This window comes from Panthera tigris, chromosome B3, assembly GCF_018350195.1.
Source record: "Panthera tigris isolate Pti1 chromosome B3, P.tigris_Pti1_mat1.1, whole genome shotgun sequence".
Taxonomy (NCBI): domain Eukaryota; kingdom Metazoa; phylum Chordata; class Mammalia; order Carnivora; family Felidae; genus Panthera; species Panthera tigris.
The window spans coordinates 30,769,555-30,838,620 of NC_056665.1; the positions used below are offsets into that span (position 1 = coordinate 30,769,555).

The window sequence follows — 69,066 nt, forward strand, 5'->3', positions numbered from 1 at the left end:
CAATCAAGCTAAATAGTCTGACGGTCCCCAGAACCCTGGGTCAGGTTAGAAGAAGAGAGAGGTGGAGTGACAGAGCCCGCTCTTCACTCCTGATGGATTGGGTGCCTTGAAGTTGGGGAAAGGAATGGAAAGTGTGGGTGGGTCCTGGGGGATAGGTTCCTGCAGCTCGGACAATCCCTGGGGTGGCCTTCTATCCCCTGCCCCTCCCTCTATCCCTCCCTCTATTCCCCCCCCCCCCCCGCCGCCCATTCTGGATATGCCCTCTTTTCTGTTTTTCCTTGGAAAAAGATCAAAGCAATTATTTCACACTAAGGTGTAACTGTCTGCTAGCTTCCCAGACTCTTATCCCAGGGCAGTGTCTTTAGAGATCCACATCTAGCTCAAGGAATGCTTACCTGCTGCTGGCATTTCAGGCAGTGAGTGGGGAGCAGATAAGGAGGACGGAGGGGTGGCACTGAGGCCTGAAAAGCCACTTCCTGTGCCTAGTAGAGAGTACCCCCCAGAGTAGGGGTAGTGTGAGAGGAAACACTGAGGGTAGCAAAGATACCCAAATGCTAAACGATGGACAGATGAGCCCCGGGGCTGAGGAAATGTTGGTGACAACTTCCCCCCTTAACATTCAGGTTTTAGGGCCCCGGGGCCTGTTTGTACCCACCAGCTCATAGCTGCTCAGACTGGGGATTTGATCTGAACCAGCTAAGAGGGGCTCCCATCTCTGGAAAAGATGACTGCTGGCTTTAGAGAGGGTGTCTGCCACAGCCCCAGGACGCAAATAAAGAAACTGAGGCCGCAAAAGGGGCAAGGACTTACCCAAAGTCTCCCATTATATCAGTAGCAGAGACGGAACCAGGGCACAAACCCAGGGCTCTCTTTGGCTCACAGCCTCTGATCTAATGGAAACCAAACCACACTCTGAGCTCATCCCAACCAGCAGACGCAATGAGGACTCAGGGCCAGGCATGTTGGCACTCCAGAAGCCCTTGTGGGACTGAACGGCTCAAAACAGAGGGCAGGGCCTCACCCAGTGGCAGCAGACCCTCCCTGTGTCCCTCACATGCAGCCAAGCCTCTGATTTCTGGACAGAGCGGGCCAGGCAGGGCTGGGATTGGCCTCAGGCCACAGGCAGTGCTGCCTCCTTACCCCCATCCTCGTCAGCCTTTCCTGGAGGAGGCTGCGGGCCTGCTGGGCCCAAGCCCTGCCAGTCCCCTCACGCTGAGGTGGGGCGGGGAGACCTCCACCTTCCTGGTCTGGGGAGGCAGGCGGGGTGGAGTCTCCAAGTATCTCAGACCCAGGGAGCCTTCCTACCACACCCCTGCCCTGCTCCTGTCTGTCACCCGTGTGCATGGCTCTCTTGGGGCGACTGAGCCACTAGACACCAGTCAATCACAAACCACCCACTCCTGCTCCAAATGCTCCCTTCTTTTCAGCCTTTAACAGAGCCCTAGCTCGCCCTTGGAGACAGCCCTTGGTCCTCACTGAAGCTGCTGTCCTGTCTCTCACACCCCTGTCCCTCAGAGTCCGAGGTGGAGCGGATCTTTGTTCTCCTTGGCACTCACCCGGCAGTGTCCCCCTCCCTGTCAGAAGTACCACTCCTCGAGGGTTCCAGCATCCAGGGTGCCCCCCTCATCTCCTCGGGGCTGCCATCTGTCCTGACTTGTAAACCTGGTGGTGTTGGCTCATGACCTTCTTCCCCACCCACCCAACCCCTGCCATCACCCCGGGTGACAAGGCTTTCCGGGGAACCACCGATCCTTTGGCCTCTCAGTTCCCAGATTTCCTCCTCTCCAAACACCTCCCCTCCACTCCCTCGCAGCCCCCTCTCCCCAGCACACACCAGGCTTCCCACCACCATCCGGGTCACTGACCATCCACCTCCCTCTGGAAGGCGTGCCAGCCTACACTTCTGGCCTTTGTCACTCTGGCTGCACACATCGCCTTCCAGCAGTGAGACCCCACCGCTCACCGTGCTCCTTCTCCCTGGCCTTCTGTCCCCTCCTGCCTTCACTGCCCTCCTTGTCCAGCTGCCCCCCTGGGACACCCCAGCCCTGAGTCACCAGGTCTGCCTTGTCTGCCTGCACCAGGCAGCTAAAAGCTGTTGGGATTAGTATTGTGGCTTCCGAACCCTGGACTGGTCTCCACACTGCCCAGTGCCCATCACCACACCGGCCGGCTTGCTCTCTCCCTCTCCCCAGAGGTCGCTTCAAACACAGCTCATTCCCCTCTACCTGCCCAGCCCTCCTTCCGGCCCCCTGCTCCAACCTCCTTTTCAGCAGAGGAAATAGGCCATCAGACAGCACTCTTACCCAAACCTTCCCTACCCTGTTGTTGGGGCCACCGGCTCCTGCTGCCTACTGCTTCCATTCCCTCCTGGGGCTCAGGAGGGCTCATCAAGACCTTCTTCCATTCCTTCCACCAAATCAAAGATGTCTAACCCCTCACTGGGTCCCTTCTTATCACACATGCCCTTCCATCTGTTAGAAACCATCTTCCTGACCCCACACACCTCTCCTTCACTGCCTGTATCCCTCTCCCTTAGTCCAGACAAACTTCCCCGAAGAGGCATTTTCCCTGTTGTCTCTGTTGTCGTCTCCTTTCACTCTTCAGCTCTGCAGGCTGGCTTCAGGCCGTCACTCCGCCTAAACTATGACCTGACAGGGAAAGCTGCAGCCAATGGACACTTCTCACCCTCGTCAGATTGGCTTCCAGGACCAAATGACCAACCACTCCCTCCCTACCCACAGCACCCCATGTCCCCACTGCCCCTTCCCAGCCTTCTTCCTGGCTCCTCCTTCTCAATCTGACCTTTCAATGTTGGCATATATCTATTAATTGCAAAGGGAAAAACAGTAACTTTACAGGGAGAATCCTGGCAAGCACCACCTCAACCATGTGATGTAAATTAACATCATCAACAGTGGGACAGATAAATGTCTTGCACCTCCTGGGGGAGGCACTGAGAAGGGCACAGCATCACTTCTGGGGTCTTCCCACTGCAGATGCAGGATCTGAATCCAATTATGAAGAAACTAGATAAACTCAAATCAAGATTCACTTTGCAAAAATGGCAATGTCATCAAAGACAAACACCGAAGAAAAACACTTTTCCAGATTAACAGAAACTCAAGAGGTTTCTCAATGAGGGGGCCCTCAATGAGGGGGCCCTGGCTGGTTCAGTCGGTTAAACATCTGACTCTTGGTTTCGGCTCAGGTCATGATCTCATGGTTCATGAGTTCGGATCCTGCATGGGGGCTTCACGATGGCAGTGCGGAGCCTGCTCGGAATTCTCTCTCTCTCTCTCTCTCTCTCTCTCTGCCCCTCCACCACTCGCTCTCAAAATAAATAAATAAACTTTAAAAAAAAAAAAAAGGAAAAGAGGACAACAAAATGCAATGCCACAGCCAGAATTCTCTTTTGCTATCAAGGATATTACTGGGGAAATTGGCAAAACTGGACAAAGGTCTGTGGCTAATTAAGAACATTGTACTAATGTTAATTTCCTGATTTTGATCATGGCTGTCTGGTTGTGAAAGAGAAGGCCCTTGTTCTTAGGAAATAGCCACTGAAGTATGCAAGGATAAAGGAGCATCATGTCTGCAACTTAACTCTCCAATAGCTCAGGAAAAAATACGTATATACCTAGAAAATTTAATACCTGGTGAAATATTAATGTTTGGTAAATCTTGTGAAGAGTATGTGGGAAACATCTGTAATGGTCTTGTTGCTTTTCTGCAAGTGTGAAATTATGTCCCAAAAAAGGTTAAGAGGAGAACTATTAGTGTCTCAGAGTTCAGTCCTGGGCCTTCCTGTCATTTTACCCCACCCACCTCTCGCCAGGGAAGCCCACCCTCTTGTTGCTTCAGTCCCACTGTCTGTCCTCCAACAATTCCCAAACAGACGTACCTCTGACCCAGGCCTTCTCGGGGGCTTTGACCCACACATCCTACAGCCTACACTGTATCACTGGGTTTCTCACAAGCACCTCAAAATCAACACACCCAGAGGCGCCTGGGTGGCTCAGTTGGTTAAGCATCCGACTCTTGATTTTGGCTCAGGTCATGATCCCATGGTTCTTGAGAACAATCTGACAGCACAGAACCTGCCTGGGAGTCTCTTGCTTTGCCTCTTTCCCACTCTCTCTCTCAAAATAAATAATATTTTTTAAAAGTAATATTTGTTGAATGAATGAGTGAATGGGTTGATCCATTGATTGATCAAGCAAACGTTCCTTCTTGTGGGAGCAGAGTCCCAGCACCATGCCCAGTCTGGCTCACTGGACTACTACTTATACTTGGATGGGTCTGTATCAGTTATCTGCTGCTGCATAATAAATTATCCTCAAAACCTAACAGCCTAAGATGGCAATAAACGTTTACTATTGCACATAGTTTCTGTGGGTCAGGAATTTAGAAGTGGCATAGCTGGATGGTTCTGGCTTCAGGCTCTTCAAAAGACAGCAATCAAGATGGCAGTAAGGGCTGCAGTCATCTGAAGGTTTGATTGGTGCTGGCAGACCCATTTCCAAGATGGCTCGCTCACATGAGTGGTGAACGGGTCCCGGCTGTTGGCCAAAGGCCAGAGTTCTTCTCCACATGGGCCCCCCACGGGCTCCTCAGGTCATGGTGGCTGGCACGCAGAGCAAGCAGTCAGAAGAGAGCGAGGCAGAAGCTGCCATGCCTTTTATGACCTCACCTTGGAAGTCACAGTCACTGCTGCAGTCCCTTAGTGGCCACGCAGGTCAGCCCTATTCAGTGTGGGAGGTGGCTAAACAAGGGTGCAAATGCCAGAAGGTGGGGGACTACAGAGGGCCATCTTGGAGGCTGGCTACCACAGGATTTCACTGTATAAGGAGAGCGAGCCAATGGGGTCAGTAGGGGCTGAACTTCAGTGTTCTCATGTAGGGCGGCATCCTCACTGAGCCCCACACAGGCTGAAGACAGCTCTGTCAGTGTGCTCTGGCTGTCTCTTGGCTGTCCATCTTGCCTTTCCTTCAAGGGACACCTGGGAGTCGCTCAGAGAGTAGGACCCTGGCATCAACGGTTGCCGTCATCATAACCACCAGGCACTGCCCTTCGTGGTTTATAAAGCGCCAGCATCTCTGCTGGAAAACATCGTGCAAGCACCATGGCGGTTCTACAACGTACAGATGAGAGAAGAGGTGCAGAGACGCGAAGTGACTCACCTGAGGCCACACAGAAAAGGCTTGGCAGAACTGGACCTCTGGCTCCTGACCCGACATTCTTTCCACTGCCCTGCCCAGCCGCCAGCTCAGACCCACGTCTCCTAACGCCCATCACAAGCTTCATTTCCATCCTGAGCAGGTATTTTACATCCCTCTTTTAGGAGCCCTGCCCTAACCCCCAAAGTTTCCTGCCCCGTGCTAGACTCGGAGCAAGTATGTTCACAAAGTTTCCATCCAGACAAGGATTCTTCCTTCCCCCCCTCCCAGACGTACTCTCTGCAGGCTGCCGATGTCTGCTGGTGGAGCACAGCAGGGGTTAATAGCATGAACCGACATTTAGAAATAGCATGACCCCAGGGGAGTCAGCTGTGGCCAGCTGCTCATAGCCACTGAAGCCACAGCTTTTGTGAACACGGTGTGGAAAATGAGTCCTGCCCCTTGGACCAGAGGCTCTGAGGGGATCCTGCACCACCCCTCACCCCTGTCTCCCCTGCAGGGTGTGGGTGTGGCTCAAAGCCTGCCCCCGATCAGAGCAAAGCCTTGCCACTAGCCTCCCATTCGCAGCTGGCTCCTGAAGACAGCAAACACAACTTCTGAGCTCCTGAATTGTGTAATTGTTGGGAATAGCTGCCCCCGCCCCTCCTGAGCCAGGCTGCCTGCGCTTACAGGAGCCCCATGGATGCCTCCAGCCAGGAACAGAAGCAAGACCACTCCCAGCAGAGGCCCGGGTCAGAAGCCCAGGCCTGGGAGCCCCTGGCCATGAGACTGCAGGGCCACGGAACTGGGGCCAAAAGCTTGTGTCCCCTTGCACAGTAGTGGCCTGGGTTCTGTGTCCTTCATGGCAGAAGGCCAATTCCCTGAGGGCAGGACCTGGGCAGCTGGAGTACACCCCAGTGCACACGCCACTCCATCTGGGGCATAAGTACCCACCATTTACCAGCACGCTGGCTTCGGCCACAGGTTCTCTGGGTGGAGCCCATGTGGTCAGAGTGCAAAACACAGAGGCGCTCAGACTGCCAGGCGTTGGCCAGGGGCAGGACCAAGCCATAGCTGCTGCCAGAGCCGGCACTGAGTCCAAGAATCATTGAGGGTGAGAGTGACCAGGAGTACGTGTCCAGCGTCTTAGCTGAACTCTGCTGGTAGGGAAGTAGGTGATGCTGGGCTTTCTGTTGTCTTGTTCTCCCAGAGGCAGATCACTTGGAGAAACTGAGGCACATGAAACACATGCCACAGGTCTCTGAAGCTTCAGGACACTTTGAATCCTCCTTCACCTGAGGTGTGGACATCCTTTTTCATTCTTCAAGAGTGTTCTGGGTTTTCCTCTCCCTTGCCCCAAGTGTTGTGCAGTACCTTGCTGAGAAGAAGTCAGTCTAGGGGAAAGGGAGGCATTGAATAACACCTCCTGACCAGGCTAGGGATGCCCTGGGAGGCACCAGGAGAAGAGATCACTACTCCAGGGAGTTTGTGGAAAGGCAGAAAGGACTGGGAGGGCTTCCTGGAGGAAGTTGAGATATGGCCGGGAAGGCAGGGGCACTCAGAGACGGTCACCGAGGGCACCTGGCCAGCCCACGCCAGAGAACTTCGTGACATAGATGGGTCCTGGTCAGTTCTGCTCAGGACCTGGCCTTCAGGGTCCCAGGGAGGCCTGCTGAGGAGGCCAGGGAGGGGACAAATGAGAAGCAGGCACTGCCGGGTCCAACAACCTTTGCTCTTGAGACAGCAGGAGGTGGTCAGAGATCAGTTCCAAAGCAACATGGGGCCTCAACTTTCTGCCAGTCTGCTGGCATGATGTCGCTCAGCACCTATCCAGGGTTCCAGCCCTGGGCTACAGGCTAAACAAAGGCCAAGCTTTGTGTGCAGGAGCCCCAGTATCCTGTATCTCCACTAGAGCCTCAGTTTTCTCATCAGCGCAAAGGGAACACTATCCCCCAACACGCATACTTCCCAGGGTTGTCAAGAGATCAGGTGAATGTTTTGTAAACTGGGAAGCCCCAGCAGACAAGCAAGTGTGGGTTAGTACTGCTGTGCTCGTTGCCATTATTTTTCCAGGCCTGTGTTTCTCTCCCTAGCTAGCAACGAGGCAGGGGGAGGCTGCGACCTAATCCTGACTTGAACCTCAGCTGTGGGCGGGAACTCGTCTGGAGGCTCCACAGACATACTCCCGGTAGTGGTGGGTAAGTCTGCGTGGGTGGGATTCGGGAGATGAGAGAAGATGGGAAGGGGGAAGGAAGGGAGGAGAGGGAGGGGGAGGGAAGGGGAGGGCAGATGGGGTGGGTAGAAATCTCCACCCAAGTTTTTTGATTCATAAAGAAGCAGCCCTCAAGGGGCTGACTTTTCATCAAAGGAGGCAACAGGTATGAAGCTGTGTACAAACTGTGAGGGGTAGAAGGACGTGAGGACTACAGAGAAGGAAGAGAAAGGACAAGTGTCTATGGAACGTCTGCTGCATGCCAGGCCCCGGGCTAGGCATATGAGGTACACCAGTGCACGGAATCCTCACTGACCCAATTGTACAAAGGAAAAAACCGAGTCACGGGAGAGGTGAAGCAACTTGTTCAAGGTTGGACAGCTAAGTAGGAGAGCTGGGATTCGAACTCAGGGCCTAGGTCCAACATCGGCATTTACAAACACCACACAGACACCACACCATCATACTACACTGTGGTGGTTAAGAGCACTGGGCTTGGGGTCAAAGACCTGGTTCCACATCTTCGCAGCTGTGTAGACTTGCTCAAGCCCCTTAATGTCTCTCAACCTCAGTTTCTTCATCTGCAAAATGGGGCTCAATTTTGTTGCAAACTATGAAGTGTCATTATACTTGGGAGGACAGTCACTAGTGAAAGAGAGGGCTTGGACACTCTGAAAAACAGTGTGGAGTTTCCTCAAAAAACTAAAATTAGAAGTACCATACGATCCAATATTTCCACTTCTAGGTATTCAGCAGTTCAGAACCGCAGAACCTCTGGATCCAATATTTCCACTTCCAGGAAGAAGAAATCAGAAACACCAATTCCAAAGGTTACATGCACCCCTCTGGTCACAACAGCATTATTTACAACAGCCAAGATATGGAAGCAGCCCCAGTGTCCATCGGCAGATGAATGTATAAAGAAGATGTTGTGTATATGTACAAAGCAACATTACTCAGCCATAAAATGAAAAGAGCGAAACCTTGCCCTTTGCAACGACATGAATGGAGTTAAAGGGTATGATGCTAAATGAAATAAGTCATACAAAGTCAAATACCGTATGGTTTCACTTATATGTGGAATCTAAAAAACAAAACAGGGGCGCCTGGGTGGTTCAGTCGGTTAAGCGTCCAACTCTTGATTTCAGCTCGGGTCATGATCTCATGGTTGTGAGATCGAGCCTGTAGGTGGGCTCCACACTGAGCGTGGAGACTGCTTAAGATTCTCTCTCTCTCTCTCTCTCTCTCTCTCTCTCTCTCTCTCTTTCTCTGCCCCTCCCCAGCTCAAATGCGCACTCTCCCTCTCTCTCAAAATAAATACATAAAATAAAAAACAAATGAACAAACAAACAATAACAGAAGCACAGTCATAAATACAGAGAACAAACTGGCAATTGTCGGGGGGGGGTGCAAAGTAGGAAGGGGATTAAGAAGTATAAACTTCCAGTTATAAAATAAATACATCATGGGGATGAAAAGAACAGCACAGGGAATAGTCGATAATATTGTTATAACTTTGTATGATGACAGATGGTAACTATACTCATTGTGGTGAGCCTTTTGTAACATATATATACCACTATGGTGTACATCTGAAACTAATATAATATATAATATTTATACATATAATATACATTATAATATATAATTTATAATTTTTTTAATAAGAAATATTTAAAGGTGGGGAGGAGCTGGGAAGAGAGTGCTGGTGGGGTGGGGGTGGGAGCGGGCTAGAGCAGGCAGGTGTGAAAGAAGGATTCTGTTGAGAGAAGGGAGGGGACAGCACTCTGGGGCACTCTTCCACCCATCTGCTGGACAGAGAAGCTGAGGCCAGGCGATGCAGATGCTGGGGCCAGGCAGAGAGCGGGCAGAGTCTCCGGGGTTGGACGTTCTGTCTCAAGAGTGCCCTCTCTCCTGTGGTTTGGGACAAGACTGATGTTGTTGCCTGGTGGGGGAGCCAAGAGGAGCAGGGCTCAAAAGCTTTTAGGTGGGAGCTAAATCCGGGGCCAGATTTCCAGGAGGCAGCCCCAGGAAGTTGAGACACCTGCATTCAGGTGTTAGGATGCCCGGGGTTCTAGTCCCAACGGGCCAGGGACCTACACTCCCCCTCGGGCCTTGTAAGAACCACTTCCGGCTCTGAGCCACAGTTTTCTCCTCCGTAAAATGAGGGGTGGGGGGAGTGGTTTTCACTCACCTCACAAGGTTATTTTGAAGCAAATGATACTGTGGGATTGAGAATCCCTCCTGCCTTGTGGGAGAGTCTAGAACATCTCTCCTTTACAGGCTGGGAAGTGGAGGCTCTGCAGGGCAGAGACGGTCAAGGTCACAATGCCAGAGGACACAGAGCAGTGCAGAACCTCAGACCAGTGCCTCTCTGTCCAAATGAAGACCCGAGGAGGCCTCAGAGAAAGCAGCCCCAAAGCAGTCTCTGTAGTGGTAGACAGCTGTCCTCCTAGGCCTGGAGCAGACACACACACACACACACACACACCAATCCCTGCAGGGCAGGAGAGAGACAAGTGAGGTAAGTGAGGGGGCTTGCCCAGCTCAGGTCTCCTCCCAGAGGGGGTCTCCTGGAGCCCTTGGGTCAGAGCTCAGGGAGGGCTTGGATCTAGGCTCCCCTGCGACTTTGTTCCAAAACTCCAGGGTGGAGCCTGGGTCTAACGGAGCTGTAAGGGTCCTCTCACCCCTGCCCGGGGAGGAGGCAGCCCAGCACGGGCCCTTTAAGAAAGTTGGGGGTGAGGGGGGCCAACGGGGGAGCCCCAGCCTGAAACCGGAGCGCGGGTCGGCGCCTGCCCCGCCCCCGGAGTTAAGTAAGGCGGTGGCGGCGCGGGCAGCTCCAGAGCCCCAGCCCGCGGCGTAGAGCAGCCTTGTCTCAGCCCGCGCCTTGGCGCCTTCGGTGTCCGGGCTCCCTACTGCCACTCTGCTCGGCTCCTCCTCGCCGATCCTGCTGCACAGCCGGGCCGCGATGAGCTCTGGCCAGCAGCCTCCGCCTCCAGCCCCTGCCCTGGCCCTGGCCCTGGCTTTGACCCTGGTCATGTTGGCCAGACCTTCATCCACAGGTGAGTAAGGGGCCTGAGACCCCCAACCCAGACTGCCAGAGCTGTGGGGGGCTCCTGAGGTAGAAAAATGGGACAAGAGGGCCCAGAAGTAGCCCCCACTGGGAGACAAGCTCCTGCCATTCCAGGCTGGGCTCTCTGGGGCTTCCAGTCCCGGGTAGAAGCAAGATCCCCCCGTGATAGCTCTCCATCTTGAGGCTTCTGTGGGCTCTGGCTGTCTGAGGCTGGCCCCAGTCCGTCGGCCTAGGGTGTGGCCTCCGTGCAGGATAGTCCGCTATACCCAGTGGGGCTGCCCAATGCTGTCTGGGCTCCCTGAGCCCAGCAGGCTTTTGGTGACGGCACTGGTGCCCACAGGACACTCAGCGACAGCAAGAAGCCAGTACCCCAGCCTCAGCAGTCCAGCCCAGGAATGGTGAGAAATGGGGAGGGAGCCACCCTGCCCCACCCTCCATGGGGTCCCACATGTACCTCAGTCTCTCCCGCCTGCCGCTTCCTCTGGTTTCCTCCAACCACTCTGGGACCCTGCTCGGCCCCAGGTGCATTTGACTGTACGGCCTCTTCACCACCTTCCTCCTGCTCTCCTCTCTAGCTCCTGTCTCCTCTCCCCACTCTCCTAACTCAGAAGGCCTGGTTAGTGACAGGCTCAGCCTCCTAGAGCCCCTCAGATATCCTGCACCCCGGCAGGAGCTCGTCCCTCAGACAGCCCTGGGCAACCCCCACCACATTTCCCTGTCCCCACCATTGGTGCTTGACCCCAGCAGAGACTGAGTGGCAGTTCACCTTCTGAGAGGCACCAGGGTGCATGTCCTTTCTGTTAAATGCCAGAAGTCCGCCATCACAGCATTCTCCTTGAGGTAAGGCCATAAGAACTGTGGCCTCGGGGCCTATCAGTCATTACTACCCATGTATGAATCATACTCATGTATGTAGTGCTTCAGCCTACATCTTTCAGGAACATTCCCAAAAGCAACTTTGAACAGAAGGGCCTGAATCTCCCTTCCAGGGGCCCAGGCCACACCCTGCTCCCCATCACATAAGGAAGCCAGCTCTAATGGACAGCATCACGAGGTACCCAGAGGGGAAATGAGTCAGGGGAGGACCCCCCACTGGGGTGAGTCAGAGCTAGATCCCCAGGCTCCTTGCTTCTGTTCCCAGGGACCCCCTCCTTCAAAGTCTCAGGGTCTGGGTGATGGGCTGGGCCTCTGGAGAGGTGGGAAGGGGCCATCTGAGGTGACTGGAAAAGGGTGCTTATCCAACCTGCAGACTCCAGCCAAGAGATTCCAGCACCCCCATCTCCTTGGGCTTCAACCGAGAGCCATTCTCAAATACCTTCTCAGCAACAAAAACGTACAAGCATGGTGCTGGGCAATGAGGAGTACACAGAAATGGATAGGCTAAACTTGAACTCTTTTAGGAGACAGAAAAGCAAATTAAAACTCAAACAGCAGATCCTATCATGTCTGCAAAGATCCAGATGAAGAGTATGGGGAAGAGAAATTGACAGGCAAGCTGGGGCAGGGCCGAGGGTGATCCTTGAGCCAAGGCTCGGAGGATGGGAAGGGGGTCAGTATTCTAGGCAGGAGCTCCGCCTGAGCTAAGGCACTGAGGTGGATATGAGCAGATCATGTTGAGATAGGAAGACCAGCAGCCTGGTTAGAAGGCATATTTTGAGCACAAGCCAGGAAGAGCCATTGGACTGGGGCACAGAATCCTTAAATGGCAGAATACGGCCCACAGCCTATGTTCTGTTGGCAACAGGGAACCGATGAAGATTTTAGAGCAGAAAAGTGGCATGGCACCAGTGGGGTTTTATAATGTTAAGCCAATCCCTACCTTTAGGAAGAATTTGGAAGTGGGGAGGGGGCAGGAGGGCTGGTATCTTCTCCCCCACTCCCAGGCAGATTCCCCTTCAACAACCCATCTCTGTCACCATGCCTGCCTTACTTCCCTCCCCTGGTAGGATCAGGCCCCCTACCTGAGGAAGGCATCACTCCCATCCTTACTGGAAACCCCAAGCCCAAAGGCCCTCAAGGTCTCAGATATCAGAGTGAGGTGCACTGGGATGTTTTCCCTACATTCATCAACATTCCAGAGCACCTAGGCCATGAGGCCTGGGAATCAAGCCCCATTGGAGACCATCTGGGCCAAACTTCCAATGGTACAGACTGGGAAACTCAGACCCCTGAAAGAGAGCAAAGTGTTCTAGGTTCCACATAGGATCCTGGCAGCCCAGGAAGAGCCCCCATCCCTGCTCTGAGGGAGCTCCCCACTTGCGTGGGACCTTAGGCTAGAGCCATGCGGACACGGTGTGGATGATAAGTGTGGTGTCCAGCTCCTTCTGAGCCCTATGGGAGGCCTTCAGCAGAGGGACAAGCAGTGCAGGAGATTGGGTTTGAGCTGATGTGGAGATGGCGTTCCAGTCAGGGGAACAGCATGAGTAAAATTGAGAGGTCAGAGTGAACACAGAGCCCGCGGGGCCAGTGGCCCCCATACCTCTTACCTGGCTGGCACAGCTGACTTTGAAAGACAGAGGGTGAAAGACAGAAGGTTGAAGTCGGACTGGGTGGGGCAGGAGTTCCTGGTAAGGAGGGTTCTGCATTCCCCGCGTGAGGACTCTGAACTGATGGGGGCAGCTTGGAGAACAGGGCCATGGAGGCATCAAGTGCAAGGAATTGAATCAGGGTAGATTCTTCTGCCTCTAGGGATCCTCTGGGGTACCAATGGTACTGGAGACAGCCTCTGAGGCACACGAGCGTGTGTGTGTGTGTGTGTGTGTGTGTGTGTGTGTGTGTATGCGCAGGTGAGCTTACTGCCTCTGGGGCCTCTGGGGCAGGGCAGAGGCCAGGCCCTTGGCCCGGGCCACCCAGACTCTGGAAAAGCTGTTCAAGAACCAAGTATAACTGAGCCACCCCTCACCCAACGTTCGCCTGCCCTCCAGGGCAGGACAAGAAGGGTCTTTCAGTGCTGCCTGCCCCGGGGGCTGTGGAGGGGGCTGCCAGGTGGGCCAGGCGGCTGGCAGTGACTGCAGAAGGGGAGCAGGCTGTGCGTGGAGCTTTCAAAGGAAGCGTATAGGCTGCTTCTGGGAACTGGGCGAGCTGCCCAGGAGGGGGCAGGCAGGGGAGGGGGAGTTGGAAATAGCCCTGACGTACACACTCACTGGCGCACACAAATGTGGGTGTGCACGTGAGTATGCACAACTACGTCCACAGCCAGCTCACTCACAGACCTGGGCTGGGCGGTGCCCGGGATGAGGAGGCGAGGACAGGAGGGGGGCAGGGGGTGCCGTGCTGTGCTGTGGCTCCTACTCAATGCCAGGAACGAATGAACAAGGAGCCTTCCTCCAGGACTCGAGCCTGCTCCCCTGCTGGTCCCTCTGCTCCTTCACAGCCTCTCCCCAACTCCTGACCCCACCCCGCTCCCCTCTTGCCTCCACTGTACTCCCTGCCCCAGCATATGTCCAGTTTCAAAAGTACTACATTATCATTATTACTCAACGTACGTGAGTGATTTTGGAATGAACCGGGTTTGTGTGAACAACTTTGTACTTGGATTCTCCCCAGGGTAGGGGCTCCTAGCTCTCTCGGCTTCTCAGAAGGGCGCATCATTCCCAACAAGAGAGAGGGTGGAGCCATCTTACAATTGGGCCCCTACCTCCAGAGACATCCCATGGGGGACACTAACCATGTTGGGCCGCAGCCTCACAGCAGCGCTGCAAGTCAAGAAACATTTTATTTTTATGAAACATTCCCCATTTTATAGATGAGGAAACTGAGGCTCACAGAAATGCAGGGCCCAGCCTTAGGCAACTCTCTGGGCACACAGGCCACAGTCTTACCACTCAACAACAGCCCAGATCGGGCCAGGAAGGTAGTCACCCTGCAGTGGGCCCAGGCACCACCCCCCCCCCCCAGTAGGGAAGAGAGTCAGGTCTTCAAGGGAGAAACAGCTCCTGTGTCCCTATACCCCACCTCTCTGGACCCTCACTACTTTGTCACAGCATAAGCAGATCCTCTTCGGGAAAGTCCCCTACCCCCCTTGAGGGTTGCGGTGGCAAATGAAGCCATGATCGCCTCAGATGTAGGGCAGCAGCACTGAGGGCTGCCATCAAGGTGGCCTGGTGGCATGGCTCCCCGAGCTCTGAACAGTGCCTGTCCTGTTGACCATTCCTTCCTCCCGCCGAGCTCCTGCCCAGACCCAGCCATTCCCAGCTTGTGGTGGAGCCAGCTCTGGTGGCTCCGATGTGCTTGAGCCAGGCCTCCGGCCACGGCTCGTGCTAATCCATTTCAGTGTGTGTCTTCCTCATGGCTTAATAGTCATGGTGGGTCAGTGAGCTGCCTCCCCTCCCAGACCTTACTACAGGGGTTCCCCACCCAGATGAGTCCCCCCTGGTTCGTAAGGAAACTGGGGCCCAGGGAGGGGAGACTACTTTCTCAGAATCACATACCAAGTCTTAGCAGGGTGGGGGCTAGCCTCCCTGCCCTGTGTCCTTGTATCCTGGTTTGGGTGGTGGCCTTGCCACAGGACCAGCAGCTTCCTGCAGGCAGACCAGGGGTATCCACTGCCTTGCTCCACACAGGACTGAGCCCACAGAAGGGCATATTGATCACTGAGTCAACCAGGGGTTTTCAGACTATGCCCAAGGTGTTCCAGGCTTTACATTCAGAGGTGGCTAAGCCCGGGAATGTGGGAAGCCGGCCCTACCCCAATTCACGCATAGCAGCTCCATGAGCATGTTTACAGATTTGGCTTTTGTGTAGGATGTGGTTTTGGCAAAGTGTTCTGTGGCTTTTTAAAAAAATGGAAAAAAAGACTTGAAAACCAAGGAATTGCTTTGAGTTGAAACATACTGAGAGCAGGGGAGACTCAGGTCAGATACAAGGAAGAACTTCTTGGCTTTCAAAGAATCCATATCAAAACGGATACCAAGGGCCCCTGGAAGATGTCCTTTCCCAGATGGAACAGGTCTGGGGGCCTGAAGGCAGGGAGCAGAACACAATCCCAGCTTTCTCCCAGCCAGGATGGGGACTGGCCTCTGCTGCCCCAACATCCCATTCCTGCTGTTCCTAGAAACAAACGGGACATTCCTGAGCATCCTGTAGAGGCCCAAAGACACCTGCTGGGCCCTCCCTCCCCCTCCGATATATCAGCCTCGGCATTCAATGTCATCCTGTGTCCCAAAGAGTGGCTGATGAACTCGGCCATCAGGTAATAATCCATAATCCCTGGCACTCCTCCACCTTTGTTCAAGCTGTTCCCTGGAACTGGTCTTCTCTGTTTCTCCTCATCCTTCAAGGTCTAGCTCCAGCACCTCCACCTCTGTGGACCTTTTCCAACCATTGATTGCTGAGGGCCACAGCCTGGTGGTCTCCTTCCTGGGGCCCTGCCCTCCTTCACTATGGGGTTACAGGCCTTTCTGCCCCCTAGTCCGTGACTTCCATCAGTACGATGCCCAATAGGTACATGTACATGCATGCGTGCACACACACACACACTATACAGTGGTGCTCAGCAGCCAGGCTCAAGGCCTAGCAAGGAGAGTATCCAAGCCTGCAGCCAGCGGTCCTGGGGGAAACCTCCAGCTCAGGATTCATACCCCCCAACTCCAGGGCCAAAGCAGGGCCTCTGGCCTGGGCCAGCCTGCTCTCTGGGGAGATGGTGGGGGCTGGAGAGAGGAGACCAACTTCCTTTCCCACCTAAGAGCAACCCTCCCCCACCCACATTTCAGGAGGGGCCAGCTATAAATATCAGTGGGCCCAGGATGCTGATTCCCACGACTCCAACCCCTCCCTGCCCCTTCCCTGTGCACAGCAGCTGGGGCCAGCCCAGCTCTCCTGCAGTTGGAGGCTGGCCAGGCCGGCCTCAGGCCCAGACACACACACACACACACACACACACACACACACACACACTTCCCACCATGGTCAGGGAAGGAACAAATCACCCTTTTTGGGTGCCTTGGAGCAGCTAAGAGTGTGCCTTCTCCCGCCCTTCAGTCCTGACTCACTCCACCTCTCCCTCCTCGGAGTCCTCAGCTCCAGGAACCTCTACAGGGCTGGGGGAGGCAGGAGAACAGGCACACAGTGGTAAGGAACACGGTATTAGAGAGCCGAGGATCAAATTCCAGCCCTACCACTTGATGCATGACCTCAGGAAGTGATTTGACCTTTCTGAGCTTCAGTCTTCTCTGTAAAATGGGGATAAATGATTCCTACCTCCTACGTGTGTTGAGGACTCAAGCCCTTTGCCAGAGTAAATGCTCAGTAGGTACCCGCTCCTGAGGCTGCATTTTCTGTTATTACCATTTTCTTCTGGAGTAGGGGCAGCCTAGCAATAAGGGGATTCTTTGAGAAAGGTTCCAGAGTAGGGGATTGGATGAGGCAGCCCTGTGAACAAGTCTGTGTGGGACTCAGTGACATGGAAAAGGGGAGGTGGGTTCTCGAGGGAGCTCTCAGCCAGCTGCTGTCTGCCCAGAACCCTTCAGAAAGGGGGAGGGGGTCCTGCATCCGGCCAACTCCCTGGACAGAGGCCCAAACTCCTCTCCCACTGCGAGGAGCAGCAGGAAAGCCCTTCCCAGCCCCATCCCAAAGCCTAACAGCCCCTCAGATGGATCATTGGCCCTGGGTGCAACACAATCAGTATGTGTTGAAAGAATGAGCAAATGACACTCAGACTCTGAGAGCAGATGGGTGGGAATGAATGAGCAGACACCGGGAACTTTTGTAGGATGGGGAGCCTAGACACCCATCTTTTCCCTGCTCCCTGCCCACGCCTGGGGCCCCTCTGGAGGTCAGGGTGGAAGGCAGGGCCTGGTGACGTGAAATGGCTTCCACAGCTCCCATGGGGCTGTTGCACTGCTCCTTAAGCACAGTCACTGCATCATGAGGAACAGAATCCAGACTGAGGGAGTGAGGGACCCTCTCTGCCTTGAGCTGCTTGGACCCATTGGGGGTGTTGGTGATGCCCAAGTCCATGTATGTGTGAGACCAGAGCTGGCGGAGGTGAGAGGAAGTGAGTCTCGGAAACTGGCTGCAGAGAGTGCCAGCTGTAGGTACACTCTAGACAAGAGGCTGGGCAGGGGCTGGGCACTCAGGTTAAGATCCCGGTGTGTGGGCATCCTCTGCCTTCACCCCCATAGCCTCTTCTCAAAAGACCACTGGGCACAGCTCAGCCAGCTCCCCGGATGTTCTAATAGAATCCAGGCACCGCCCCCGGCTGAGGCTCCATCTTTCAGCATCTGGCGCCCGTGTGCTTCCGGCCATCCATCTGAAGCCCAGCTGAGCTCCACCAGAGTCAGGTACTCAGATGGGGGCCTGTCCCTCCAACTGTTGACAGCCTTGAGGCAGGAGAGATGTTGTAGGGACCGGAGCCAGCTGTGCAACCACAGTCCTTGGGATACCTAGCCCTGCTGTGTGGCTTTGGGCAGACTCTCCCTCTCTGGGCCTCTGGGTAGAATATTCAGTCCCCAAGGTCAGCTGTAAAGTTCTGAGCTCAAGCCTCTTGAGAATAGGACAGGGGGCTCTGCTTCTGTCCAGAGACAGCCAGCTGCTTGTCTGGGGCCATACAGCAAAGTGGGCTGGGCCTGGAAGGGGGGCGGAGAGGCGGCCCAGCCTGCCTGAGCTCCCCGGCACCTAGAAACCATTTTCCCAAGTTGGCATGAAGCGCCGGGGCTCTCCCGGGATGAGGGTAGCGGCCCTCCTCCACCCCCGGTTCCCATCTTCCACCCCCTTGCCCCAGCCCCACCCTACCAAAAATAAACCCAGACCACCCCATTTTGTACCAGCCGGACCCACCCAGCCCCTCCAGAGCCAGTTGAGTCACCGCTCCAAGCTGCTCCTTTTTTTAACTGTCTGAGTCACTGGTTGTGGCCGTGGCTCCATGACACATGCCTCAGGCTACAGCCACGCCACAGCCTCCAACGGCACAACCAAGGGAGGGGTCCGAATAGAGGCTAGCGGCAGGTGTGAGCCCAGGCCGCAGCCTCTGCCAGTAACACCTCCAGGCCTGGGGGAATCCGCCCCCTAGCAAGCCAGGGCTCAGACCTGTCCCCAATGGCCCTGGCACTACCTTGCCTCATCAGCCCAGGGCCGTCTTTCAGGGAATCTTGGTGACAAAGCCCATCGGGGTCCACCATGCCCCCACAGCTTTTCTTAGCCTCCAACAGGTCTGGCCCTCCACCCGGAGACTGAGGGTCTCCAGGCCCTGGGCCCTGCAGTGGTGGGAGTGGGCAAGGCTTGGCCTCCTGGGGTGATGGGCACAGAGATGCTTAGTTCAGGCCGTTCCTTACTGGATCCAGCTCAGACCTTGACCACACTGCCCAGAGCACCATGAAGACTTTCTGTGGCACAGAGGCTTCCACTTGAAGTCTCTTCTGGCTTCTCTATCCCCTTCTCCACATGGTGTCAGCCAAGCTACAGGCCTCTCTTCCCCCACCCCTCTGTCTCTTCCCCGTGTCTGTCTCTCGGTCTCTGACCCTGCTCTGTTCCCTTTCCTTCACCCATCCCCGTCCCCGTGGCAACCCAGAGCACTGCCTCTGCATCCGGCAACCCCCCACAGGTCCTTCCTTGTCTTCCCAGCAGACACAACACACCCTCACCTCCACGCATTCCCACAAGGGGCTCTGGGCCCCAGGGACCAATCCTGAGAGAAATTTTCCATCCCCTCACCCAAGTCCCCTCCTTCCCCCACCCCAAAGCACAGGCTACATCCTGTCATCCTGTCATCCTGTCATCCTGTCATAGGGGATGTCAGGATCCCACGGGCACTTCCTCAGAGGCTGAGAAAGGGGGGCAGGGGGCCTGGGAATGGCCCCACCCCCAGCCCCTGCCTGAGCGGGAGCCTGCACAGCCTCAGCCCCAGCCATCTCCTGTCTGTGGCTATGGCCTCCAGCTATAAATAGGGGCTCTGATGCTATTTTCTTTAAAAACAAGCACCAGACTCTGTCACCACAGGCCCAGAAAAGCACTCCCTGGCTGGGGCAGTCCCCGACCTCGCCCCAGCCATTGTGTCCAGCCCCCTGCCTGGGCACTGGAGTCCTGGAGGGAGAGGAGGACTGAAGAGAAGCCGGGAGGTGAGACACAGTGGGGGAGAGAGCTGGGGCCAGCTTGCAGACAGAGCCCCTGTGGCTGGCTCAACCAGAGAGAACGCAGCTGCCCCTCTCCCCACGTTGGACCCCTCCCCCTGCTTCCCATCTCCCTTCACCAAGCAGAGCCAGTCTTGTTCCGGAGACACAGGGTGTTAGCAGAGAGGCCACAGTGCACAACTCCCCAAGGCACAGCTGAGCGTCTTTGCAGAGAAGGAACTTTGGGCTGTGGGGAAGGGTGGGGGAAGACTTCCTGTCCTGTCCGAAGGAACAGGAGGGCATTCCACAGGCAGAGAGGGAAGAAGAGCTGGCCAGGCAGGAGGCCCAGCCTGAGCAAAGGCTGGGAGTGGGGACCTGTCAGTCGTGGATGGAAAACAGCCCAAGGTCTAGTGAGGCTGGCATGTGGGATGTTCAAGGGAGGTGACCAGGAAAACCTGGCAGGGCTGGGGCAGGGTCACCCAGCACCTTCAGTGCCATACTAGGGTGGGGGCTTGATCGTGGGGCAATGAGGAGCCATTGAAGGCTTCCAGACAAGGGTAGATGACAGAATGACTTTCAGTTTGGGTTAACTGTGGCTGCTATTAGCAAAACAAGGCAGGAACTTCATTGAGCCAGACAAAGGATGGTGACCATCTGCCTTGTGGGATGGCACAGAAGAGCAAGAGGGGGAGATGAATTTGAAAGGGAATTTGGGGGCAAGATGGTTGGAACATGGGGAAGGAGGAGGGAGAATGTCCAAAACGACTTTCAGATTTCCACCCAGCAGTGGGTGGGTGGTGAGGCCTTCTCTGGAAGGCAGGCAGGTTTGGGAACAGATGACACTGAGTCTGGCTGGAGCTGGGTGGGCTTGGGTGTGTCTGGTACAGATGTCTCTGGGGCATTGGCAGGTGGGCCCAGAGCCCCGGAGAGTTGGGCTTGTGGCCTCTTAGGCCAGAAGTGGCTGCACTATACCTGCTGTAGTGACCACACCTCTCTATCAGCCACTAATGGCTGAGCTGGGCTGGGCAAGCCAGGTTTGTGTCAGGCTCCCCATCCAAGCTGCACAGATGGGAAGACTGAAGCCAAAGAGAGCATGGCTGCATGTGGCTAGGAGGTGTTGGGGGTGGGGGGGCGGTGGGTGGGTGGAGGTAGTCCCCGTCCCAAGCCCCTGCTTCCTCTGGTCTCCTGGACATGGGACTTCCACCTGTGGGATTATCCCCTTCGGATAGGGGAACTGAGGCAGAGGGAGCGGTGGCTTCTCCAAGACACACAGACTCTTGAGCACAAGCTGGGCCAAATTGGTCCAGGCCTGTGTCCAGACCAACAGTCATTGCTTCCGCTAACCCCCCTTCCCAGCTTACACACTCACTGTCTCCAAGCCCAGTCTGCCAGGCTCGGGGAAGCCCCGAGGCACCTCCCCAAGGGCCCTACCCCTAACGGTTTCTCATCCCAGAGCTGAAAGGGAGCTCAGAGATGAGCAACAGGCTGCCACATGCTTTCTGACTCTGGATTCAGCCCAAGAGAGGGGGTGGCCCCACAGCCCCCCTGGGCCAGGCTTCTTGCCCACGCCCTTGCCTCTCCACCCTCTTCCCTGACCTCTAAGACCCCAGTGGGCATGGCTGACACTTATCACTGGCTTTTGGAACATGCCATCCTTAGCCAGCCCTGGAGAAGAGCCCTCCCTGATCCAGCCAGCCCCAGAACCGGACCCGCGTCCAGCCACACCAGGAGAGGCCGGCTGCCAAGCCAACCATGGAAAGCAAAGGCTCTCCCCTCCCTTCTTCGCTCTCCCCAACCCCAGGAGACCCTGAAAACAGGAAGGGAAAAAGTGTGTCTTCCCCAGGCAAGGGGCCAGCTCTCACACCCTCATCTCGCTGCCCCGCTTCCGATTCACACGCAACAATAACCCCCCCGCCACTGCTTCTGTGTGCACATGCCCCTCCCTGATACCACAACACCCAGCTCCAGAGCCCCGAGCACAAGGGCTCAAATCCAGCTCTGCCACTGCTCCTCCTGACGCCTTAGCACAGGTGGTGCCCTCTTTGAGCCTCAGTTTCCTCACCGGTAAAATGGGAGCTACCTCACTGGACCCTGTTGGGGGAAGGGGCTGTTGAGCAGGCCCAATGCCAGGCGAGGAGGGTCCCTTGCTCTGTTTCTTCCCTGCGAGACCCCCTACCTCAGCCTGGGCCCTCTAAGAGGAGGGCCTCCCCATCCCCCCCAGGGCCAGGAAAGCTGGGGAAAGGAGATATGGAAGAGGGCCTGGAAATCCAGCCGTCTCCTTGCACAAGGAGGAAAATTATAAGGCAAGGAAAAGCCTCTCAGAATTGCTCCATACCACAGCAGCCCCACCCCCTGTGCCTCAGGCTAGGGGAGCGACCGGGCTTCCTACAAAGACGCAATTGAGGCCCTGCTTCCTCCCCACCCCGGCCCTCCAGCCTGGGTGGACTCTGAGCTGCTTCTTCCAGCAAACCTCTCATTTTCCCTCCCGCTTCCTCTGTGCCACACATGGCCCCAGGGTTGGGACATGTGGCTGGGAGCCCAGGGTACCAGCCCTGCCCCTGTCAGTGTCTATGGACCAAGTTTAGCATCGCCTAATCCACCAGTTCAGGGATACTCACCTTCTAGAAGAGGTCCCTAAATTGGAAATGTTTATATATATACATATATATATATAAGAATATATATATATATAAATATACATATAATATACATATATGTGTGTGTGTGTATATATATATATATATACACATATATATATGTGTGTATATATATATGAATATATATATATATACCCCTTGGCTTGGGTGGCTTCTAAGCTCTTGGTTAGAGGACGAGCCACTGAAGCCAGTGACCAGGGTCAGGATTCAGCCAATAGCTGAGAAAACTGTTGCCCTGCCCTGGCCTCCTTGACCTTGCAACCAAACAGAAGGTCAATTGCCCTGACAGTGAGTCCTGTGGTTCAAGAGTTCTTGGAATGTAGAGGAACAGGCCCACATTGACCCCGGCAGAGGTTTCCATAGGGTTGAGATGAGGAGGCCATTTGCCGTGAACACATAGAGCCTGGCGTCCCGCATTCTACTGGGAAGCTACTATCTGCCAAGAGGAACAGCTACTTGTCTAAGTTCCGTGTGACTTTGAACTAAACTACTGTTGTTCCTATGGGCGTGGCTTGTGGGGTAAGAGAGGAGCAGGTGGTCAACAGGCCTCTGAGGTGGCCTTGGGTTATGGACTCTCAGGCTGGAAGCAGGGAGGCAGGAGAGCCAGAGCAGTGAGTGCCATGAGTCCGCAGGTGTGTGTGCATCTCCCAGGCAGCTAGCCCTGGCAGGTAGTAAGCATCTGGGCTTGGCTCTTGTGATCCCATTGTCACCACCATGAGCAGGTTATGTTGTCCCTTTGATCCGACCTGAAGTCTTTCCCTGTAACCTTCCCCCTGGTTACTCGCAGAGGTAATAAGCTTGGTGATAGCTCGGTTGAAAGGACTGAGCCTTGGGACGTGCTGAGGTGGGGGCTGACACCGAGTAGGCACAGGGTCAGGCATGCTCAGGAAAGGTCATGTCCAGTATCTAGAGCCAGACGGGACCCATCGCACCACATCCTCACCTGCCCCACACTCCCTTCCACACACTGTGATACGTGGCACTGACCTGCACTCAGTCACATTCGTGGCTATGTGCCACCCACTGTGACCATGCACAGGTCTTGGATGCTCTAGGGGACTGAGTATCAGCACACGGCATTGCTTTCCCAGCTCTGAAATGGAAGGGGGCAGTGCAGGGATCTTCAGCGCCACTGGCCCCGGGGTCTGTAGCTCTGGTTCTAAATAAGTCTCCATCCTTCCTAGCCTCCTCGGAAGTGCCCTGGCTTGGGGACAGAAAGCTGGTAAAGAAAAAGCACATCCCTTGGAGGCACAAGGGGAGGGGATCTGGCCTGAGTTCTGCAGGACCTGGGTGACCTCAGGGTGGGCCCAGCTGCTGGGGCAGGGCACCTGGCCCATCTTTACTCTCACACAGGGCCACCCACATTACACCCATAGGGGAGACAGAGAGCCCTTCATCCCTGCCTTGGCCCTCCTAGGGCACTCCCCCACAGCCCCCCTCTGACTTCTCAGAAGGATTCTCCCAGCCTCACCCCTGTCTGCCTAGGATGTGGATCTGGAACAGGATCTGCATACCTGGTGCCAAACCCCAAGGAGCTATGGTGAAGAAGTCTGGCTTCGCCGGACAGCAGGACCCCTCCCCCTCCCCAGCTGGCTGGCAGTGCCCCTGCCTCACTCTCCTCACTCCTATCCACAGCCTCAGGCTTGCTCCGACATCCAGCCTTCTGTGTCTCTCTTGGTTTCTCCTCCTTCATCTCCTTCTTTAAGCCTGCCTGGACCCCTGAGTTCAGTTTTTGTGGAGAAGGTTTTAAAATCTTTCTCATGCCTTCTGTCTCCCCCAGATTGGTTCTTCTTTTCCATGGCTGCATCGCTGTATTTGAGAATGAATGAATGAATGAATGAATGAATGAATATGGACCCCCCCTTCCCTCCCCAACCATCTCTAACCTACTGCTCCATCTCAGTACCACTGGGTATACCTCCCCAACATACACACGTCCAGCTCTCCCACTGCCCCCCTTTGCCCCCGGGCCCTGGGCATGCCCCACTGGCCATCCTGCCCAGCAGCTCTGACTCCCAAACTTCCTCCCTTATAAAGTCAGGCGGCAGCAGACATCAGGAATGCTGCTGAGGCTGTCCATGACGCATGCTGGCTGTAGGGCCGCCTGGCTGCCCCCAGGCGACCAGGAATGTGTTGGGAGCAGGGCACACAGGGACTGCTTGCCTGGGAGTGGGGTGGGGTGGGGTGGGGGGGGTGCCTGCATGGGCGGGCTCAGACAGGTGTCTGGGCCAAGAACTGACAGCTTTCTGCTTCTCTGTCAAACTGCTTCTCTGGAGCCTCCGTTTGTCTGTCAGGAAAGAGAAAGCCAAGCACCCTACTGCATGCTAAAGCTGCAGAGAACTTTGACATCGTGGAAGCAATCACTCAAGGATTGGGGGGTGGGGGGGCAGGGCTGGGGAGGCAAGAGGCCCCAGGCCTCACTCTCTAAACTGTCTTGGGGCAAGGGTGGTTCTCCCAGTTACAGCCGGCACGAGGCAGGGGGAAAAAGAGCCAACGGCAAAGAAAGACAGGGAGAGGCAGAGACAGGCAGCAAGGTGGCTAAGTGGCCAAGACAGAGACGGAGGAGATTAGGGAGAGAAAAAGGGAGAGACAGTCTGGCTAGCCCCAGGGGTTTTGAAGACTCAAAAGGATCAAGGTCTGCAGCAACCCCCACCCCCAGTGCCTGGAAAAGGGGCCCCCGCTTGAGACCCTGCCCCTGGCAAGCCTGGGAGAGCACCGTGGGAGCCTCATAGACAGAGATACTCCCCACATGGTGACCCTTTGTCCTAAGAGCCCGCTGACAGATGAGAGTAGAGTATCATGAGGGAAGTAAGCCTCATGCTTAGGGTCCCCAGAGGCAGGACTCAGGTCCCCATTCATAAACACGCTAGGAGTGCCCCCAGGGAGACAGGAAATGCCGGCACAACCTGAGCCCTGGGAGAGGGTGGCTTGCTGGGGGACGTTGGCCCAAGCTTCACCTCCCTGTCTGAGAAGGGGCTTGGGGGGAAAGACAGGCTCTTTCTGTGCCCCCAACCCTCGTCTCAGGAAGAGGGATGGAGCCACTCTGCCTTGGCCCAGACAGAAGCGCCCTGTCCGTGGGCAGGAAGGGTGGGAAGCTGTGGGATGTTCCACCTTCAGCAAACCTCTGGGAGGGATGGACGGGCGCCGGGCAGGGGGGCGGGAACCCTCCAGGAGCACACGGCCCCTTTCATGGAGCCAGGCCCAGCCAAGTCACGGCGGGCGGCGCCGAGGGGCAGGACGGGCCTGGGCACAATCACTGCTCTGTCCTGGCAGCTCCCAGCCCACACGCGCACACATGCACAAACACACAGCCTTATGCAAACCCAAAACACACCCCCAGCCACCCACACACTGGAACACACACGAAAATAGACCTCTATGTAGTCCTGGACACCCACCTACCTACCGTCTTTCAGGTAGAGAAACCCAGACATGCGGCATTCTTTCTGCCCCTCCCACTTACCCTCCCCTTGGGGCACCCTCCCCCCCCCCACCGACCCATGCTAAAGTCTTGGCACCACCCAGGCAGCCCACACCATTAACCCTCTGCCTACCCATATCTGAGAGCAGACTCCCAGACCAGAAAGGGAACTTCGGGACTAATCCCCACGACAGGAGGAGGGACTGGGAAGGAGTGCCCATTTTACAAAATGGTGACATTGAGGTAGACTGAGCCCCTTCTCCTGGCCCCAGGGGAAGCCCACACAGCTGATACAAGCCTGCACTGGTGTTTGATGAATCATGGGTCTTCTTGACCCAGGAGAGTCAAGGCCAAGTCTCCAAGCAGCACTGATACCTTCTCTCCTCCCCCAACTGCCCTGAGGCCGCAGTCAGGCCGAATAGGCTGGCCCTTGCTACTTTTCCCTCTACTCCTCTGTCTTCAACTGTCCCAGAGCCTGTATATCCCTGCTGCCAGTCTCTCCCTTGGCCTTGCTGCCCATTGAAACCACCCATTCCTCTCCCTCTCTCCTGCTCTACACCACTTTCACCTCCCCAAGGAAGCCCTCTGGGATTGACTCCTAAGTCACTTCTCTATCCTGCACTGTCTCTTCTTCATTCACAGCCCCCCTCCAACTGTCTCCCAGAACAGGGTTTCTGGGTTCTTGGAAATGCAGCCCATCAGAGACGATAAGGGGCAGCAGAAGGAGACCAGGAGGTGGGGGGAACGACACTGTCAGAGTTTCCAAAGCCCTGGCCAGCAAGACCTCAGAGGCCTCTGTTGGGGCGAGGGGGCTGCCTGGCCTGTGCACTTCCAGCAGCACAAGGCAGCTTGTGTGAGCGCTTCCCTGCCCAGCCCCACAGGAAACAGCAGGGCCCAGCCCCTCAATAGGCTCATTCAGACCCCAGCTCTCTGGAAAGTACCTCTACTTCCTGCCACCCTCCCACTCTGGCCTGAAAAACCAGGCCAAACAGGCTGCCGCACTCCCCTTCTGGGAGGGGGTTGGAGGCAGGTGGTTCAGTGGTTAGAGCCAGCCATCTACTTCACTTCCTGCCTGGTGTAGGCCCTGACCGTGACCGTGTCGCGCATCCACCCTTAATAAGAGGGAATGTGGATGGGTGTGTGAGCTCACACCCACTCAGGAGAGGGAGACGGACCCCTTCCCCTTGCATGGCAAACAGGTGAATGTTTAGCTTTCTGGGAGAGAGAACCCTGATTTGTAGCGTTTGCTTCTTTCCATTGTATAAATGTTCCCACCGGGCAACATCACCTGGCTTGCAAAAATCCTGAAAATTTAAGTCAGCTCTTGCCAGCTGCTATGAGCTCCAGGCTGCCAGAGTGACGGATCTATCCTGCAGGGGCCACTTGCCCCCGACCTTCCTTTCGACTGCCCTCAGTTTAGTGAGCTGCATTTTGGTCTCAAGAATCAAGGAACGCCCTTGCAGATATGGCGCCCCTGCAGGTGCCTGCCCCCTGTCTGTTCTCTGGTCTGCCCCTCACTGGCACCAAGCTCTGCTGGGTCTGCTGGGTTTGGTGGTTCTCATCTGATACCTTTAGCCCCTCAGATGAGGTTCTGGCATTGCCAGCAAGTTCTGGCAAGAGGAGTGAACTCAAGGGGTTTCGACTCAGCCTAAGAGGAAGAGCATTATCGTTCTTGAACATCTGTCTGGACTCCTCCAGTGGCCGATGCCACATCCTCAGGCCCATGTCAGCTGGCTCAGGCTGGCCAGGGGCACGTGTGTGGGCTGGTGCCAGATCGTCCCTATCAAGGCCATCAGCCTTTACTCACTCACACGGGGTTTAAGAGAAGCCCAACAGAGATGAGTCACCTTTTTAACCCATTCCCATCTCCCCTCCCTTCCCTAGCCCTGGACATCTGGGGACAGAGTCAAAGTTATATTTGGCCCTAATCTCTGCAAAAGGAATAAACCAGAAATTGTTGCAGCTGGTTGGAGGTCAAGGGAGGCTAATTTGGAGAAGCTGTTTGGAGGAGGCGGCAGCTTAAAAAGAGGAGGTATCCCGGTGCGGGACAAAAGGGGCCCTGCACAGTGACCACTGACCTTGGGAAACCCCAGATATGGCCTGCTTAGGCCATGTGGACCTGAGAGGCCCTCTGGCCCACTCTCCAAACCTTCGGACCCTCCCAGGCCTTGTCTTCAGACAGACCCAGGCTTGGAGAAGTCAGCTGTTGTTCCCCAGCCGTGGTGGAAACAATAGGGCCGGATCTGACCACTCACCAGGGACTATCAATAGCTCTTCAGCAGGAAGCAATATGGGGTGATGTAGGAAGTTCTGGCCCATTTGGGGTCCAGCAGTGCACATGGTCTCCATCTGGCCTCAGAGCCTTTGCTCCTTGCTGGACTCAAGCTGATGAGCTGCCACCCCCACCCCCAAAGACAGCTGGGAGCACGATCCAAGAGAGAAGCGGAGATGGTGGGTACCACCACCAGGCCCCAGCCGTGGCCCCAGCCCACCCACAGAGGTAGGTCATGGCGTGGACAGTGTTGCCCAAGAGCCAAAGCATGGGGCATGTCGTAGAAAGAATTTGAGCAGGGATCAGTTTGAGGTAGGAACGGTTCTCCTGGAACTCCATTTCTGGGGGCTGCGACCACCAGGCCAGGTGACGCAGTGAGGGATGGTTTCCCTTTAGGCCCAAGAGGAACTAGACCCAGAATGGAGAATCCTCTAGGGCCCAGGAGATAAGAGTCAGAGCTGGCAGAGGCCCCTGGCTCCAGGAACCTTTGAGGAGGAGACCTGAGTTGCTTGGAATGGCTGGGTCTGGCTTCCTGTGGAGCCAAGTCTGGGCTGGACACAGGTGAAGCAGTGCCTTCTGGCGCCAGGACCAGGCAGGTGACAAGGCAGTGCCACACAGGAGAACTGTGTGGCCGCACCAGCATGAAACCCCCTCCCTGCAGCCCAGCCCACCTGTGTTCTCTGCAGTACCTCTCCTCCTCCAGGCAAGAGTCTGAACTTTGACCCCAGCTCCCTCTCTCCCAGCCTCCTTCTTTGGTGAGAACCACCTGGAGGTGCCCGTGGCCACAGCTTTGACTGACATAGACCTCCAGCTGCAGTTCTCCACGTCCCAGTCCGAAGCCTTGCTTCTCTTGGCAGCGGGCCAGGCTGACCACCTCCTGCTGCAACTCCACTCCGGACGCCTGCAGGTCAGTGACATCTCCCTGCTGGCCTCCTCCTCCAGCTTTGAATGGCCCCCAGCCAGTTGGGTGACCTGGTGTGAGTCACTTTCACCTTGGGGTCTCTAGGTCTCCACTGTGCAATGGCAGCTCCAAACGGGGGACTCCCACACAGACGGGCTGTGCCCTGCAGCCCTCCACCCACACTTCCCCCCACGACCCCCGACCCGGCTTGTGCTTTACCACACCACCCACCTGCATTCCAGCCCCCAAGTGGTCTCTCACTGCCAGGCCCCCGCTCATTCCACTCCCTCTGCCTGGGCCCTGCCTCACCCCAGCCCCGCCTTGAGTGTGGACATCGCTTCTTCCAGGACGTGCTCACCTGGGCTGGGTACCCTCTCCTGGGCTCCCAGCAACCCCTGCAAATCCCTCTGCCCGAGCACCAGTCACCCTGCAGCTCCGTTGTCTGTCCACCATGGTAACAACCAGCCTACCAAAGCATCTCCATTTTTCCATTTCATCCTACAAGTCACCCCCAGCTTTATTAGCAAGGAGTCTTCTGGCTCTGTCTTGAGGCTCCCCCCAGCCGTGAGGAGTTTGAGAACCTGAGGCCTTAGTCCAGATTTGGGAAAGCCATCTGTTTCCACACCCCAGCAGGGAGAGGACTATGGGTGGTCATCCATCTGCTGCTGCCATTGCTTCTCACTGCCACAAGGTGTCACTGTTGAACAAAGGCCTGGTACAGCCTGGCACTGATGCTCTTCCCTTCTGCCGGGTACGGTGATGCCACAGCCCTGTGGAGGTGCTCCGTACTTGGACTCCCAAGGCCACAGTTCTTAGTTCTCTGCTCTTTCAGTTCCCACACTCTGCCACCACCCATTCTAGCATCTGGTTGTGGGAACACCACACCTGAGTCAGTTCTGGTGCCAAAGTCACAGAGACAGAACCATGTTCTTCTCTCCCCAAGGATCCCTCACCTCAGGTCAAGGAGCTTTTGTTCACTTAACCTTCAAAACAGAGAGCTTCTGATTGGGCCCCCATCCCTGAACAGTGACCCAGTGACCCCAAGGTGTCCAGGGGATTCCCACGTCCCCATTTTTCCACGGGTGAATCTTCTGGATGCCAGGGTGGTTTTTCTGATGGCTCTCACTGAGAGAAAAGTGGGAGAGAATTAAAAATAGAGGCTGAATCTCTAGGGAAGCATCTTGCTACGTGTCATTCCCTGATTCACATCAGGGGCCCCAGAGCCCATCCAGACCCAGCACAGAGATCACTTTGGTGAGCGTTTGGGGGATGAGTAAAGGGGTGGCAGGAAGGGGACGGGGTGGCATGAGAAGCTCTTGTCCCAGGCCCTCTGCTCTGGGGACTCCAATGTGGCAGACCAACTGTGTGCTTACAGTAAAAGCGGATGGATCCCCACTGCATTCCTCCCTCTCTCCTCAGGTCAGACTCACCCTGGGCCAGGAGGAACTGAAGCTGCAGACCTCAGCTGGGACTCTGCTGAGCGACTCCATCCTCCACACCGTGCAGCTGACTATTTCCGACAGCGAGGCCCTGTTGTCAGTCGATGGGCTCCTGAATGCCTCAGCCCCAGTCCCGGGAGCTCCCCTAGAGGTCCCCTATGGGCTCTTCCTGGGGGGCACTGGAAGCCTTGGCCTGCCCTACGTGAGGGGAACCAGTCGGCCCCTGAGGGGCTGCCTCCATGCTGCCACCCTCAATGGCCGCGACCTCCTGCGACCACTAACGCCAGACGTGCCCGAGGGCTGTGCTGAAGAGTTTTCTGCCGATGACAGTGTGGCTCTGGGCTTCTCTGGGCCCCACTCACTGGCTGCCTTCCCTGCCTGGAGCACTCGGGATGAAGGCACCCTGGAGTTTACACTCACCACTCGGAGCCACCGGGCGCCCCTGGCCTTCCAGGCGGGGGGCCGGCACGGGGATTTCATCTACGTGGACATATTTGAGGGCCACCTGCGGGCTGTGGTCGAGAAGGGCCAGGGCACTGTATTGCTCCACAACAGCGTGCCTGTGGCCGACGGGCAACCCCATGAGGTCAGCGTCCACGTGGATGCTCACCAGCTGGAAATCTCCGTGGACCAGTACCCCACACGCACTTCCAACCGTGGGGTCCTCAGCTACCTGGACCCACGTGGCAGTCTCCTCCTTGGGGGGCTGGACACAGAGGCCTCTCGCCACCTCCAGGAACATCGCCTGGGCCTGGCGCCGGGGGCTGTCAATGTCTCCCTACTGGGCTGCATGGAGGACCTCAGCATCAATGGCCAGAGGCACGGGCTCCGGGAGGCCTTGCTGACCCGCAGCATGGCAGCCGGCTGCCGGCTGGAGGAAGACGAATACGAGGACGACACCTACGGCCCGTACGAAGCTTTCTCCACCCTGGCACCTGAGGCTTGGCCAGCCGTGGAGCTGCCCGAGCCCTGCGTGCCTGAAGCGGGGCTGCCTCCCGTCTTTGCCAACTTTACCCAACTGCTGACCATCAGCCCGCTGGTGGTGGCCGAGGGTGGCACAGCCTGGCTTGAGTGGCGGCACGTGCAGCCCACGCTGGACCTGAGCGAGGCCGAGCTGCGCAAATCCCAGGTGCTGTTCAGCGTGAGCCGCGGGGCACGCCACGGGGAGTTGGAGCTGGACATCCCCGGTGCCCAGGCACGGAAAATGTTCACCCTCCTGGACGTGGTGAACCGCAAGGCCCGCTTCGTCCATGATGGCTCTGAGGACACCTCCGACCAGCTGGTGCTGGAGGTGTCAGTGACTGCTCGGGGGCCCGTGCCCTCCTGCCTCCGGAGGGGCCAAACTTACATCCTGCCAGTCCAGATAAACCCTGTCAACGACCCACCCCGCGTCATCTTCCCACACGGCAGCCTCATGGTGATCCTGGAACACACACAGAAGCCGCTGGGGCCAGAGGTTTTCCAGGCCTACGACCCAGACTCTTCCTGCGAGGGCCTCACCTTCCAGCTCCTTGGCAGCCCCGCCGGCCTCCCCGTGGAGCGCCGAGACCAGCCTGGGGAGCCAGCCACCGAGTTCTCCTGCCGGGAGCTGGAGGCGGGCAGCCTAGTCTATGTCCACCGTGGTGGGCCCGCCCAGGACCTGATGTTCCGGGTCAGCGATGGGCTGCAGGCCAGCCCTCCCGCCACCCTGAAGGTGGTGGCCGTCCGGCCCACCATTCAGATCCGCCACAACACCGGGCTGCACCTGGCCCAGGGCTCCGCCGCACCTGTCTTGCCCGCCAACCTGTCGGTGGAGACCAACGCTGTGGGGCAGGATGTGAGCGTGCTGTTCCGAGTCACCGAGGCCCCGCGGTTCGGGGAGCTGCAGAAGCAGGGGGCAGGTGGGGCCGAGGGTGCTGAGTGGCGAGCCACGCAGGCATTCCACCAGCGGGACGTGGAGCAGGGCCGCGTGAGATACCTGAGCACCGACCCACAGCATCACACGGAGGACTCTGTGGAGAACCTGGCCCTGGAGGTACAGGTGGGGCAGGAGATCCTGAGCAATCTGTCCTTCCCAGTGACCATCCAGAGAGCCACAGTGTGGCTGCTGCGGCTGGAGCCACTGCACACTCAGAACACCCAGCAGGAGGCGCTCACCACAGCCCACCTGGAAGCCACCCTGGAGGAGGAGGAGGCAGGCCCAAGCCCCACCACCTTCCACTATGAGGTGGTTCAGGCCCCCAGGAAGGGTAATCTTCGGCTACAGGGCACACGGCTGTCAGATGGCCAGAGCTTCACCCAGAATGACCTGCAGGCCGGTCGGGTGACCTACGGGGCCACGGCACGTGCCTCGGAGGCAGTCGAGGACATCTTCCGTTTCCGTGTCATAGCTCCGCCACACTTCTCCCCACTCTATACCTTCCCCATCCACATTGGTGGTGACCCGGACGCCCCCGTCCTCACCAACATCCTCCTCTCGGTGCCCGAGGGTGGCGAGGGTATCCTCTCTGCTGACCACCTCTTCGTCAAGAGTCTCAACAGTGCCAGCTACCTCTATGAGGTCATGGAGCGGCCCCGCCATGGGAGGTTAGTTTGGAGGGGGGCACAGGACCGGGCTGCCACGGTGACATCCTTCACCAACGAGGACCTGCTGCAGGGCCGGCTGGTTTACCAGCATGACAACTCTGAGACCACAGAAGATGACATCCCATTTGTGGCTACCCGCCAGAGCGAGGGCAGTGGTGGCATGGCCTGGGAGGAGGTACGGGGCGTCTTCCGCGTGGCCATCCAGCCTGTAAACGACCACGCTCCCGTGCAGACCATCAGCCGCGTCTTCCACGTGGCCAGGGGTGGGCGGCGGCTGCTGACAACAGACGACGTGGCCTTCAGTGATGCTGACTCTGGCTTTGCCGACACTCAGCTGGTACTGACCCGCAAGGACCTTCTCTTCGGCAGTATTGTGGCTGTGGATGAGCCCACGCGGCCCATCTACCGCTTCACCCAGGAGGACCTCAGGAAGAGGCGAGTCCTGTTTGTGCACTCGGGGGCCGACCGCGGCTGGATTCAGCTGCAGGTGTCGGACGGGCAGCACCAGGCCACCGCGCTGCTCGAAGTGCAGGCCTCGGAGCCCTACCTCCATGTGGCCAATGGCTCCAGCCTCGTGGTCCCTCAGGGAGGCCAGGGCACCATTGACACAGCTGTGCTCCACCTGGACACCAACCTAGACATCCGCAGTGGGGATGAGGTCCACTACCGCGTCACGGCTGGCCCGCACTGGGGGCAGCTGCTCCGGGCCGGCCAGCCAGCCACAGTCTTCTCCCAGCAGGACCTGCTGGACGGGGCCATTCTCTACAGCCACAACGGCAGCCTTAGCCCTCGAGACACCCTGGCCTTCTCTGTGGAGGCAGGGCCTGTGCACACAGATGCCACCCTGCAAGTGACCATTGCCCTAGAGGGGCCACTGGCCCCGCTGCATCTGGTCCGGCACAAGAAGATCTACGTCTTCCAGGGGGAGGCGGCTGAGATCAGAAAGGATCAGCTGGAGGTAAGGGACCGGGGGCCAGAGAAGGGGGGCCCTTCCATCCAGCCTTCATGCCCTGTGTGCTCGGATGTTTGGGGATGTGCCCATGGTGACTCCTGGGTCGGGTGTATGTCCACACCTTGGGTGTGCGGCTGTACTCGTGCATGTTGTATGCCTGAGAGTTTCTGGGAGAGTTTGTGTGTCTGCCTGTGAGTTGTGCGGGCCTCCACATGTCACGTGTACACGTGTACATGCTGTGGCTAACCATGCAGATTCCTGGCCCCCCAACCCATGGAATCTCTGAAGTGGAGCCTGAGAGTCTGTATTCTAATAGTAAGTTCCCTGAAGGGTTTTCATGGGTACAGACTTAGAGGACTGTAGGCCTTGGAGACAGACTCGTTTGACCTCCAGGCTCCTGAATCCTCAGCTCTTTTCCAAGACCCCAAACCAGGCCTGAGGATCTGGAGAGAGCTGCTCACCATCCAAGAACCTCACAGAGCAACCACAGGCCATCTAGCAGACCTGCCAACTTGCTGTGTGACCTCAAGCCAGTCCTTGCCCTCTCTGGTACACTGCCAATTTCAGATACACTGCCAATTTCTGAGCCCCTTGTGGTTCTGGCTGTCTGGGTTTTGGGGGTGACTTTGACTAAACATGTCTGGCATCAGAAAGGCTTTGCCATGAAGGAGGCAGCATCTGAGCCGGGCTTTGAAGAGTCTGGGGATTTAATAGGGAATGAGGAGACAGTATTCCAGGCAGAGGGAACAGAATTCTAGAATACAGACAGTATTCTAGGAAAAGGCACAGAAGCAGGAATGTGAATTTGGGAGAAGTGTGTCCTTTTGTTGCTGGACCATCAGGTGAGGGAGCACCCAGTGGCCATGGGGCTGGACCCGGGTCTTAAGCTCCGCGAGGCACGTAGTTTGTGGTGACTGTGCCTCTCTGAAGGATGGAGCGCCCTCTGGTGGTGAGTAGTGGTGATGGCAGGGGCAGGGACAGCCTCTGTGTATGTGTGTGCATGTGTGTTACGTGCATTACTTGTGAGATGTACCTATCTGTGTAGTGATATTGTATGTCTGTGTCACTGAATCTGGGCTGTGTGATTGTGCACGTCGCTCAGGGAGTGTGGGTCTCGGGGGCTGTGTGATCACGTGACTGGGGGTGTGGGGTGGTGAAAGGTGCAGCCCCTCTAACCAGCTGCACCTCTGGGTGTCGTGTGTGTGAACCTGAGTGCGTGTCTGAGTAAGCAGTGGTGTCTGGGCCACTACCTGGGGGAATTAGGGAGACATGGAGACTGAGCCTGTTCTGGCCGCTTAGGGACCACAACAGCCTCCCTCTGTGACCCCTGATGGCTCCTCTGACCCTCTGTTAACCAGGCAGCCCAGGAGGCAGTGCCACCGGCGGACATCGTGTTCTCAGTGAAGACCCCGCCGCGCGCTGGCTACCTGGTGATGCTGTCCCACGGCGCCTCTGTGGCTGAGCCACCCAGCTTGGACCCAGTGCAGAGCTTCTCCCAGGAGGCAGTGGACGCGGGCAGGGTCCTATACCTGCACTCCCGCCCCGAGGCCTGGAGCGATGCCTTCTCCCTGGATGTGGCCTCAGGCGTGGGCGCTCCCCTTGAGGGTGTCCGTGTAGAACTGGAGGTGCTGCCTGCTGCCATCCCACTGGAGACACAGAACTTCAGCGTCCCCGAGGGCGGCAGCCGCACGCTGGCCCCTCCACTGCTCCGCGTCACGGGGCCTTACTTTCCCACACTGCCAGGCCTTGACTTGCAGGTGCTAGAGCCACCCCAGCATGGGGCCCTGCGGAGAGAGGAAGGTCCTCAAGAGGGGACCCTCGGCGCTTTCTCCTGGAAAGAGGTACAGCTATTAGGGAGGCCCTGGGGGTACAGCCCCGCTCTGGGTGCAGAGTGGGGGAAGCCACAGCAACTCCCAGTCTGGGGTGTTCGCAGAGAGGAGGCAGGATGTTCACATTTATGGAGCACCTCTGCTTCAGATGACTTATGTCACTCCTTCGTCTCTGGGCATATAGAAACCACTGTCCCATTTCCTTCACTCTGGGAGAAATGGTTGTCCCCATTTCCACCTGCAGAAACTGGAGCTCTGCGGGAGTCAGCCTCCTCCCATACCCAAAGGCAGAGCATGAAGGGTGCTGGGCCTGAGACTCTCTCTGGTCTCAGGCCTGCTGGGGCCTGACCTTCAGCCTTGCGCCTGCCCGCAGGTGGAACAGCAGCTGATCCGCTATGTGCACGATGGGAGTGAGACGCTGACAGATAGCTTTGTCCTAGTGGCTAATGCCTCAGAGATGGACCGCCAGAGCCATCCGGTGGCCTTCACCATCACCATCCTGCCCGTCAATGACCAACCCCCCATCCTCACCACAAACACAGGCCTGAAGGTGAGAGCCGCCGGGGATCACCTCCTACCTCCCCTCCCAAAGAGAGAGGCCCAGCCCACAGCTTCCCCTCTCCAAGCCCGTTTCCTTTTCTAAAATGGGCACCATGCCACATGCCTCACTACTTGGGAAGAGAGAAGGGCTATTGCACTGAAAATAGAACACAGGTATGAGAATTTTATTGAACACTTATAAGTGCAGTAGGCAGCCTTGTGAATGGCCTTGCTGTTCCCTGGATTCACTGTCAACAGGAGGCTCTTTCTATGGCTCAGGACCAGAACTCCTGAAGAAAGTCCTTTCAGGCCCTTAAGAGTAGACTCCAGGCGGAGAGTGGTTAGGGTCCCTACTTTGGCCCACACCAAGTGAAGGTCCCAGCTTGGCTTTTCAAGCCCCTGATCTTTACATCGTTGCAGAACAGTGGTGCCCTCATTCAGCAGAGGTCAAAGCTAAGGCCCAGCCAGGTCACAGAATTTCTCCTTGGTCACGGAAGTAGTTACTAGCAGAACAGAAAGGGTATGGCTTGACCAAGATCATATAAGATAGTGGATGGGCAGGGCCTTGATGCTGGCTTCTAGGGTCAACAAAAGTCATGGAAGGATTCACCTGACTTGGGCCATCTGTGACATGAGGCACTGGACATCTTTGATGGCAGAGGATGTACCTGTGGGGAGTGGTCCAATGTGGGGAGAGGGCTACTCTGGAACCACTGGCAGGTGGCACTGTGTGGCATCTTGGCCACCAGGTGGTGCTGTCCACCGTGTTTGTGCCAGGAGCCCAGTGCCAAAGCCCCGCCTGCAAATACCGTGGTCCCCCTTCAGAGCTCTGCCTGGGGGCGGTTAGCCTGGGGCTGGAAGAAGGTGCCCCGGAATCCCAGAGGGCTCAGCTTTCCAGGTAGGGGAACCCCCTCCCCAACACTGCCCAAGTTGCTGACCCAGCTGGGGTTGTGTAACAGGATCCCAGAAATGGGATCCCAGAAATGGGATCCTGCCCTGCTGGCAGCCTGTGGGGGGCTCCCTTCCCTGAGCATGGGGAGGGGCTGCCCACAACCCCTCATTCACCTGGTTGGGGTTTGTGACTGCACTGGAAACACCTGAGCCCTCATCCCAGTGCTGCTTCGGTGGCATGGGACAGGACCCAACAGGAGAGGACATCAGCCTCTCCAGCCCTGTGCCTCCCAGACCCTGCCTCACCTGCAAGGGGAGCCCACTTATAAGCAACCTGGGTGGCAAAACTCACCATTCCATAGTGTGCCCAGCCCACGCCCAGACTCACTATGGAGGGTCTAAAGGGAGACCTCTGCCCTGCCAGTGAGAACCAGATAAAGCAGTGCAGTCAGTCAGGGTTGGGGGTCTCTGAAGGGAGAACCTGGTGAGGGTAAGAGGTGGGGCTTCCTGAGGGAGGGAGACATGAGCTGGCCTTGAAGGACAAGGCAATATTAGGGCAGACAGAGAGAAGGGAGCCTGTGCCCTGGGATGAGAGGGAAAGGTGAATGGGGTGGAGGGCCCTTTGTGAGGGGGGTGCCCAGAATGGCACGGGCCTCCATGACAGCTGAGGGCCTGAGCCACAGTGCGATGATGACGGCCTCAGGGCCAGGGAGGAACAAGGTGGGAGAGCTTGGTGGGGATAGAACCTTCACAGGCGTGTGTCCCCAGATGTGGGAGGGGGCCACTGTGCCCTTCCCTCCGGAGGCCCTCAGGGCCACAGACAGCGACTCAGGACCGGAGGACCTGGTCTACACCATCGAGCAGCCCAGCAATGGGCAGGTAGTGCTGCGGGCGGCACCGGGCACCGAGGTCCACAGCTTCACACAGGCCCAGCTAGATGGAGGGCTGGTGCTGTTCTCACATAGAGGTGAGTACTGAGAGGTGGGACGCCCCGAGAATGGGGAGCCACCATGGGCCAGCAAGACCCAACTTCACCCCCGTCCTCAGGAGCCCTGGATGGAGGCTTCCACTTCAGCCTCTCCGATGGTGAGCACGCTTCCCCCAGACACTTCTTCCGCGTGACGGCCCAGAAGCAGCTGCTCCTCTCACTAGAGGGCAGCCGGACGCTGACCGTGTGCCCAGGTGAGTCTGTGAGCATAGGCATGCCTGTAGGCCGGGTGACACCCCAGGGTCACGCTGCCTCCCAGCAGTCGCAGGCCTCGCCCTGGCTCCTGGTCAAAAGCCAACAGGCCCCTTATCCCTCTCACAGGGTCGGTCCAGCCGCTGAGCAGCCAGAGCCTGAGAGCCAGCTCCAGTGCAGGCACGGACCCCCACCACCTGCTCTACCGCGTGGTGCAGGGCCCCAGGCTGGGCCGGCTGTTCCACGCCCGGCAGGGCGGCTCTGGGGAGGCCCTGGTGAACTTCACTCAGGCTGAGGTAAGGGCCCAGCTCTCTACAGCCACCACTTAGACTCCATTCAGCCTCGGGTGGCCCACTCTGCTGGTGGACACGGGGGCACCGCTCCCACATCGTTAGCAGCAGACGCTCGCCGGCCCCACCACAGGCCAGGCTGTGCATGCCTTGCCCTCCCAGAGCCACCAGTCTGGGAGACAGAAGGATGCAAGAGGTCAGGGCTACAGGAGCCCAGAACAGGGATAAGGTCCTGGGGCATGGCTTCCAGGAGGAAGCTGCAGTTGGACCTTAGGAGCTAGAAAGGGTGCTTTGAGCTGGGGACACTAGCTTACCCCAGTGGCTAGTGAGGGGCAGTGCTTGGTTCGGGGGGGTGGAGTTCAAGATGAAGGCAGCTGTTGGGCTTGTGAGCAGAGGTGCAAGCCTGGAGCTCAGGTCAGGAGCCAGCAAGAAGCAGAGTGGATCCTGGGAGCCAATGAGTGGACACAAGGCAGCTGAGGAGCTTGAGTGGACATGATGCTGCCATCTCACTTCAGGGCATAGCTGTCCCAGAGCACACCAGCGGCCACCAGGTAAAAACTAGAACGCTCAGCCATATGAAGAGGGACACTGCTAGTTGCTGGGAGCACAGAACTCTCTGTGCTAAATGTGCTGGTGGGGCCAGCAGCCATCACTTAAATTAATGTCCCTTCTATGTGGGGGAGGTGCCCTGTGTGCTGGCAGCCTCAGCTTGCTCCAAAGGCACAGCAGGTGAGGATCTTTCAGACATCAGGGAAGGAGGTGTCTTTAACAAGGGAAGATGGCAAAAGGTCTCTCATGTCAACATCCCCCCAAGTTTTTGGTTCTCATGAAGCCCTAGCTTCTGCCCAGGTCCCCTTCCCACCGTATAAGATACTCAGCAGGCTGGTGGCTGTAGAAGCTGTGTACCCTGAGCCCCTGGGAGCCTCTGTCATCCGATGCCTACGAAGGGGGAGGGAACAGGACAAGGCCTTCAGGGTCCCTCCCCCACCCACAGTGCTTTCCCCACACCCCAGCAATATGCGGGATGGAAGTGAATGGCCACCAGGGGGCCGGGCAGCAGTACCACCCAGAGAAGCTGGGAAGAAGCTTCCTAGCAGAGATGCTGTCCCGACTTTGGGGCAGGGGGCAGGACAGGGCTGGGTAGTCTTGACGGCACACTGTCCCACAATACTCTGAGCTGGGGGGGGTCAGAGATCAGGTGTCCTGTTTTGCAGATAAGGAAACTGAGGCTTAAGGATACGAGGCAACTATTCAGAGGATGTGGCTAGTAAGAGACAAAACCAGGATTATGGCTCCTGACTGCTAGTCCAAGATTTCTTTCGCCAGAGGACACTGTTTGCTCCTGGAGCTCAGAGACCCCCTCCCTGTCTTGCCTGTGATTTGCCTCACCCCCAGCCAGATGCCTCCCATCCACGGAAGCTCCTTGCACCCAGGCATCCAGCCTTCACCCCACTCCTAGGGGCCTCGATTTCCTTCCTGCCACCCTTCAGCCTGGGCCACAGGTTATAGCTGACAGTCCTTATGGGCCACATCTGGTCCACAGATGTGTTTTATTTGGCCTGCACAATGCATTTAGTATTTTTAAATTAATGATCGACATATCCCCTTTGGGGGATTTCACACACCACACACACACACACACACACACACACACACAAGCCTGATTTCCAGGTTCTTAAAAGGCTGTGTTCCCTCTTACCGCAATCAGCTGAGGAACAGCGGCCCCTTTCAGCCTGGGTCTGCAGCCCCTTTCAGCCTTGGTCTGTGCCCCCTTTAGAACTGTGGTTCACCCCCTTCAAAGGATGGATGGCTCCCCTGTTAGATGGGGCACCCCTCTCCAGTTCATCACAACCCCCCTGTCCTAGAGTCTCCTGCATGCTGGGATCCCAGTTTCCATCTTAGTATTGTGCAAGTCCTGTTTTTCTGAGAAGAGGACAACAGTTCCTACATTTCCTAAAAGGGAAAAACAAAAGATAAGCCAAGAGGACACGTTTGAATCACAAGGGGGAGAGAGCAGATTTCTTTATGGAAACGAGGAATATTCCTAGGTGTTTAACATGCAAACAGCCCTAGAGAACAGCAGATGTGGCTGGAATGGAGACACCGTGGTGGGAAGGGTAGGAGGTGAGGTCACAGGGGTAACCAGGTCAGATCTTTGTGGCCAAATGAGGAGCCACTGCACTATCTGAGCAAGAGTGACATAGCCTCACGTACATTTTAAAAGGCTCACTCTGGCTTCTGTGTTAAGAACAACTGTAGAGGGAGGGAGCAGGGGTCAAAGCTGGCACACAGGAGGCCATGGGGATAATCCAGGCCAGAAGTGACAGTATGCAAGAGAAAGAATACTCTGGGATGACTCCAGGGGTTTGAGCCTGAGCCTCTGGAAAAACAGAGCTGCCACCACATGAAGTGGGAGGGACTAGGAGAGGTGTGCAGGTAGGGGGTCTGTCCATCTGCACAGAGCGGCCAGGAAGCAAGTGGATATGTGAGTATGGAGTTCAGGAGACAGCAGCCTGGGAGAGATTAAAGACTATTCTTTATGGAGTTTTGCTGTAAAGGAGAGCAAAATGGGAGGGGTGACAAATGTTGGAAAAAGTGAAGTCACAAGTTTTTTCTTTAAGATGGAGGAGAATAACTACATGGTTGAGTAATGATGAGACTGTTCCCTTGCTGGGGGTGGGGGGTGGGGGCTGGATTGTCTCCACAGGAGAAAGAAGGGAAATGGTAAGACTGGTGTCTTCGGCGGGGAAGAGGGGCAGGGACCTAGTGCAACAGTGGAAGAACCAGCTGCTGAGAGAAGCATGGATAGAATTTTGCTTTCCCCAGGGGCTCAGAGAGATGAGGTGATTTGCCTGAGGCAGCAGAGCCCAGATTTGACAAGGCATTGGCTCCAGAGCCAGTCACCTCACTGCCACACGATTGCCAACGGTGACCCACTGAGCTAGTGAGGAAGAGCACGGGTTACCGACTTAAAGCGAGGCACAGCCAGGTGAGCCGAGAGTGAGGCTGGGCACCGAGAGTTCATCAAGGAGACTGGAGCACCCAGTGCCAGTGCCGCCCTGGGAGGGGGCTACCAGCCACCACGGGCTGAACCCGCTTCTCATCCCAAAATGGGGTCTCCCCACAGGTGTATGCTGGGACTGTTCTGTATGAGCACGAGATGCCCCCTGAGCCCTTCTGGGAGGTCCGTGACGCCGTGGAGCTCCAGCTGTCATCACCCCCAGCCCCTGATGTGGCCACCACCCTTGCTGTGGCTGTGTCTTTCGAGGCTGCCTGTCCCCAGCGCCCCAGCCGCCTCTGGAGTAACAAAGGTGAACAGCAAAGTTTGGGGGACACTGGGAGGGCCGAGAGAGGAGGGCACACAAGGCCAGGGTCAGCAGCTCCCATGTCAGTCCCCAGGACCTGGAAAGTTATAGGGAGAGTGGGTAGGTGGGGATGCTTTGAGGTTAGAGAGGAGACATGATCCTTATCCTCCGGGGTACCCTGAGCCCCACCCTGGGGTCCCTGGTCTGACGGAAGAGACACAACCTTGCCCCAGGGGTCCTGGTCTGAGGGTCTGAGGTCTTTCTTCAGTGGACAGGACCTTCACAGCCTATGTCCCACCTCCAGGTCTTTGGGTCCCTGAAGGCCAGCGGGCGGAGATCACCAGGGACGCCCTTGATGCCTCCAACCTCCTGGCCACCATTCCATCACCCCAGCGCCCAGAGCACGACGTACTCTTCCAAATCACACAGTTCCCCACCCGGGGCCAGCTGTTGGTGTCTGGGGAGCCCCTCGATGCCGGGCGGCCCCACTTCCTGCAGTCCGAGCTGGCCGCAGGGCAGCTGGTCTACGCCCACGGCGGCGGGGGCACCCAGCAGGATGGCTTCCGCTTCCGCGCCCACCTCCAGGGGCCGGCGGGGGCTTCCGTTTCGGGCCCCCAAACCTCGGAGGCCTTCGCCATCACCGTGCGGGACGTGAACGAGCGGCCGCCTCGGCCCCAGGCCTCCGTGCCGCTGCGGCTCACCCGGGGCTCCCGCGCCCCGGTCTCCCGGGCCCAGCTGAGTGTGGTGGACCCAGACTCGGCCCCCGGGGAGATCGAGTACGAGGTGCAGCGGGCCCCCCTCAACGGCTTCCTGAGTCTGGCGGGGGCCGGCCCGGGGCCCGTGATCCGCTTCACGCAGGCCGACGTGGACGCGGGGCGGCTGGCCTTCGTGGCCAACGGGAGCAGCGTGGCCGGCATCATGCAGCTGAGCGTGTCTGACGGGGCCAGCCCCCCGCTGCCCGTGGCCCTGGCCGTGGACGTCTTGCCGGCGGCCATCGACGTGTGGCTGCGCGCGCCCCTAGAGGTGCCCCAGGCCCTGGGGCGCTCCTCCCTGAGCCGGGAGCAGCTCCAGGTGGTGTCAGACCGGGAGGAGCCAGACGCAGCCTACCGCCTCACCAGGGGGCCCCGGTTCGGGCAGCTCCTGGTGGCCGGGCAGCCGGCCACGGCCTTCAGCCAGCTCCAGGTAGACCAGGGGGAGGTGGTCTTCGCCTTCACCAACTTCTCCTCCTCTCGCGACCACTTCAGCGTCCTGGCACTGGCCAGAGGTGCCAACGCGTCGGCCACAGTGAATGTCACCGTCAGGGCGCTGCTGCGAGTGTGGGCGGGTGGGCCATGGCCCCAGGGTGCCACCCTGCGCCTGGACTCCACCGTCCTAGATGCGGGCGAGCTGGCCAACCGCACGGGCAGTGTGCCCCGTTTCCGGCTCCTGGCGGGACCCCGGCATGGCCGCGTGGTCCGAGTGCCCCGGGCCAGAACGGAGCCCAGGGACAGCCAGCTTGTGGAGCAGTTCACCCAGCGGGACCTTGAGGATGGAAGGCTGGGGCTGGAGGTGGGCAGGCCAGAGGGTAGGTCCCCTGGCCCCGCAGGCGACAGTCTCACTCTGGAGCTGTGGGCACGTGGTGTGCCCCCTGCTGTGGCCTCACTGGACTTTGACACTGAGCCTTACAATGCAGCCCGGCCCTACAGTGTGGCCCTGCTCAGTCTCCCCGAGGCTGCTCAGACAGAAGCAAGGAACCCAGAGAGCAGCACCCCCACGGGCGAGCCAGGCCCATTAGCCTCCAGCCCCGTGCCCACCGTGGCCAGGAGGGGCTTCCTGGGCTTCCTGGAGGCCAACATGTTCAGTGTCATCATTCCCGTGTGCCTGGTCCTCCTGCTCCTGGCACTCATCTTGCCCCTGCTCTTCTACCTCCGCAAACGCAACAAGACGGGCAAGCACGACGTCCAGGTGCTGACCGCCAAGCCCCGCAACGGCCTAGCCAGCGACACCGAGACCTTCCGCAAGGTAGAGCCAGGCCAAGCCATCCCACTCACCGCAGTGCCCAGCCAGGGGCCCCCGCCAGGGGGCCAGCCTGACCCAGAGCTCCTACAGTTCTGCCGGACACCCAACCCTGCTCTCAAGAACGGCCAGTACTGGGTGTGAGGCCTGGCCTGGGCCCAGATGCTGATCAGGCCAGGGACAGGCTTGCTCAGGCCCCGGCCCCATTGCTCCCATGCCCTGGTGCTGTCTGAGTATCCCCAGAGCCAGAGATACCTGGGGACATCTGAGGTGGAGGGTGCTGGGAGGAAGTCCCAGGGGTGCAGGACCAAGTAGAGTCAAGAGCTGGAATCTCCCCAGCTTTCTCCATGCCTGGAGAACTGCAAGGGGGCCAAGGTCAGAGGCAGGCTTAGAGTCAGTCCCCCTGCCCTGGAGCTAGTCTGGGCTGTCAAAACCAGAGTGATCTCCTAGATATATCAGGACTCTGGATCTTGGGTCTGTGATCTTGGGTAAGTCACATCTGACCCAGGCTGCTAAGAGGTCAAGGAGAAGAGAGGGTAGGGAAGATAGACAGGGATTCCTGGCTTTTCCACTCCAAGCCAAGGCTCCCTTTGTCTCTGCCCCAGGGTTGATGGGAAAACTTTTTCCCCTGGTTTTTTAGGGAGATGGTATTCCCTGGAGCAGAGGGCAGGAGGAGAATGACCCTCCACTCTCTAGGAGACATAAGCCAGTAGAATAATATATTCAGGGTGCAAGGTAAGGCAGGTTGCTCTGGGAATGGGTTTATTTAAGAGGGATTGCAAGGAAGCTATTTAACACAGTGTTGAGCTAGCCCAGACCAATGGAGCCCTGAGAATGTGGGATGGAGGAGGGTCTGAGGCCAGTTCATTCCCAGGGCCCCGCCTTGATGGGCTGAGGGCTAGGTAGGCAGTATGGGTCTGTGGCCCGGGAACAGGCGGGGCTGAGGAGCATGTAGGGTCTCAGGCCAGGGGCCACTGTAATGCCTGTGCTCCACCAAGGACTGGGGGGTGAGCCATTGGGGGCACTCAAGTCCATGGGGCCTGGATAAATGGTGCTTTGGAGGTTCTGGACAGCTGTGTGTCATTTGTCTGACCATGCACTGGGTCCTTGTCCACACCAGCTTGCACTCCCCTGGGGCAGGCCATCCTACCAGGCCTCAGCAAACAGGCAAGACAGAGCTACTCGAGCCCTAAATTTCCACCTCTTGGGCCTTTCAGATCTCTTCTGTCCCCACCTGTATAGGCAGGTGGGTCAGTCTTTGTGGGATGGGACCAAAGCCCTTTGGTTTAGTAGAGTTAGGCTAGGCCTTCTCCAAGGAGCTTAAGGAAGCAATTAAATCAGGAGATATATTCAGTGTCCCAGCCATAGATTTCTTTGCCTGAGTTTTGGCTTCAACAGCCTTGTCCCTCCCCACTCTCAAGAGGTTAGAGAGCAAAGGTGAGGAGACCAAGGGGGAGAAAGGGACCCCAAGGCTGGGACCTGATACTGCTGGAGAGACAGAGGGGCCTGCCACAGGTGCCTTCCCTTGGCTCCCTGGAGATTTTCACAAGAAAGGTTTCTTTTGGTCTCCACCCCCAACAAGAAGACAAAGGTGCTCCTTCTTGAAGGTAGGGTAAGCAGCAAGGATTCTGAAAAACCAGCTGTCCCGAGAGGCTGTCAATCTGGTTAGAGATGGAGCTGAGATACAGGGTCTCCAGAAGACCCTCTATGAGCTGCTAAGGAGCTGTCACCTTCTGCCCCTCTCCCTTTTGAGGGTCTCCCAGGGTTGCAGGTGAAAAGGACAGATTCTGGGTCCCAGGTGATACTGCCCTGGCAGTAGGCTGATGTCCTCAGAGAAAAAGCAGCTCTCGGGGTGGGAGCAGGGGACCTGAGCACAGCCACATTGGGGTGGAGAGTCCCAGCCAGCCTTTGGCAGCTGACCAGTGTCTGGGGACCAGAGTCACCTCTTCCCTGTGTCTCCGTATCTGTAACATCTGAACCAGGAACTAGGGCAAGAGAGGAAACTCCCTCCTCTCCACTGCTGCCCCTACAGCTCCCTGCAGGGACGCTTCTCAGTGCCCCTTTAACATCTCGACATCCCCTTAGATCCTCCTTCACTCACAAGATTTGGGCAGGACACCAGGAATCCTGGTATTTCACTGCTGAAAGGGCCCCCAGAGGATCGAGGGCAGGCTGAGAGTCAGAAAGGGTTAGGGGGTTGTCCAGCCACACACAGCAAAGCAGCATTAGATTAGACCAGACCCTGAGGCCCAGCCAGCTCTTCTTGCCACACTGAAGAGTCTGCCCCCAAGGAAGTTGCCAGGACCCATAGAGAGGGACCCCCATAGAGATCCCTCTACACCAGAGGCTCAAAATCCTGGCCTGGCTTCCTTTTACAACCTAGTCTCTCCAGCACCCCTCAGGCCAGCCTCACACAGGGGCCCTGCCAAGGGTGTCTCCACACCACACCCCACGTTCTTCCCTGCCTCTTCCTGGAGCTCAGGGCCAGATCCTCAGGGCCCTAATATCTGGCGCCAGTCTCCACCCAGTTTCCCTGGGAGTGTAAGCTGAGACAAGGGTGACAGACCCGCCAGGCAGGATCTGGCCTTATCTCCGATTTCCCCCCAGAGGACTGACGACACCCTCTCTGTTCACTCAGCCCAGCCTGCCCTGCCCCCAGTGAGCTGGCACCAGCTGACACTGCTCCAGCTCCTTTAAGCCTGTGCTGGACAGCGGGCTGGCACCCAGGGCATAGTGCAAGCAGCTCCATGAGGACCTGGGAGCGGGTCTTTTACTGGAATCCCAAACTTGGAACCCAATCTAAATGTGGGGCCTCAGTTTATGCAAATCCCTTGCAGATTTCAGATATGCACCCAAGACTTAAAAGGGTTGCTATCCACTTTGCAAAATAACTCACTATCGCCTAGCTTTAAGGAGCCAGCCTGTGTACAAGTGCTTAGGAAAGTCTGGGAGCCTCTGACCCTCTTCACACACACACACACACACACACACACACACACACACACACGCTACACTTGTGCAAACAGCTGTGTACCTTTAGACCTTCAGATACACAACACAGACATAAATACCTGCCTACATAATAACATACACCCACACAATATATACAGCCGCACACACAAACTCTGGAGATAGTACCCCTCACTTGTGGCCCTCCCAACAGTCCCCAGAGCTGGCCATATGGAACCAAGGGCTAGGATTCCCTGCCCATCCAGAGACCCAAGCTGACATCAGCAGAGCCAAGAAGTGAACCCACAGTGGGAGGGGTGGTGGTGGAGGGGGTGTGGGAAGCAGGGTAGGGATTGACAGAGGGCCCAGTTCCTAGGGTCCCTAGCTTAGAAGTCCTGCCCACCACCCTAAATGGTCTAGCCTATTAGATGCTAAAGAAGGGGCTCCCTTTGTGCCCCTCCCCTCATGCTAGGAGCTGGCCCACAGTTGCTATGGCAGCTGTAGAACCCACCGAGCTGGAACCATCATCCTCCAATAGAAAGCAAGAAAAATGGATCTTGACCCTGCCCTGCACCTCTCCTGACCAATGGGAACTGCCAGGGGTGTTGGCATCTTCCTCTGGGCCCTGAAGATTCGGGATCTTAAAGGGAAGGAGGTACCTGGGCAGCCCCCAGAGTTCTCTGGTTGGGTCTCCCATTCCTTGCCATAACGTGTGAAGATGCCCTGGCAAACGGATGGAGCCAGGACATTAACCAGACCTGCTGGACCCCTCTCTCCACAGCCCTTATCCTCCCCGAGGCTCCGTTGTAGTTAACACCATCTCTGTATAGTTACCGCTAGGATTAGTCAGGCATTGGCAAGGGCGTTTTGTGCCAAAACTGCTGTGGGAGATGCACATAGGAATCCACCCACCCCTTCCTGAAGAGCCCCAGACATGCAAATGAGTAACTACCACACCACGATGTGTGCCCTAACCCAGCCGTGTCAACTGGCTGGTGAGGGGAAGGCCAGAGTGGGAAGGCACCTTGCTCTATCAGCCTCCTTCTCTCCTTAGAGTGTGTCGGGTCTTTCCATGGAAGGGGCAGCCATGCAGTTGCTAAAGCTAAGCATGCCCAACTACCTCCTGGTTACATTTCCTATCTCGGTGTAACCAGGTACGGCATTTAACCGATAGCTGCTGTGCTCATAAAGGATGCAGGCTCCTCCGAGGGCCACCAGGATAATTTGTGGGTTGTGCTGTGTTCCTTCACAAGGCAGATGTCCTAAGACCCCCTACAGACAAAAGTAACCCTTGGTTAAATCGACCAGTGACCAAGAAAGAACTTGTCTACCCAAATGCAGCCTCAGCTGGTGGTGCCCCATGCCCCACCAACCTGAGCACTGCCAGCTCTGTTAGCCCAAAACCTAGAGCTAATCCCAAGGCTTCCTTCTGATGCCTTGTGAGGTCAGAGAGGGATCAAGTGACCCAGTCTCTGGGTCCTGAAGGCCCAAACTAGATGGGTTGTCTAAGCCTTTGTTGCCCAAAGTGGGTCCATGGACCAGCAGCATCAGAAGCACCTGAGAGCTTCTTAGAAATGAGGACTGTGAACTCTGGCTCAGTCTGTAGAGTATGCAACTCTTGATCTGGGGGTTATGAGTCCACCATGCTGGGTGGACATAGTACTTAAAACTAAAAATCTTTAAAAAAGAAAAAGAAAAATGAGGACTCTCAGGCCTCACCCCAGATCTGCTGAGTCAAACCCTGCATTTTAACAAGGTCCAGGTGATTAGACAACCAACCAGTAAAGTTTAAGACACGTTGACTTAAGTCATCCCCCTCGACTTCGATTGGAGAAACTGAGCTGCAAGAGGCAGAGACCAGGCCAAGATCACAGCCAGTCAATGACAGAGCTTGAAAGAGGTCAGGCCACGTGATCTAGTTCCAGAGTTTTGTCTTCTACCTCAAGCTGTCCATCCTTCCCCACACCCATTTGAAGTACCTAGGTGCCCCACAGATCTGGGCAGATAGGGCTCTGATGTGGGGGTTCCTGCTCCAGGAGCCTCCACTCAGGACAAGAGGGAAGCAGAGGAGGGCCAGGCTAGCCAGGTCTGATCCAGTGGGGAGGGTCTGCGGAAGCAGCCCACTCCCACCCTATCTCCCACGGACATGTCCCAGAAAGTGCAGCAGCCCCTACCAACCTGCCTTCTGCAACCCAGCTAGTCCCCCCGTCCCCACCTGTCCAGGTTCCACCTACAGAAGGAGAGACAAAAGGAAGGGTCCAGCCAAGGTCCCCAGTCAGTGCATCGGGTCTCCCCCACAGTAGAGCAGCAGCAGCAGCCGGCAGGAGAGGGGGAAAGAAACTGCCTGCCAGGCTACTGCCCAGGCCTGATCGAGAAGGAGGGGATGCACCTCCCAGAGTACCCCATCCTGTCCTGCAGAGGGCTGGGGAACAAGAGGGGCTGGACCACTAACTGTCCCTTCTGGCTCCCAGAACAAATGCTAGCCGTGGCCCCCAAGCTGTGTGCCACCCTGGTGCTGAGTGCCTTCAGGGCCAACTCCCCTCCCCTCCCAGGTTGCCGAGGCCCCCGGCCCTCCACACCTTGCAGTAAATATAGTTCAATGCTGTGTGCCCATCAGAGCAGTGTCCAGCCTGGCCCAGGGCTAGGTATATAGCAGATGTTCAGTAGATATCTATTACCAGAATATAGTTTCTCTCTTCCCGCAGGCCAAAAGGTCTCTGACCACCAATCTCACCCAGACCCCTCTTTCATGGCTTCCCATCTGGTTCCCCTGGCTTCTCTCATCCCCAGGAATGCTGGCTGGGCTCCCAGCTGCTTGCTCTGGCCCCTAGACCCCTTCCAGGGCCCAGGCGGACCTGGCCCCAGGCCCTAAATTCCTAAGGCGCGGGTTTAATCTGTCCCTGCCAGACCCTTCAGCACTCACTTCTCTTCCTCCATGCTCACCCATGGCCTTCTCCCCACCAGATACCTGGCGTCTCTCCGCTCAGAAGCCCATGGGCAGAACACTTTAACCAAATCATATGTGGGAGCCTGCCACCGATAGAATCAAAGTTGTTTGAATGGGACAGGAGGAGAACACAACCCAGAACCCCCTTACACTCAGCCTTCCCCTGTCACTACAGCTCCTCATCAGAACCTCCAGGATCCACTGGCCCCTGTGCCAGCTGCTCCTGCCACTGCAGGGCTCACCTGATCCCAACCTTCAGGGGCACAGAGCAGAGCCGAGCCATGGGTGCCCCCAGAGGACCCCGCATTCAGTCAGAGGTCTCAGGGCCCCAACCTTAGAGGAGTGACTCACCTTAATCACCCAGCATACCTCCTGGAGGATTGAAACCCTTCCAGATGCCAAAGATGCATCTTTCAGCAGTGGGATTCCTAGCACCTAAAGAGGCATCAGGGCAAGTGTGTGGGTCAGAGATGCCAGACATGCTGGCCAGCGCAGAGCCCTCCAAGAACCAGAGAGTAGCAGAAGGAACCCTGTTGGGTCTTGTTGGGGAAGGTGTAGCCTCTTCTAAAGGCCTGGTGAGCAAGCAGACAGGTGGGCGAGGCTGGTGAAGCCCGAGCACTCCTGGAAGGCTGTGAGTCAGGGCGGAAGGGCTCCTTCTGAGTCAGCCCTGCTAGGAAGGTTGCCCTGTGGGTGTGGCTCCTGGACTAGGCAACTGGGCAGGGTTCTTGGACCCCAAGAAGGTTCCAGGCCCCAGAAATTCATCCCCTCTGCCCCATGAGCTGCCTGAAAACCTCAGTCTGGGGACAGAACCCATGAACTGAAGGAGGGAGGGCAGAGATGGTGATTGTGTCTACCCAATGAACTTGTAGAAGTCCACCCACCTGTGGATGGGATATCTGACCCTAGAAAGTACAGAGCCAGGCCTGGGAGAGCTTGTTACCTGCTTTCTGCCTTCAGCCCCACCTCCTGTCTTCATTTCTGCCCTTTTCCCAATTCCTACTGCCGTCAATCCTGTGTGGTTAGCCAGAGGCTCCACTCCTCTGCCTGAATTAGAACCTGTCAAAACAGTGCATCTGACCAAGGCTGCTTTTCAAAGGGTCAGTGTTGTGGCAAAGCTCTTAGAACAGCACCAGGCACAATAGTAAATGCTCAATAAATATTGACTATTATTATTAGTGCTGTTATAATGGTGGTTATTATTGAATTGCCTAACATATGGGTCTATCCAATTGCAGAAGCTTAACAAATGTTCGAAGTTGACATTACTGTTATTACTATAATTTATTACGGCCATAACAGTGCCTGGCACATAGTAAGTGCTAAACAAATGCTCAGTCCTGGAAGGCCAAATGCATTCCCCATTTGGAAAAGAGGGACATCAAGGCATTCTCCTTTGCTGGACTTTGGTAAGGAGAGTGAGGTGTGCAGCAAGGGGTCAAGTTCTCGGTACAAGCCACTCTGACCTCCCTTCCTCCACCCCACCCCATTGATCTGGAAGACGTTGGAGGAGGCTTGACCCCTTGGACCCAAGAGGGAGGAGTCCCACTTGAACCTCCCTGTCCTAGTGGAGGAGGGCGGTTGAGGAGGGCAGGGCTGGAGGGAGGATGGGCCCGGTGGGCCCAGGGAGGGCCAGAACACAGGGCCTTCCTGAAGGGGGGGAGCCTGGGCTGTCCCCTGAAGAACAGAGAGAGCCAAGCTTAAAGCAAAACAAGACGGGGTGGGCGGGGGACAGCAGGGGGCAGGGATGAGGGGGAGGGCAAGATGGTGTAGAGCCAGAGGGACAGGAGACTGGCCCTGGGGCAGACAGGGGCTCTGGGGATCAGGCTGAGAGAAGCTCCTGTGCAATTCACAGTCTAATAGGGAGTAGCTGCCCTGAGTAAACCTGGTACTGGGCTGGAAGCATGTCCTTCCACACTGCCCTCCTGCCAGGGCCAACCCTTTAAGATGCAGAACCGGGGTGAGGGTTGGGTGACTGCTGAGCCCCTGGGCCAGAACTCTCACCCAGGTGAGTGAGCTCAGTTCCCCAACTACCCAGGGGTCACCCTAGGAGCCTCAGGAGTCAGCCTGGTTGGGATACCACCACCCCTCATACATACCTACCCCACCCCTGCCCAGCTGATGCCAGCCCAACTGGGCTGGGCTTCAGTGCCCAGGAGGGAGGAGGCTGCCTATTCTACTGCCTGGGATGGCACAGCCTCCTACCAGCCAGAGGAGGATGAGGGGCTCTCCAGGCCACACTGGCCTCAAACCCAGCCCTCCAGAGGAATGAGCAGGGACTGGTGCATGCATCCCTCCCACCCTTTCTTATGCCATACCTTGCTGAGAAAGAGGGAAATACTCCCCAGAGCAAGTCCCTGGATCCTGGGGGGCAAGGGGGGTGGTATGTGGAGATGATGTCAGGGAGGAAGCATGCTTTTGGCCACCAGCCGCTGCAACACACACGTGCACGCACACACATATTCACAGGACTGCCCCATGCATCAGTGTACATAGGCACGTGCAGACGCACTCAATTGACATCGGTTGACCTGTGCAAACCAGAACCCACACAAGGGGGTTCTGAGGCATAGCCCTGCAGACATCCCAAGTCACCTGCTGTGAGTTGAGCACCGTCCTGGGCAGCAGTGAACAAGACAAACACCAGCTCCCCCGAAGGTTGCCTTCTAACAAACAGATATATTTAAAATCTAACTTTGCACAGAAGTATTTATTTGCAGATGAGAATTTGTGATGTCTGGCATTTGCTGGAAGCAAGGGATGTGGGGGAGTAAAATACTGGCCCAGGGTTGGTAATTGCTGAGGCTATGGTATGGGCACATGGGGATCCATCATATTAGTTTCTCTATTTTTGTATACACTTGAAACACAAATGCATACAATTGCCAATTGATAATAAGTAAAACAAAGAACAGTAAGGCAGGGCAAGGGGACTGAGCGCTAGGACTAGGAAGACTCTTTATTAGATGGCCAGAGATGGTTTCTCCAAAGAGGTAACATTTGAAGCAACGACTTGAATTTAACTGAGGTTCAAACCACACAAACATCTGGGAGGAAGACCATTCCAGACAGAGGGGACCAGCAAATGCAAAGGTCCTGAGGCGTAAGCATTCTGGGCTTAGGTGAGGAATAAGAGTACAGTAGGTCTGGAGTTATGTGGCCAAAGGGACAGGTGTCCAAGGTTCCATCAGAAAGGGACCTTGTGGGCTGTGGTAGCAATCTGGAATCTGGCTTACTTAAGAATGGCAGGAAGCCCTGGAGGTTGAAAGCAGGGTCAGACATGATTTGATTTAGAATAGGGTCTTGAGAGATGGCTCTGACTCCTACTGGACCATCAGGAGGATGGAAAAAGGTAGAGAAGGCAGAACAGCTTGGAGGCTACCACAGTGATGTGCTACCACAGTGATCCAGGCGGGCATCTTGGTGGCTTGGCCAGTAAGATGGTGACACAGGTCAGATTCGGGGTCTCTTTGGAGGAGCTCACAAGGCTTTGCTCGTGGATGGATGTGGAATGTGAGTGAAAGAGAGAAGTTAAGCCCAATTGCAAGTCTGGGCCTGAGCTTCAGGTTGAGAGGTGTTGCTCTTCCAGGCTGGGGAGCACGGGGAAAAGCACGTGTGGCCGAATGACTACGGGCACGGGTGCCACCATGGGGACCCACACACAAGCACAGGCGCACATGCTGACAGGCACTCGGTGACCACACAGGTGGATGCACACAGCCTGGGATAGCGGGTGCAGTCGCAGACCCCATCCCCCTCCTCTGCCTGCCCCCCCTACCCCACATAAAAGCCCCAGGGCCTGGGCCCCCCCACTCTCCGGCTCAGCCTTGGCACTCACAAGACCCAGTCCTGGCATTTCCCTACCAACTCTCACCCGCCATACTGGCCCCTCAAGCGAAAAGGCTCCTGACGCAGTTCCTTCCCAGACACCTGAGTCTTGTCCCCGACCCCCAGCTCTCTATCCCTGGCTTCATCTGCCCAGCCCACTCTCCGTGGCCAGATCCTTCTCCAGCCAGAGGCCCTACAGAAAACTATCAGTCAACAAATATTTGCTCTGTGCGCTCTGTGGGCCAGGCCCTCTGCCTTTCCACCTGCTAACTTGAAGGCACACAGCCACCAACACCCAGTGCCTGCCACTTACCGCCCATCTCCCCGCTCCCCTCTGTTCCCAGCACTAGTGCATTCACTCTCCAGCAGGACAGCTGCCCCCAGCCTGCCCACCTTGGAAGGGCACAGTGTGGCCCAGGCAGACTTCAGCCTCAACGCGATGCCGTGAGCAGCTGTACGACCTCACACAGGTGACTCCATGCCTCTGAGCCTCCGTCTGCTGGGAATGTTGGCAATCATTCTCACCTTCCAGACAGTTGTGGGGAATTAGATAACTCATGGGAGCCACTTAGCCCGATGCCCAGCACCTAGCAGCACACAGTAGCCATTCAGTGTTAGCTGTTAGGCACTTGGCCCCACCCTTGCCCTGCTGGCCCGTGTGGCTTCAAGGACACAGCACACCTAGAGCAGTGACAATGCCTGCACTCGTGAAGTCGTGCCCCGTGTAATTGTGACAACTGTTAACATCCGTTGAGGAAAACTGAGACCGAGCCGTGACCCTGCCTGAGATTGCCCGATGAATCCATCCAAGGAAGGCCTGACATGAGCCTGCATCTCTTAACTCTTGGGCCATGCTCTCTTGTGTGTGATGATGTATGTGACAACCAACGAACAGCCCAGTGAACTCCTGCCCTGGACTGACAAATACCACGACAGTCAGCCAGCCCCAAGGAGACTGCTCCCCGTGAAGATGTGGTGGCAACATGGGGCAAGGCTCAAGGTCTGGAGGTGGTCAGGGGCCTAGTCCCAGGCCCAACCCTGCCATCTACCTACTGTGTGGCCTTAGAGGGCTCGCTCAGTTCTCTCACTTATGAAGTCAGGTAACAATATTCTTGGCCCAGCCTCTCTCTAGGTCCCCTCAAGGGTCTGCTCAGAGGCTGGTCATCCCAGCCCCTGGACACTTGCTATATGCAGGCACTGTCCAGCTGATGCGTTTTGCTCATGTAATCCTAACAGCCATCTGCAACTCCTGTTATAAATAGAGAAATGGAAGCAGGAAGCAATTAAGAAACATCCCTCGAATAAGGACGTGAAGGGTAGGATTTGCTCTAGGGCTCAGCTGCTCACCCAATACCAGGGTCCTGTCTCTGGCGGGTGGAGGGAAAGGAAACAGGGGACTTGTAGCTATCTGGGGGCAGCAGGGCTGTGGAGTGGAGCTTCACACTACTCCCGCCTGTTGTACTCCTGACAAAATAGCAGCCAGGGGGACCAGGTCAGCCCAGAGGAGGCCCCAGGTGCCTCCAGGAGGCTAACTCCTCCCTCAGGCACCAATCGTTGGCTTCCCAGCACAGGTGGCCCAGACCTGGCTACCATCTCACACCAGCTCGGCTATTCCAGCACCTCCCTCACTGGGCCCCATTTCCTGGTCTGTAAAATGATGTTGATAATCTCTTGCATGCAGGGTGGTTGCGAAATATGTCCATCCAGTGTCCACGGTGCTGCCTGAGCTGGGGGAGGGTAGAAGCCCCAGAAGCTGGGAGATCCAGGAGCAGCAGGGGCTTGGACCTCTTCCCAGGTAGAGCCCCAAGGAGGCAGCCAGACCTCAGATGACAAAGGGTTGCATAGGATCTGTAGAGCCTCCCAAAGCTTCTTGTGCTTGAGTGCACAGTGGGGGGTGTGGAATGCTGACCATGAGCCTCAAAGGGGACCACAGGCCACAGAAGGGACTTTTGTCAGCCCCCTGAGGTTCCTTGAGGTCCACAGGTATAAGGATGATTGAGGGACCCTGAGTGCTCAAAACAGACCAAAGGCCAGACCCACAGAGGCCTCATGATGGGGATCAGAGGACAAGGTGGGAAGACAGAGGGTGGGTGGAGGAGATGACCAGAGGGTCTGATGCTAATCTAGGACCACGGTGGGCACCACAGGCCCAGTGCCATGGTCCAGGAGAGTCTGCAAGAACCCACAACAGCGTTTGCAGGGAAAAAAAAAAAAAAAAGCAGGACACAAAAAGACAAAATCAAAATTAATACAGTTATTCCTATAAGACAAGAAGACATTGCCAAGTAACAAACTGAACCCAACTGAAAGAAGTAGAAATGAATGACCTTTAATGTGGGACACAGGCAAATTTTCATGTGTGTGATAGGGTGTGGGATTCAGCCTCTAAAATTCAAAGTGCCAGAGGCCTGCCCATGTCTTGAAAAGTGCCATTCCCCAAAACTTATATGCATCCCAGCAGAAAGGAGGGGTCCCCAAACTGACTTGAGATTCCTTTTCTATCATGTGAGGGAAAGAGAAAGCAAAAAAAGAAATTCTGGGGGCGCCTGTGGGTGGCTGAGTCAGTTAAGTGTCTGACTTCGGCTCAGGTCATGATCTCTTGGTTCAGGAGTTTGAGCCCAGCGTCAGGCTCTGTGCTGACAGCTCGGAGCCTGGAACCTGCTTTGGATTCTGTGTGTGTATCTCTCTCTCTCTCTGCCCCCTCCCCCACTTGCACTCACTCTCTCTCTCTCTCTCTCTCAAAAATAAACATTAAAAAAATGTTTTTTTAAGAAAAGAAAAGAAATTCCAGTCAGTTGCAGAGAAATGAAGTGATGCTCCTCACACACGTTCATCTGTAAACGGAGGTCCTGGGTCAATGCCATGGCCACCGTGCAGGGCCACTGTAGCCTCTTCGTCCCTGAGGGCTGGCAGGACTCACGCTACCCACAAGCCCCTATCACATGTCAGCAGTTGGGTCGGCCAGCTCCCATTCTTTCACCTGTGGAGCGGAGCTCTGCTAGCTCCTTTTCCCTCAGACCTAAGTGAGTCAGTCAAGACGTTGAGGAACGAAGTCGGAGAGCTGGGTTCGAGTCCAGCTCCACCTTGGTCTCAGGGTGTGATCCCAGCCCGGCCCCATCCTCCCTCCGGCCAGGCCTCAGTCCCTTCGTCTGTGAAATGGAATAATGACGCCTCCCAGGACTGCTGTGAGGACCAAGGAGGCCACAGCCACGGGAGACTGTTTTCTAAACAGCCTGGACTGCACTAGGGTTTGACTAACAAAAAAACCAAGCCAAAGGAAAAAGGCTTTGTGTTAAACTATCCTGAACCCTGGGACGGGGTTTCACAATCAGCCCTTCTGAGCTATGTCTGGGGGAGGTAAATTTTAGTTCTCCCCATGCTCTTTTGGCCAGGGCTCATGGTCTCCTACCCCGGCCGTCAGAGGCGCGCTGGAGCTGAGCTGGTAGGGAAGCAGGTTGGCGGGGGGCTGGGGACAAGCAGACTTGGCTCCAGGAGGCCTGAGTCAGCGGGCAGGCAGGCAGGGCGGGCCCAGTCTTCGCAGGCTTGGGGAGGAGATGGTGCAGGAATGTTCCTCCCGCCCAGGCCTGGGCCCTGCCCACCGCATCCTGGCTCTTGCTCATATGGACGCTGCAGCCTCAGCTCTGGCTGGAGAGATAGGAGATGCCTGGAGCTTTGTTGGGTGGGTTCAGCCAGGGGGTAATGGAGGCAGTAGGGACTGGCCCTGGGGACTGGCCGCAGGGCTACTGGGAGCTAAGCTCAGGCCCTTGAATACATTCTGGCCCCTGTGGGTGACACGGCCAGCCGCTCGCTAGACCTCGAGTTCCCTGTCTGTACAATGGGTGATGCCACTGGCTCTCCCAGCAGGGGGTGCAGGTGCAGTCTAGAAGCAGCTACCTGTGTGACACCTTTGCTATGAGCGTGTGCAACTTGGGGCCGTGCATCTGAGTACCTGCGCGTGTCGCTCTGCGAGGGTAGGACGGAGGTATGACCGTGAGTGAGGGTGGGGTATGGCTATGTGAAGGGATTATGGCATGTGTGTGGATGTGGCCACGTGTGGATGTGGCTGTGAATGTGTGACAGCGTGTGGCACCGTGGCTGGGAGTGAAACTGTGTGAGTACATGACTGCATACGTGTACATATGGTCAGGGGTAGCCTACATGCTTGTGGGCAGGGTATGTGGCTGCACGTGGCTGCGCCTGCTTTGGGTTAGGCGACTACACCTGCAACCACGTGGACATGTGGCTGGCTACACGGCAGTGCCACGGGAAGGAGGAGGGGTGCTCAGCTGGGTCCGGAACTACCTGTCGGCCTGCCTCACACAGGCTTGGCTCTGCTCCAGTCGTGGCACTGCCGTGGCATAGCAGTTCATGGCCTTCCGGTGTGTCCGGGAGCCAGGACGCAGGATCTGAGGGCTGCCTCCATCCCCAACACCCACATGTGGCCACAAAGCAAACTCCTTTCCTGGGCTGGGCCAAGACCAGGGATCAGGGCTCATGATCACCCCCACCCCAGGTCCTGATAGCTGCCCAGGGCAGAAAGAGGGGCCTTGTTCTCCAACCCCCTCAGAGCAAAGTGAGGGAGGGAATTGGAGGCAGTTGGGCCCAGCTCAGTCTGGAACATCTGCCTGGCATGTGACCGAGGCCAGCCAGCAGCCTCTGCCACCACCAGGATGCTCCCCCACCCCCCCTACCGGTCCCCCAGGGCCCTGCTGAAAGGGCTCCAGTCAGCCCAGATCCATCTCAAATTCCCCCCGCCACACACACACACACCCCACCCCCAATACCTCAAGCTACACAGAGACATAAAGAAACAGAGAGAATGGCTGTGACATCCTCACTCCCCACTATACACGGGCCTGCCCCAGCCTAGAGATCTCAGGATGCCTACAGCATAGACCTGGCCAGTCCCAAGACTTCACATTTGGACTCTCCTCCTAGGTCCAAGCCCCTCCTGAGAAAAATGTCAGACTGCTTCCCTCACCCTAAGGCTGGGAGGCATGGGAGGTGGCTCCCCCTCTAAAGAAAGGGACACAAGAGGGTCGTGCTATTCCCAGGGCAGGAAGCACGAACAGGGGACTTTCCAGGCACTGTGGGTTAAGAAAGGCATTCCCACCACTCCTACCCAGACTGGCCTCAGTAAGGAGACTCCCCCATTGTGGTCAGAGTTCCCTCTATAGAAGGCTGCTTGGAGGTCAAAGCTGTGAAGAGGTTAAGGGCGGGAAGGTCCTTGGGTGGGTTGGAAAATGAAGGAAGGAGGGCAGGGAGGAGGGAGGGGAAAATTCCACAGAAAGTCCCAAATCTGACCTAATTTTGACCTAGGGCCAGAGGGTGCTCTGCCCTGAACGGAGAGCTTTTGCTGCCCTTTCCCCACTGCACTGGCCATTCCTTACCCCCCTCTCACTGCCACAAGCTGCCTGGGCCCCTGGCCTGGCCAAAGCCTCCCTTGAGGCCCCGAACCTACCAGCCCTCCCTCCACCGAGTCCCCCTTGCCCTCCTTCCCATTGATTCCTGCTCATACTGACTGGGACACCGCTGAGGGCCCCGCTGGGGAGGACCTCCTTGGTTTCCAGCATGGAAGCCACCCCCGGCCTGGACACCCGGGACTCTTTGGGGAAGGACACAATTTCTGAGTCCCCTCCCACCTCTCCTGGACCAGGGCTTTCCTGGGGGCAAAGCTGGAGCATGCCTCCCTGGGGAGAGGAACAATTAGGTTGTGTGGGGCACGGCCTCCTATCCCTTCCTCGGGCAACCCTCAGTCTGAAATCACAGAGCACAGCCAAACCCTAGCAGGACTCCACCCATTTGAGAGATGAGGAGAGTGAGGTCTGGGAGGGGTGTGAGTCCGGCTGGGGCCCATGGCCACCTCTAGCTCCCCAGCCAGCACCTGCCACCAGCACAGTCCTCCCCCAAATTTTAGAGGTTTTGTGCCCAACATAACCTTATAATCCAATAGCTCCCAGGGAAACTTAGGGTTCCATCCTTCCCCCACACTCAATCCCTGCAGGATCCAAACAAAAAAGCCATGCTTTTGTTATCTTAATTGCAAAAGGTTTATCAAGAAAACAAGAAAGAAAAAAGATTCAAGCAGCAGGAGCCAGGAGTGGCCATGACCTCCCAAGGGGGGGCCAGCAGTGGCACCTGTCAGTTCCCCCAACCCACAGCTGGCCCATGCCCAGGCCTAGGGGGAAGGAGTAGCCCCCTGGAGGATGTAAACACACGTGGGAGACAGCACAACCTGGCCAGGGAGGGAGCTGGGGCTGACATCACAGTGAGGCTGGCCGTGGGCATGCGGGCCCAGGGCTTCTGGGGCAGTGGGCAAGCCAGCCCATCTTGGCCTTCCCTCTGTGCCACAGAAAGGGTTCCGGGAGTCACTGGGTCTGAGGACCCTGGAAGCCTGGGGCCCGAGCCTGCTCGGAATGTGGAGAGCTATTGCTGGTGAACTCAAATATCTGGTAACTTCTGGGTGTCCTTTCCAGAAAGGTGCCACCAACGTCCTGGGGTCAGTGGCCTGTCTCAGCACCTTGAGCCCAGGGTAAAGATGCTGCATGGTCCCCTAGCCAAGGGGTAATGGAGGCTCAGCAGGTGGAGGGGAGACAAGAGGGAGTTGGCCCGCAGCTCCTCCAGAGGGGACAAGGTGAGGCAGGGACAGGGACACAGGAGCAAGAAGATCCCTCCCCTCCATCACACAGTCCAGAATCTCCACCGAGGGGGCACGAAACTTACTTGGGAAAAGTAAAGGTGGGAGGAAGGGGTGTTTTCATTCCTCCACATCCTTGCCCATGCTATTCCTCTCTTCTGAATGTCTCCCCCCCACCACCCCATCTCTCATCTACTGTCCCCATTTACTGTCTGGCAGGTCTCTGTCATTCTCCAAAACACTACTCAAATGTCACCTACTCTATGGAGCCTTTCCTGACCAACAGAATGAGTGGTTCTTTCTTTAAGCTCCCAGGGACCCCTTATTTACCATCAATCATTCTGCATTGCCCTCATCTGTTTCTGTGTCTGACCCTACCTCTACTGGGGACTCCCTGAGGGCAGGCATGTCGCAGTCCCGGGTGCCCAGCATCTGACCCGGAGCTGCAGCAGGCCCTGGTGCCTGCTGAATGGACGAGGGGGTGGTAGCCAGGTGAGCAAGTACTGTAGGTTCTAGGGGAGGCTAAGACTGTGGCCCGGCCTCAAGCAAATGACCAGCAGCCCAGACCTCAGCCCAGAAGCTTCCTGACCCCACTCTCACCCCTTCTGTGCCCCTACCTCTAAGGGCTGGGAGACTTCCCCGGGGGTACCCAGGACTCCTCCAAAGCCCACCCCATCCCCTCCCAGCCACTGCTGGTGTGGGGAGGTCAAGAGAGCGGAGTGCACTGCGGCGACCAGGCCCGGGGGCAGGGTGGGGGCCAGGTACACATGATCAGAGGTTGTCATACATGCGCAGCGTCTTCTCCAGCTGCTGGCCTACCCGCTGGTAGAAGAGGATCTGCTGGCGCAGGTAGTTCTGCATCATGTGCTTGAAGTCGAGCTCACGGCGCTGGTGGAAGTGGTTCATTTCAGCCTGCAGGGCGAAGCCCACCACGCGGCAGCGCCTACGAATGCCATCTGCCTCGTCCTGTGCCATGCGGCCCTCGTCACTCATGCGTTGGCTCTCCTTCACCTTGGCGAAGGCGCCTGGCACGGGCACAGTGGAGGAGGACAAGGGAAGTTAGGGCTCTGGTCTCCCCCATTTGCTCCCTATACCCTTCGTGAGCCCCCTCATGAGTGCTATCCACCCTCCACCTGGTGTCTCCACCAGGACGCTCCCCAAACCCTCACCTCCATCCAGCTCAACTCCCCTCCAAACCTGGGGCACTGCCATCAGCCCACAACACCCAGACTGTCACAGCCCTGCTGGCTGTACATTGTTCCAGGACAGGGCTGTCCTTATCCAACAGAAGCATCGTCTCTCACACTGGCTCCTGATCAGCTCAGACATCACCTCCTCCAGGAAGCCTTCCCCCCACCACATTAGGTACTTCCCAGCATTCCCAGGGCTTTCATCTGCCCCGCTCTTACCACCCTGTGGCTGCTCTGCCTGCCTTCCTCTGGTCTGTGAGCTCAATGTCTCCGGCACCCAGGACAAAGCCTAGCCCACGGGAGAGCTCACTTGGTACATGTCTGCTGAGCTGATTCAACCTGTTCCTCACTGAACTACTATAAGAGGCTCCTAAGGGGCTCCCACCTCAGGCCCAGACTCTGAGAGGTCCTCTGTGGTACCTGAAGAGCAGCCAAGCTGGGCACTCAAAGCTCCAGACCCACCCCCCGGCCCCCACTGCTTACAGATCAAAGCCCATGCCCATTCTCCTAGCTGTGAGGCCCTCTGGGAATTGGCCCCATGTTCATCAAACTCACCCTGCTCTTTCCTACCTTTGCACCTCCACCTCCTAGATCTCTACACACAATTTAAGGCTCCCCAACAGGCTCAGGCACCACCTCCACACCAGAGCCTCCCCCAGTACCGAGGCAGAATGCCTCTGGACCCCTCTCCAGGCTTCTCCCCACCCCCATCACACTATTGATTCTAAAATAGCACCTCACAGGCCACCTGGAGTTTTCTTTTGTGTGCATCTCCCCACAAACGGGCCCAGCCCCTCCCCACACCAGCCTAAAGGGACCAGAGGAAGCCCTAGTCATAACCAGGTGACAGATGGGGGACGGGGGATGAACCTGGGCAGGGGATCCAATTTAGAAGATCTGAATGAATCAGCAAGCAGTTGGTGAATGAATTTCAGCTCTGAATTAACAGGCACTTGACTAATTGTGCATCAAAGGCAGTGGGGACAGGTGCCGGGAGGAGGAGGCAGTTCGCCTGTGCCTGGCACAAACTCCTCGCGGGGCTGCAGGGAATCCACTGTGCACAGAAGAGTAAGGCTGTGGGCAGGGTTGGCACGGAGGAGAGAACACCCCCAGGCACTTCAAAAGCATCCAGGGCACACCAACAGCATGCCGGGGGCCTTCAAGATGTACTCTTTTTACTCTCACTCAAGATGTCCGATGCATTCAAGATCCCTTTTTTTGGTCATTCACTGTATGTCAGGCCCAGGGCTCTACATGCTGGAAATAACTCCAGAAGGATTTAGAAGGAGTAGTTAGCAAGCAGTTATGCAAGTAGTTGCATATTAGTTAGCAAGTGCACGGCTAACTGGCTAATAATGGCATCTGGGGTAGACAGTCGCAAGTCTGGAGTATCTCCAGGGCCGCTCACACAGCACTCAGAAGAACTCTGCAGTCACCAGTTCCCAACCCACTCAGTCCTTCTGCCACCTTCCTTGAGCCACCTCCTGCCTCCTGTTCCTGCCCCGCTGGCCAGACCTGGGCAGCAGAAGAGGGCTCAGCCCAAGGCCCAGGATGAGGACCCAATAAGAGACTTCAGAGCTAAAGAGGCCCTAGATGCCAGCTGCCCACCCTCCACCCCCACCCCTACCCCACTACAGTACAGAGGAAACCGAGGCCCTGACAGGAGGACTTGCCTAGGGGCTCCCAGCCTCCTTCATGCCCCTCACACGGGGGATGCCTGGCCCAGACATACCCCTCCTCAGTGGATACTGCTTCTACTGCAGAGGGTTCATACCCAGCCACCCCATTTGTGTGGGGCCCCCAGACAACGACAAGGATCCTACCTGAAAAGGAGACACTAACTAGCCTGGATTCCACCTGCCTGAAAAAATCTCGGTGCACTAAGGGTGGACCTGTATTCAAGAGGGCTTTTCTGGCCTTGGAGGAAAGAAAGGCTCCTTTTGTTGACGAGGAGACAGAGGCCCAAATAATAGAAACAAATCTACTGCAACTGCTAGGTATCCACAGACAGGCAGGGAGCCAAAGATGGGGGACAAAAGCTGCCTGGGGGGGGGGGGGCAGAGGTCCCACCCTGCTCTCTGTCACCTCTCCACCCTGTGACTCAGATCTGGGGCCGGGACCAGCTAACATTAACGTACCCCAGAGACAGGCTGGGAGTCAGGGCTCAGGCCTGTCTAGCATCCCTGCTACATTCCATGTAGGACTCAACCTGAGAGCTGAGGACCCAGGGGGCCTCCTGCCCTGGCAGGTGTCCTATAGGCCGGATCCTATGAACCAGGAAAGGAGGCTGAAGCTTCAGAGCCCCAGGGTCCCAGACATATTTCCTAAGATCCTACCTTAATCCATCTTGTCTCCACCTCTCGGAGGTAATTACCCGGCCCCCACCCAGGTCAGGGACAAGAGGTCTGAGTCCTAGTCTCAGCTGTGTCACCTCCAGCAAGCCACTGCTCTTGCTGGGCTGGAGGTTTCTCAGGTGTCAAAAGGGACAGGCCAGACCAGATCTGATGCTGCTGACAACTGTCCTTGGTGGTATAGTGCTCTTGGAAAAATGGGATAATGGTGCCAGCCCTATAGCATAGTTGAGGTTTAACTGAACTCGTCTGTATAAAGCACTTAGGATGGCACCTGACAGAATAAGAGCTCAAGAGGACATGCGCAAGCGTGTGCGGACTGCTTCTCAGTGACAGCGACAACCAGCTGGTGGGGGCTTGTAGCAATATGATTCTCTTTATTTATGGAAGCCTAGGAGGGGAGGGAGAGAGAGGGTTAGGTGATGGCCCAGAACACAGAGGTCGGACCCACTCTTCCCCCAGACAAGAACTTGGTCCTGCAGGGGACATTCTACCTTGGCCAACCTGTGAGTCCCATGGTCCCTCCACGTACATTCTGCAGCCCTGGGCCTGCTTCCGGCCCAGCAAGGATGCCAGCTGAGTTAGCAGTGCTAAAGCACCCAAGGCTCCCTCGTCCTTCCCCTTCTGGCTCATGCACATATCCCTGGGGGAGCTCCTTACCCCATCTGTCAGGCACAGGGGAAACAGCCTGGGCTGTGCAGTCAGACACCCCTGGGCCCCAATTCCTGCTCTGCATATCATCCCACCTTATTGTAACCTCCCTGGCTTGTGCTGAGCCTTAGGACATAGCCCTACCCTGGCTGGCTCTCAGGTAGGGGCCCTGGATGGTCACTGTTTCCCCTTATCCCAGGGTAACTATTACTAGGGCCCCCTTCATCCCCAAAACTTCCCTGGCTTAGATGGTTAATTATACGGTTACTCCTCTTAGGAGACTCCTGGACTGAGCTCCAGGGCCCGGGCCAGTGGGCAGACAGACTGGTGGGCTTCATCTCAGTGCCAATCAGGCTCCACGACCCATTTTACTAAGGTGGACACTGAGGGGAGAAAACGCTCTCACGGTCATCTCAGAGGCAACATTTGTCCAAATCCTGGTCTCCTGATCCCACCTGAGCCTCCCATCAGCTTCCTTCCATGGCCTCTGCCACACTCTTGCCATCTTTCAGATGTCCAGACAGACTAGGTAGAATTCTAGGGACCCAAGGCCCAACTTTCCTGCTCCTTTCTCTGAGAAAGGGTTCCACCCACACCGCCAGCATGGAACCCCTCCTACCCCCATCAGGCTGTGGTCCCCCAAACCTGTCCAATTCTGTCTCAGCCAGATTCCAAGCCTCTCTCCCTAACTTGCCCGACCACAGGCCTAGGAGTAGCAATGCAAAGCCCAGAAGAAGGAAGAGTAAGCCCAATGGGCTTGGTCTATTGAGGAGGAGTCCTCAGGGTGAGAGAAGATGGGTTAGCCTCTGCCTAAGGTTGAATGCACCAGCCCAGAGGCCTGTTGGGCCCGCACTCTCAGAAAGACCTCAGGTAGAAGCCCTCTCAGCTCTGTCTCCCTGCCCCAGAGTCAGAAAAGCCCATCCAGCTTTACTTCTTCCTGCTTCAGTACAAGCCTGGGAACTCTGGCTGGGTATGGGATTGCCTTCCTCCCCCCAGCTCTGCCCAGGGTGAGGTCCCCAGCAAGTGCACAGGGGCAGCTGTTTAATCACTGTGCCCCTGCTTTCCCCTGCCACTGCCCACACAGAAACATGCCATCCGAGGAGCTGGCTGAACCAGCTTTCCCAGGCCGTAGCACAGCAGCGAGAGTGGCTCCACTTCCGCCCAGGGAAACACTTGCCCCACTGGGCCCCAGCCTGCCAGCCACGTCCACTGCCATATCCCAGCCCTAGAGCTCAGACTCAGCTCTAAGGCATCACTCTGTTTTCAACCAGACCCTCCCCAGAAGTCTCCTGTCTTCACCCCCTTGGAGGCCTGAGAGCTCACTAGATCTACCCTCCCTTGTTTTCTAGAGCAGGAACCTAAGGCCCAGAGAGGGGAAGGCACTTCCCAGGAACACACAGCAGATGGAGGACACAGTCCCCACATGTCTCCTGAAGCTGATAGAAGAGGGGAGGAGGACAGGAAGGTAGAGGTGAGGAAAAAGGGCAGAGATGGAAAGCAGGAAGAGAAAGTGAGAGGAGAAAGGAGCCCAGGAGCTGGATAAGTTCTAGAAGTCAATCTCCCGGGAAAATAGAGCAGGGCTGGCTTACTCCCGACTCTCCTGGATACTGAGGCAGAGCTTAGTGTTTGCTGTCCCCCAGGCTCAGTCCAGAGGTCTGCCTCCTGGCCCCACCCAGAGGAAAACTCAGCACCAAGCCAGGCCTGACCTCAGGGCCTAGGGGCCAGGGAGCCAGCCCCACGCCCTGCAGACGTTCTTCCTGAGTTACCAAGCAGCCCCGGGGAGGACCACACCTCTCTCCTGACATCTGCCCTGCCTGTGGTCCCCAGGACTCAGCCACCTGCCAGGTCAGCCCCTGACTCACTGCTCAGGCAAGAGAATCTAGGCTCAGGAAGGAGGAGTTGGAGGGGCCATGTGGGTAGTGCCCTGGACCCCTGTTCCTCCCCTAGACCAGCCCGGGTGCCCCTCGGTGACCCGAGATGAGTCACTTCCCTGGCAGTTCCTTGACAGCCCAACATTAACAGACAGAGGCCCATCCTGTCCCTCCCCCACAGAGGGGGGCCATGAGAACTGAAAACACAGCTGGGCTTGGGAATTGGCCAACAGGGACGTGTCCTTGGGGAGGCGAAGGAGGAAGGGACAGTCTCAGCTGGGCCAGGGACTCCCTGTGCAACCACTCTTCTAGGACACCAGCTTCTTCATCTGCAAAGCGGGGACAGGGGGCCTCCCGCACACAGACAGGGAGCTCACAGATAGGGCATGCAGCAGGGAGACCAGGCTCTGAAGCTGCAAGGGCAGGGAGTGGAACTTGTGAGGAGCGGGAAGGCAGGCCCCACTCTGTGCTCTTGTTATCTGTGTCTGTGGCCCCCGTAAGCCTGTGCGCTCCTCAAGGGCAAGTCCTGGGGCTCGGTCATCTCCGCATTCCCAGACTCAGCCTGATACCTTGACGGGCTCAGCACATAAATGGATAGATGAGCAAATGAGACAGAAACAGAAAAAATGAAGGCACAATCAAACAAATGGACAACAAAAGGTAAACAGCGAGCTTCATGAGGTCAGTAACCAGAGCTGACCAGGAACAATAATATCTCCTTACACCTAGCCACACAGCAGATGCTTGACGCACTGTCGAATGAATGAATGAATGAGACAGAAAGACTAGATGGGCTGCTCCATTCCTCTAGGCCATCCTCATATCCCCAGTGCCCAGCAGAGTGCAGACTTAGCAAGGGTCTCTTGCCCACTCTGGCTCTTACCTTTCTGCAGGTGGATGATGTCAGGGAAGTTGGACAGCAGGCCCTGGTAGAGAGATAGCGTGTCGAGCATCTGGAAGAGGTCGTTCTTGGGCTGCTCAGCAAACATCTCACCCACAGCTTCATAGGTACGGCCCGTGTGAGAAATAGCACTGTTGAGGGCCTCGGAGCTAAAGGGGGGGTCCAACTGGAAGGCATGACTGATGGCCTGGAAGGCATTGCCCAGCTTCTGGAATTCCTTGCGGAAGCCCCCCACGTGCTTGCGCACCAGCTCTGATGCTACGGTGCTGAGCTGCAGGACACTGTCGTCCATCTTCTTGCTGAAGGCCTTGAAGGTGTCCACACGGTCCTCCACATCCTGCAGGTCCTGGTGCTCCGTGGGGATCTGGAAGGTGAGCAGGAAGCTGGCACCCACCATCTCATCCTTCTCTGCCCTGCGTTTGCCCATCTTCCACTGCTTGTCATCCAGGCAGCTGAGGAAATGCTGGAAGCCCTCATACTGGGACAGCACGGGGTGGCTTGTCATGTGGTCCATCCAGAGGATGAGCCGACGCTTCCGCTTCTCAATAAAGTCCTCCTCGAAGCGGCCTGTGGCCTGCTTCTCTGGCAGGTGGGGAACGGAGATGACAGTGAACTTGTGCAGCAGGCGGTTATAGAGCCAGTCGAAGTGTTTGTAGCGCCGGTAGACTGGTGAGCCAGCGTGGGTAGGTGTGAGCTTGTAGGAGATGTAGCTTTTGATGCCCTTGAATTTGGTCTGTTTGGTGGGGTCCTCCACTGAACAGGCAAATGGGTGGGGGTTGGCCTTCCACTGGGGGCCACGAGGGCCCATTTCAATGGAGTATGTCTCAGCGATCTTGGCCATCATGGGCACATCACCCAGGATAAAGGCCTCCACCCCAGAGCGCACAAAGCACGAGAAACGGTTGAGGTTACGCCCCACCACGCTGCCACGCTTGGCAGATGCCAGGCTGTCCTGTCGCTCCAGGGGTGGCTTGGGCCGGTAGGCCATGTGCTGGCTGGGGTAGGCACCAGGGTAAGAGAGGTTGAGAGGAGGGTGCCCGTTGGTGCCCAGCCCACCGGCCCGAGGCTCCTCTACCACTGTGCATCCGTCGTCCCAGTCATCCCAGTCATCGTCGTCGTCTTCCTCAAAGCTGCCCTGGTGCGAGAGGAAGCCACCACCGCCACCACTCCTGGAAGGACTGGCCACACTGGAGCTGTCATACAAGCTCACCTGGGTGCCCAGAGAGCCTGGGCTGCTGGAATAGTCGGCATGGTTGGAGCTGGCACCAGAACGGATGATCTCTACGTAAGAGGCAGGGAAGAGCCCTGTCTCACCACGGCTGTTCTGGCCCTGCAGCCAGCCATCCAGCGAGGTCTCACTGAAGATGACCAGGTCCTCATCCTGCTGGATGCTGATTTCCTCTTTGTTCTCGCTGCGGAAGTCATAGAGGGCTCGGCCTTTCAGTGCCATGGCTGGACCCGTGGTAGAGAAAGAAGAGGAGAGGGTCCTGCCCAGAACTGAGAATGCACGGGCAGCTCAAGGCCTGTCACAGCAACTCAGTCTGTCAGCAACCTAAGCTGGGGTCTCAGCACCCACAGATGCTGTCCAGCCTCCCACTATTCAAAACAATGCCCATTGCCCATTAACTGCCCTATTAGTATTAGGTCTCCCAGCACACTCCCGTGATCAGGGAGGGATCATGTATAATCCTCCTCTCTTCCCTTGGCAACCCCAGATCGGGGAGTCTCTCCTTCCTCCCACTCCCAGAAGAAAAGTCAAGTGACTCGGAGAAATCAGCTCTGAGAGGGCAAGAATTCGCTTGACACTTTCCACTGGAACAATGTTCTAAAATAGAAGAAAATCACTCAGAAACCACCGTTCCAGAAACCCTGGGCAGCTCTGGCTCCCAGCTCCTTCTGGCTCCTCAGGCCTTGGGAGGCTCTCACATTCCTCTGTAGATCTGCTCCTTCCTCCTTCCTCCTCCTCCTCCTCGGCCACTGGGTTTTCAAAAATCCAGAAAATCCAAGAGGGGCATGGAGAAA

General features: G+C 56.8%; 2 protein-coding genes across 15 annotated transcripts in view; one reads left to right on the forward strand and one right to left on the reverse strand.

The window, feature by feature from the left end:
• Nucleotides 1-4,584: 4,584 nt before the first annotated feature.
• Nucleotides 4,585-44,820, forward strand: CSPG4 (chondroitin sulfate proteoglycan 4). 14 transcript variants are annotated; one of them, XM_007099242.3, is made up of 14 exons: nt 4,585-5,319; nt 6,367-6,456; nt 7,250-7,354; nt 8,114-8,386; nt 9,652-10,430; nt 28,579-28,742; nt 30,156-33,698; nt 35,051-35,533; nt 35,895-36,071; nt 37,721-37,919; nt 38,000-38,134; nt 38,262-38,428; nt 41,550-41,733; nt 42,032-44,820. In XM_007099242.3, the coding sequence occupies exons 5-14, from the start codon at nt 10,337-10,339 to the stop codon at nt 43,864-43,866; spliced, it is 6,981 nt and encodes a 2,326-aa protein (XP_007099304.2). In that variant the 5' UTR covers nt 4,585-5,319; nt 6,367-6,456; nt 7,250-7,354; nt 8,114-8,386; nt 9,652-10,336; the 3' UTR covers nt 43,867-44,820. The 14 variants fall into 14 exon arrangements, 1 of the variants encoding a protein (XP_007099304.2); XR_006218494.1 differs by lacking the exons at nt 28,579-28,742; nt 30,156-33,698; nt 35,051-35,533; ... (4 more) ...; nt 41,550-41,733; nt 42,032-44,820 and adding exons at nt 7,525-7,655; nt 10,782-10,839; nt 11,189-11,281; nt 11,431-11,495; nt 11,691-13,921 and having other exon boundaries at nt 8,168-8,386; XR_006218490.1 differs by lacking the exons at nt 28,579-28,742; nt 30,156-33,698; nt 35,051-35,533; ... (4 more) ...; nt 41,550-41,733; nt 42,032-44,820 and adding exons at nt 7,491-7,655; nt 10,782-10,839; nt 11,189-11,281; nt 11,431-11,495; nt 11,691-13,921 and having other exon boundaries at nt 4,586-5,319.
• An 11,650-nt stretch (nt 44,821-56,470) lies between these two features.
• The window catches only part of SNX33 (sorting nexin 33), a 13,267-nt gene continuing 671 nt past the window's right edge, over nt 56,471-69,066 (reverse strand). Inside the window, exons 1-2 of the mRNA XM_015538679.2 lie at nt 67,027-69,066; nt 56,471-61,105 (exon numbers count right to left, since the gene is read on the reverse strand). The exon at nt 67,027-69,066 is cut by the window's right edge and continues 671 nt beyond it. Of these exons, the coding sequence (XP_015394165.1) occupies nt 60,852-61,105; nt 67,027-68,494 (1,722 nt within the window). The 5' untranslated portion in view covers nt 68,495-69,066 and the 3' untranslated portion in view covers nt 56,471-60,851. The remainder of the gene's footprint in view (nt 61,106-67,026) is intronic.

Bases quoted from the DNA above. Each gene is read 5' to 3' on its own strand.
- CSPG4 (XM_007099242.3), top strand. From the start codon at position 10,337: ATGAGCTCTGGCCAGCAGCCTCCGCCTCCAGCCCCTGCCCTGGCCCTG. The intron at 33,699-35,050 runs GTAAGGGACCGG...TCTGTTAACCAG, and splicing joins TCAGAAAGGATCAGCTGGAG to GCAGCCCAGGAGGCAGTGCC. The intron at 35,534-35,894 runs GTACAGCTATTA...GCCTGCCCGCAG, and splicing joins GCGCTTTCTCCTGGAAAGAG to GTGGAACAGCAGCTGATCCG.